The sequence below is a fragment of the Spea bombifrons genome, chromosome 8 (assembly GCF_027358695.1).
Source record: "Spea bombifrons isolate aSpeBom1 chromosome 8, aSpeBom1.2.pri, whole genome shotgun sequence".
In the NCBI taxonomy this organism is placed as follows: Eukaryota; Metazoa; Chordata; class Amphibia; order Anura; family Pelobatidae; genus Spea; species Spea bombifrons.
Window position 1 is genome coordinate 21036210 of NC_071094.1, and position 72089 is coordinate 21108298.

At 39.3% G+C, this 72089-nt stretch overlaps 1 protein-coding gene and 1 long non-coding RNA gene across 2 annotated transcripts; both read right to left on the reverse strand.

Annotated features, from left to right (window-relative positions):
- Nucleotides 1–7342: 7342 nt before the first annotated feature.
- LOC128503514 (uncharacterized) lies at nucleotides 7343–8154 on the reverse strand. Its single transcript, XR_008355249.1, has 2 exons — nucleotides 8115–8154; nucleotides 7343–7511 (listed from the first exon to the last, which is right to left on the reverse strand). It is a non-coding gene; the product is annotated as an uncharacterized LOC128503514 (long non-coding RNA).
- A 28642-nt stretch (nucleotides 8155–36796) lies between these two features.
- LOC128502731 (Krueppel-like factor 5) lies at nucleotides 36797–48228 on the reverse strand. The gene is made up of 4 exons (XM_053472627.1): nucleotides 47968–48228; nucleotides 41125–42001; nucleotides 40331–40390; nucleotides 36797–37016 (listed from the first exon to the last, which is right to left on the reverse strand). Exons 1-4 carry the CDS (start codon nucleotides 48109–48111, stop codon nucleotides 36838–36840), a joined length of 1260 nt encoding a protein of 419 aa, XP_053328602.1. The 5' UTR covers nucleotides 48112–48228; the 3' UTR covers nucleotides 36797–36837.
- Nucleotides 48229–72089: the final 23861 nt, after the last annotated feature.

A 72089-nucleotide genomic window follows, 5' to 3' on the forward strand; every position in this document is an offset into this window, starting at 1 on the left:
GCATAAGGTTTCTCTGACCCTATTGTCCCCATAATTCTGTCTTTTTTTTCCTTCACTTGTCATGAATATTTCACCTTTCCATAGCTTCAACCATGTGTTTCTGTAGCTAACTGGCTTGATGTGAGAACACCAGGCAGGTGGTACAGTACAAACAGTGTGGTTTATTCACTAAAAAGTGTTTGCAGAAGAGTTGGCAGAATATTAACACAAGAGTCAATGGGCGTGTACAACTTTCAAGCTTATTGAGTTGCATTGTACAGGGTAGCCGCATTTTTCCTGCACAAAAGCTCACCAACATTTTCTCTTCATAATTTCAGACCTGAATCAGTCCTTGGTCCTACGTCCGCTTGTATGCCTATCCCGTGTGTATTTAAATTCCCTCACTTTTTTTTAGCCCTTTACCACTTCTGCTGGGGGGCTGTTCAATTTTTCTACCACTCTAGAAGTAAAACTATTTACACTGCATCCTTGCCTCTGACCCTTAAGTTTCATTTGAAACAAACATCCCTCCTGTAATTTGTTAAATGCCTTATCAAGATCCTGCAAGAAATCTTCAAATGAAGAGATTATAATATATAAAAATGAATCCATGTGGACATGGAGCCTGTGTAAGTTTTCCGGCGTTCACGTCAGCAGCTGTTACAGGAGATCGGGCTGACAGGGGAGAGTCCAGGCTGACAGCCTGATCTCCCGTGTTGCGGCAGGGATGTGTCCCTGCCACTACAAGATGGTCAGGATGTACCGGTACATCCATAGGGGACTGAAGGGGTTAAAGATGTCCTCCCCAGTAACATTTTGTTTTTTCTCCATTATGGTCATCTTATGTCATGTTTTGAGTGCTGCCAATTTGGATGACTGGGTGTCCCATGTTATAGATACTTCTGTAGTTGGCAAAATATTAGGTGTTGGAAGACACTTATCTGTTGGGGTCTACAAGATAGATTTTGTCTTTACATTACATTTATTAATATAGTGGTGGCAGATTCCATAAGTGTCTCTCTTTGTGCCATGCCAAGGGCTTAAATAGCCTGAAGAGGCTGGCTGTGGGATGGATAATGGGCTGGTCAAAAAGAGTATCGGTGGTATCTCTGAGAGGCTGTTAATTAGCCTTCAGCTAAGTAACTCTGGTAGTAAGCAGAACAGCCAGACCATACAAGTCTTATCATCTTGACAGGGAGGTCTGGAGAGGACATGTGTGTGTCAGTGGGGCTACCATAAGAGCCAAGGAGGATACAAAACCGTAGGGGCACCTTCTTCCACATGAGTAGCTAAAGAGCTTCACTTCAATAATATCTTGTTTTCTAAAAGAAAATGGAATAGAACAGTGTACTAGCTCAGGCTGCTGGCATGGTACCAATGACTTTTGTAAGTTTATAACCCAGCCATGCTCCTGCAGTTTTCTTAACATCAGGATGACCTGTCATCGTAAAGCACAAAGTGAAAGGGCCATCACCAGCCAATCATCAAGATATGGTCAATGGAAACTCCCTGTTGCCTCAAGTGAACCACTACAATAACCATAACTTTCCCAAATACCCTTGGGGCTACTGATAGGCCGAACGGTAGAGCCTGAAATGTGAACTCCCAAAGGAGGTTAAGAATGACACTCTGAGGAATCTTTGAGCCGTATGAATGAGAATGTGAAGGTTAACATACATAAGGTCTATAAGACCATGAAAAACTCAACCCAGGGTTTCCAGCTTGAACATTGTCCTGCAAATAAATTTGTTGACAAAATGTAGCTCCCCATTTAGACGTATCTTCCCTGAGGCATTGGGGACCATAAACACACAAGAATAAGTTCCCATCTTTAGTGCCAGTTGCATACCATGAGCTTCAAAAGGGAACTTATTGCTTTTGAGAAGGGACATACTAAAACGAATTACAAAATGGAATGCCCATAGACTTTAATGGGGAGGAATGCCCATAGACTATAATGGGGAGGAATGCCCATAGACTATAATGGAAGGGAAAAGAATAATTGATTTTGAAATAAAAGCTTAAGAAATAGCATTTAGATCTTTGGCACACATACTCCCCTAGCACACACATGTGATCTAAAACTCAGATTACGTTGGATTATAGCTGTTTTCTATGGGATGACAGGTGAATGACAGTATTGATGGAATGCCCATAGGATATAATGGGAGAAAAATCAAACCTTTTTTTCAGACAAAACCCTCTGAAATATCATATAGATCTTTGGCACATATACTCCTCTAGTACAGAGACAGGATCTAAACCTCATATTAAGTGGGATTATAGCGGTTTTCTATGGAATGACAGGTGAATGACAGTATTGATGGAATGCCCATAGGATATAATGGGGGAAAAATCAAACGTGTTTTTCAGACAAAACCCTCTGAAATATCATATAGATCTTTGGCACACATACTCCTCTAGTACAGAGACAGGATCTAAAACACATATTAAGTGGAATTATAGCTGTTTTCTATGGAATGACAGGTGAATGACAGTTTGGGGTGAATGCCCATAGGATATAATGGGAGAAAAATTAAACTTGTTTTTAGAGAAAACCCTCTGACATATCATATAGATCTTTGTCATGTATACTCCCCTAGTACAGTTATAGGTTCCAAACCTCATATTAAGTGGAATTATAGCTGTTTTCTATGGAATGACAGGTGAATGACAGTATTGATAGAATGCCCATAGGATATAATGGGAGAAAAATCAAACCTGTTTTTCAGACAAAACCCTCAGACATATCATATAGATCTTTGGCACATATACTCCTCTAGTACAGAGACAGGATCTAAAACTCATATTATGTGGGATTATAGCTGTTTTCTATGGAATGACAGGTGAATGGCAGTATTGATGGAATGCCCATAGGATATAATGGGAGAAAAATCAAACCTGTTTTTCAGACAAAACCCTCTGAAATATCATATCGATCTTTGGCACACATACTCCTCTAGTACAGAGACAGGATCTAAAACTCATATTATGTGGGATTACAGCCGTTTTCTATGGAATGACAGGTGAATGACAGTTTGGAGTGAATGCCTATAGGATATAATGGGATAAAAATTAAACTTGTTTTTTAGAGAAAACCCTCTGACATATCATATAGATCTTTGTCATGTATACTCCCCTAGTACAGTTATAGGTTCCAAACCTCATATTAAGTGGAATTATAGCTGTTTTCTATGGAATGACAGGTGAATGACAGTTTGGGGTGAATGCCCATAGGATATAATGGGAGAAAAATTAAACTTGTTTTTAGAGAAAACCCTCTGACATATCATATAGATCTTTGTCATGTATACTCCCCTAGTACAGTTATAGGTTCCAAACCTCATATTAAGTGGAATTATAGCTGTTTTCTATGGAATGACAGGTGAATGACAGTATTGATAGAATGCCCATAGGATATAATGGGAGAAAAATCAAACCTGTTTTTCAGACAAAACCCTCAGACATATCATATAGATCTTTGGCACATATACTCCTCTAGTACAGAGACAGGATCTAAAACTCATATTATGTGGGATTATAGCTGTTTTCTATGGAATGACAGGTGAATGGCAGTATTGATGGAATGCCCATAGGATATAATGGGAGAAAAATCAAACCTGTTTTTCAGACAAAACCCTCTGAAATATCATATCGATCTTTGGCACACATACTCCTCTAGTACAGAGACAGGATCTAAAACTCATATTATGTGGGATTACAGCCGTTTTCTATGGAATGACAGGTGAATGACAGTTTGGAGTGAATGCCCATAGGATATAATGGGATAAAAATTAAACTTGTTTTTTAGAGAAAACCCTCTGACATATCATATAGATCTTTGTCATGTATACTCCTCTAGTACAGTTATAGGTTCCAAAACTCATATTAAGTGGGTTTATAGCTGTTTTCTATGGAATGACAGGTGAATGACAGTATTGATGGAATGCCCATAGGATATAATGGGAGAAAAATCAAACCTGTTTTTCAGACAAAACCCTCTGAAATATCATATCGATCTTTGGCACATATACTCTCCTAGTACAGAGACAGGATCTAAACCTCATATTAAGTGGAATTATAGCTGTTTTCTATGGAATGACAAGTAATGGCAGTATTGATGGAATGCCCATAGGATATAATGGGAGAAAAATCAAACCTGTTTTTCAGACAAAACCCTCTGAAATATCATATAGATCTTTGTCATGTATACTCCCCTAGTACAGAGACAGGATCTAAAACTCATATTAAGTGGAATTATAGCTGTTTTCTATGGAATGACAGGTGAATGACAGTTTGGAGTGAATGCCCATAGGCTATAATGGAAGAAAAATTAAACTTGTTTTTTTAGAGAAAACCCTCTGACATATCATATAGATCTATGTCATGTATACTCCTCTAGTACAGGTATAGGTTCTAAACCTCATATTAAGTGGAATTATAGCTGTGTTCTATGGAATGACAGGTGAATGGCAGTATTGATGGAATGCCCATAGGATATAATGGGAGAAAAATCAAACCTGTTTTTCAGACAAAACCCTCTGAAATATCATATAGATCTTTGGCACACATACTCCTCTAGTACAGAGACAGGATATAAAACACATATTAAGTGGAATTATAGCTGTTTTCTATGGAATGACAGGTGAATGACAGTTTGGAGTGAATGCCCATAGGATATAATGGGAGAAAAATTAAACTTGTTTTTAGAGAAAACCCTCTGACATATCATATAGATCTTTGTCATGTATACTCCCCTAGTACAGAGACAGGATCTAAAACTCATATTATGTGGGATTATAGCTGTTTTCTATGGAATGACAGGTGAATGACGGTATTGATGGAATGCCCATAGGATATAATGGGAGAAAAATCAAACTTGTTTTTTAGAGAAAACCCTCTGACATATCATATAGATCTTTGTCATGTATACTCCCCTAGTACAGTTATAGGTTCCAAACCTCATATTAAGTGGAATTATAGCTGTTTTCTATGGAATGACAGGTGAATGACAGTATTGATGGAATGCCCATAGGATATAATGGGAGAAAAATCAAACCTGTTTTTCAGACAAAACCCTCTGAAATATCATATAGATCTTTGGCACACATACTCCTCTAGTACAGAGACAGGATCTAAAACTCATATTATGTGGAATTATAGCTGTTTTCTATGGAATGACAGGTGAATGACGGTATTGATGGAATGCCCATAGGATATAATGGGAGAAAAATCAAAGCTGTTTTTCAGACAAAACCCTCAGACATATCATATAGATCTTTGGCACATATACTCCCCTAGTACAGTAATAGGTTCCAAACCTCATATTAAGTGGAATTATAGCTGTTTTCTATGGAATGACAGGTGAATGACAGTATTGATGGAATGCCCATAGGATATAATGGGAGAAAAATGTAACTTGTTTTTTAGAGAAAACCCTCTGACATATCATATAGGTCTTTGTCATGTATACTGCCCTAGTACAGTTATAGGTTCCAAACCTCATATTAAGTGGAATTATAGCTGTTTTCTATGGAATGACAGGTGAATGACAGTATTGATGGAATGCCCATAGGATATAATGGGAGAAAAATCAAACCTGTTTTTCAGACAAAACCCTCTGAAATATCATATCGATCTTTGGCACATATACTCCCCTAGTACAGAGACAGGATCTAAACCTCATATTATGTGGGATTATAGCTGTTTTCTATGGAATGACAGGTGAATGACAGTTTTGAGGGAATGCCCATAGGATATAATGGGAGAAAAATCAAACTTGTTTTTTAGATAAAACCCTCTGACATATCATATAGGTCTTTGTCATGTATACTCCCCTAGTACAGTTATAGGTTCCAAACCTCATATTAAGTGGAATTATAGCTGTTTTCTATGGAATGACAGGTGAATGACAGTATTGATGGAATGCCCATAGGATATAATGGGAGAAAAATCAAACCTGTTTTTCAGACAAAACCCTCTGAAATATCATATAGATCTTTGGCACACATACTCCTCTAGTACAGAGACAGGATCTAAACCTCATATTAAGTGGAATTATAGCTGTTTTCTATGGAATGACAGGTGAATGACGGTATTGATGGAATGCCCATAGGATATAATGGGAGAAAAATTTAACTTGTTTTTTTAGAGAAAACCCTCTGACATATCATATAGATCTTTGTCATGTATACTCCCCTAGTACAGAGACAGGATCTAAAACTCATATTATGCGCGATTATAGCTGTTTTCTATGGAATGACAGGTGAATGACAGTTTTGAGGGAATGCCCATAGGATATAATGGGAGAAAAATCAAACTTGTTTTTTAGATAAAACCCTCTGACATATCATATAGGTCTTTGTCATGTATACTCCCCTAGTACAGTTATAGGTTCCAACCCTCATATTAAGTGGAATTATAGCTGTTTTCTATGGAATGACAGGTGAATGACAGTATTGATGGAATGCCCATAGGATATAATGGGAGAAAAATCAAACCTGTTTTTCAGACAAAACCCTCTGAAATATCATATAGATTTTTGGCACATATACTCCTCTAGTACAGAGACAGGATCTAAAACTCATATTATGTGGGATTATAGCTGTTTTCTATGGAATGACAGGTGAATGACAGTTTTGAGGGAATGCCCATAGGATATAATGGGAGAAAAATCAAACTTGTTTTTTAGAGAAAACCCTCTGGCATATCATATAGATCTTTGTCATGTATACTCCCCTAGTACAGTTATAAGTTCTAAACCTCATATTAAGTGGTATTATAGCTGTTTTCTATGGAATGACAGGTGAATGACAGTATTGATGGAATGCCCATAGGATATAATGGGAGAAAAATCAAACCTGTTTTTCAGACAAAACCCTCTGAAATATCATATAGATCTTTGGCACACATACTCCTCTAGTACAGAGACAGGATCTAAAACTCATATTATGTGGGATTATAGCTGTTTTCTATGGAATGACAGGTGAATGACAGTTTTGAGGCAATGCCCATAGGATATAATGGGAGAAAAAACAAACTTGTTTTTTTAGAGAAAACCCTCTGACATATCATATAGATCTTTGTCATGTATACTCCCCTGGTACAGTTATAGGTTCCAAACCTCATATTAAGTGGAATTATAGCTGTTTTCTATGGAATGACAGGTGAATGACAGTATTGATGGAATGCCCATAGGATATAATGGGAGGAAAATCAAACTTGTTTTTCAGAGAAATCCATCTGACATATCATATAGATTTTTGTCATTTTGAACACTGGTGACACTCTGGTGCTTAACTGCGCCAGGAAGGGCCAGCTCCCCAGTAGATCAAAATAAATAAAGGCTCCAGGCACTCAAGGGTTTCAGCTCAGGCAGATTTATTAAAGGAAGACAGCAACAACGTTTCAACCTTACAATGAGGTCTTTATCAAGTTGATAAAACTGTTATTTTGTTGAATTGAGTCCTCACACAAGTATGCCTTCCACTCTTCTCTGATAAAACATAAGTTTGCCAGTTGGTAACAAGCAGCTGCAATAGACAATAATATGTCACAATTTTATTTTGCTCTTTCTTTTTCCTTCATGGAATCTATGACCATCACCTCCCTGGTATTAAAAAGGATTACACCAAGGCACCAGTGCTGTCCGGAGCCCCAGGAATCCGTGTTAAAAGGAACCAACAAAATGTCTTTGTTTAAGGCGACATTTTCCCCCAAGAAGCTGTAGAAAATGTCTGCTCTTCCTCGCACCAAACTTTGGTAAATGTAGGTGGGCACATCAACATCTTTTGTGTAAGATTTCTCTGGCAGATGAAGTTGCTTATGGCTTCTTCAATAGCTTCATCACAAAGCCATTGTCCGGGATCCAGTGTTTTCAAAATCTGTTCTTTTACTGTTTCTAGCATCTGAATCTGTTGGTGGCAGGTTCCAGGGGGTTAAGTCATCCCATGCAACAAGTTCATTCATTTCATGCCCATCCTTCTTTGGCGTTGAGTGTTTAGGCAGTTGGCCCAAGGATTTGATGGAAATCAAACTCAATTATGGCTATATGACTTTGTGGCCAGTATAACTGAGCTGCAAAAGCAAATTCTGCATTTCTCACCACTAACTAAAGTAAACCATCTCATACTTACAGGCAATAGGAAGCAACTTCGAATAAAGTAAACATTGCCCTAGTAAATTAGATAAATGGTTTAAATGTTATAATGAGGCTTAAAGTGATATTTATTAATTAAAATAAACTGAGATAGTGGGTTCTATCCAATTATGTGAGATAAATCAGTTATTGTTTTTTTGACTAAATAGGTTGTATTTCCGTCTATGGTATTCAATGAGCTGAGATAGATTAATTTAAGCCTCTGAATAGAGCTGGATATTTCAATATGCTGATTTAGACATGTGTTAAGCTGGACCAAACTAGGCTTATTCGGCTGTTAAAACATTTCCAAATTAGCCCAGCATAATACATAATTAAATTGGTAAGATTTCTTTAAAGGATGTGATTAACCCCAGCGTCTATTTTACAATGCTTTCCAAAAAAACTACCAGATAAATTTCCATCTTTATTCATCTATAATTTCCTACCAACTCATTCAGTGCATCTCCACAAATTATATATTGAGTTTTTAGAGGACAAGTAGGATCTAATATACACAAACCATTTAATATTGAAAACAAATTCGAAAAAATACCATTCTTTTCACAGTTGCTTCTATTAAAAAATATACATAGCCAGTGTAAAGTAAGTAGAATAAAAAATCTAACTTTATTTAGGTATTTACCTTGATTTTGGAAACACCTCCTATGCCTGGTATTTATATTTATTTTGGTAGTTACTGGGCAAAATATGAAATCACTGTTTTCAAACATATATATATATATGTATATATATATTATAGTTTGGCCCCAAAAGTATAGAAAAAGCCATACTGCTGTATAAAGGTATTCAGTGCCCTTCACTAATATTGACACACTTTGTAAATATGAGCAAAAAATGCTGTGAAAATTTGTCTTGACGTATGTTTCCATTGATAGTTTACATTTTTTAGTACATCTGGGTGACTTGGAATAGGAAGTTGTTCAACCATGACTTCCTGTTTCACAGGGGTATAAATATTAGGTAACACATAGGCCAAATTCCCTATTGATCATAATGGGTAAAACCAAAAAATATGGCTGTGATGTGGGGCAAAAGATTGTTGAGCTTCACAAAATGGGAAATATTTTTATTAGTGATATTGTTGATGGAAAGGTATGTCTTTTTGCAGATGACAAAAGTTTGCAACAGGGTTTATGTTCCTGGAGGGATAAGCCAAATGGCAAATGATTTAGATAAACTGGAAAAATGGTCAGAGCTGTGGCATTGATAAATGCAAAGTAATGCACCAGTGCAAAACAACCCAAGGGCAGAGTATAGAATATTTGATACGGTCCTAACCTCAACGTGTGAGGAAAGGGATTTAGGGGTAATTATTTCATAGGATATGATTTAAGTTTTAAAATACTTAAAGGGAGTTTATTTAAAAGGAGAAACATCAGAAAATATTTCTTAACTGAAAGGGTGGTGACTTCATGGAAGAGCCTTCCATCAGAAGTGGTAGATGTTAATACAGAGAAGGTGTTTAAGAAAGCATAGGATAGGCATAAGGTTAAGATAGATATAAGATAAGGCCAGGTACTAAGGAAAGTTTTAAGATGTTGGGCAGACTGGATGAGGCGAATGGTTGTTATCTGCCGTCACTATATATATTCTATAAGTGGCTTTAAGAAAATGGCAAAAGCACTGAAAATGCCTACTTCCACCACCAATGTTCCATCTAATTTTTCTTAGTTGGCGTGCGCAGAAAATTTCTCTTGTGCATGAAGTTTCACAGAGCAAAAATTTTGTGCGCACAATATCCGCGCCACATAAAGTTTCAATAAAATTATTATTTTTTCTTTTTTTGGGAAAAACTGTTGTGCGCACAATTTTTGGACATGTGCGCTCTCTAAAAAAGCTATGTGCGCGCGCACAAGCGCACAGCTTAGAGGGAACACTGTCCACCACCAGCGAAATAATTAAGGAGTTCCAGTCAACTGGAAATGTTATGAATTAAGGAACCTGGAAGGAAGAGTATGTGTGTCTATATTGTCTCAAAGCACTGTGAAGAGGATGGTTCTAGTCGCAAAAAAATCTCCAAGGATCACAGCTGAAGAATTGCAGAAATAAATTGCGTCTTGGGGTCAGAAAATCTTCAAAACTACAATCCAACGTCACCTACATCACCACAAGTTGTTTGGAAGGTTTGAAGAAAAAAGTTTCTACTCTCATCCAAAAACAAACTCAACTGGCTTCAGTTCGCCGGACACTACTACAACTTCAGATAGGATCGGGTTCTATGGTCTTGTGAAACCAAAGAAGAGTTTTCTTGCCAATAAACACCAGTAGTGGGTTTGGCGCACACAGAGAGGTAGCCATATGGAAAAGGACCACATGCCCACAGTTAAATATGGTGGTAGCTTTTTTAATGCCATCGCTGTCCATTGATTTGAACTCCATAGACATGTGGACAGTCCACCAGCGTCGACCTTGAAATTTAAAAGATGGGGAGAGATTTTGTATGGAGGAATCTGAGATCCCTCGCCATGTATTCTCCAACCTCATCGGGCATTATAGAAGACTTAGAGCTGTTATCTTGGCAAAGGGAGGTAAGCACAAAGTATTAACTAAAAGGGTGCCGATAATTCTGCCACACATATATTTCATTTTTATTTATTTTTTTTTAAAAAAACCTGTGTTGTGTTTGCAATTGTTTGATATCCATGATAGCAGAGCATTTCTGTGTGTTATTTGAAGAAAAGATGAAAGGGTTAAACAATAAAGACAAATCTTCACAGCATTTTTAGCTCATTTTAAACCAAGGGTGCCTATGTTCGTGGAGGGCACTGTATACCTTTATACAGCAGTATAGCTTTTTCTGGCCACTTTTGTGGGTTAAATATTATATATATCCCAGTAACCCAGTTTAGCCCAGTAACTACCAAAATAAATACCAGCCATATGAGGTGTTTCCAAAATCAAGGCAAATACCTAAATACATTTTTTTTTCTTACTTTGCACTGGCTATGTATATTTTGTAATAGAATAAACTGTGAAAATTGATTTTTTCCTATTTTTAGAATTTTTTTTCATATTAAATAATGGTTTATGTATAAAATATATTTTTTTCAAATGAAGATCCTACTTGTCTTCTAAAAACACAATATATAATTTGTAGGGATGGACTGAGTTGGCAGGAAATCATAGTTGAATAAAGATGGAAATGTATCTGATATTTTTTTTGGAAAGCATTGTAAAAAAAAACAAAAAAAAAAAAAACCTGGTCATTAACGGGTTAATCATAGCCTTAAATAAATGTTACCAATTTAATTATGTATTATGCTGGGCTAATTTGGAAATGTTTTAACAGCCGAATAAGCCTAGTTTGGTCCAGCTTAACACATGTCTAAATCAGCATATTGAAATATCCAGCTCTATTCAGAGGCTTAAATTAATCTATCTCAGCTCATTGAATACCATAGACGGAAATACAACCTATTTAGTCAAAAAAACAATAACTGATTTATCTCACATAATTGGATAGAACCCACTATCTCAGTTTATTTTAATTAATAAATATCACTTTAAGCCTCATTATAACATTTAAACCATTTATCTAATTTACTAGGGCAATGTTTACTTTATTCGAAGTTGCTTCCTATTGCCTGTAAGTATGAGATGGTTTACTTTAGTTAGTGGTGAGAAATGCAGAATTTGCTTTTGCAGCTCAGTTATACTGGCCACAAAGTCATATAGCCATAATTGAGTTTGATTTCCATCAAATCCTTGGGCCAACTGCCTAAACACTCAACGCCAAAGAAGGATGGGCATGAAATGAATGAACTTGTTGCATGGGATGACTTAACCCCCTGGAACCTGCCACCAACAGATTCAGATGCTAGAAACAGTAAAAACAGATTTTGAAAACACTGGATCCCGGACAATGGCTTTGTGATGAAGCTATTGAAGAAGCCATAAGCAACTTCATCTGCCAGAGAAATCTTACACAAAAGATGTTGATGTGCCCACCTACATTTACCAAAGTTTGGTGCGAGGAAGAGCAGACATTTTCTACAGCTTCTTGGGGGAAAATGTCGCCTTAAACAAAGACATTTTGTTGGTTCCTTTTAACACGGATTCCTGGGGCTCCGGACAGCACTGGTGCCTTGGTGTAATCCTTTTTAATACCAGGGAGGTGATGGTCATAGATTCCATGAAGGAAAAAGAAAGAGCAAAATAAAATTGTGACATATTATTGTCTATTGCAGCTGCTTGTTACCAACTGGCAAACTTATGTTTTATCAGAGAAGAGTGGAAGGCATACTTGTGTGAGGACTCAATTCAACATAATAACAGTTTTATCAACTTGATAAAGACCTCATTGTAAGGTTGAAACGTTGTTGCTGTCTTCCTTTAATAAATCTGCCTGAGCTGAAACCCTTGAGTGCCTGGAGCCTTTATTTATTTTGATCTACTGGGGAGCTGGCCCTTCCTGGCGCAGTTAAGCACCAGAGTTCCTTTGGTGTGTGTGCAGATTCCTCATTCTGGTGACCAACATATTACAAGTGTCACCAGTGTTCAAAATGACAAAAATCTATATGATATGTCAGATGGATTTCTCTGAAAAACAAGTTTGTTTTTTCTCCCATTATATTCTATGGGCATTGCCTCAAAACTGTCATTCACCTGTCATTCCATAGAAAACAGCTATAATCCCACCTAATATGAGTTTTAGATCCTGTCTCTGTACTAGGGGAGTATATGTGCCAAAGATCTATATGATATTTCAGAGGGTTTTGTCTGAAAAACAGGTTTGATTTTTCTCCCATTATATCCTATGGGCATTCCATCAATACTGTCATTCACCTGTCATTCCATAGAAAACAGCTATAAACCCACTTAATATGAGTTTTAGATCATGTATCTGTACTAGGAGAGTATATGTGCCAAAGATCGATATGATATTTCAGAGGGTTTTGTCTGAAAAACAGGTTTGATTTTTCTCCCATTATATCCTATGGGCATTCCATCAATACTGTCATTCACCTGTCATTCCATAGAAAACAGCTATAATTCCACTTAATATGAGGTTTGGAACCTATAACTGTACTAGGGGAGTATACATGACAAAGATCTATATGATATGTCAGAGGGTTTTCTCTAAAAAAAACAAGTTTGATTTTTCTCCCATTATATCCTATGGGCATTCCATCAATCCTGTCATTCCATAGAAAACAGCTATAATTCCACATAATATGAGTTTTAGATCCTGTCTCTGTACTAGGGGAGTATATGTGCCAAAGATCTATATGATATTTCAGAGGGTTTTGTCTGAAAAACAGGTTTGATTTTTCTCCCATTATATCCTATGGGCATTCCATCAATACTGTCATTCACGTGTCATTCCATAGAAAACAGCTATAATCCCACATAATATGAGTTTTAGATCCTGTCTCTGTACTAGGGGAGTATATGTGCCAAAGATCTATATGATATGTCTGAGGGTTTTGTCTGAAAAACAGGTTTGATTTTTCTCCCATTATATCCTATGGGCATTCCATCAATACTGTCATTCACCTGTCATTCCATAGAACACAGCTATAATTCCACTTAATATGAGGTTTGGAACCTATAACTGTACTAGGGGAGTATACATGACAAAGATCTATATGATATGTCAGAGGGTTTTCTCTAAAAAACAAGTTAATTTTTTCACCCATTATATCCTATGGGCATTCCATCAATACTGTCATTCACCTGTCATTCCATAGAAAACAGCTATAATACCACTTAATATGAGGTTTAGAACTTATAACTGTACTAGGGGAGTATACATGACAAAGATCTATATGATATGCCAGAGGGTTTTCTCTAAAAAACAAGTTTGATTTTTCTCCCATTATATCCTATGGGCATTCCATCAATACTGTCATTCACCTGTCATTCCATAGAAAACAGCTATAATTCCACATAATATGAGTTTTAGATCCTGTCTCTGTACTAGGGGAGTATACATGACAAAGATCTATATGATATGTCAGAGGGTTTTCTCTAAAAAACAAGTTAAATTTTTCTCCCATTATATCCTATGGGCATTCCATCAATACTGTCATTCACCTGTCATTCCATAGAAAACAGCTATAATTCCACTTAATATGAGGTTTGGAACCTATAACTGTACTAGGGGAGTATACATGACAAAGATCTATATGATATGTCAGAGGGTTTTCTCTAAAAAACAAGTTACATTTTTCTCCCATTATATCCTATGGGCATTCCCTCAAAACTGTCATTCATCTGTCATTCCATAGAAAACAGCTATAATCCCACATAATATGAGTTTTAGATCCTGTCTCTGTACAAGGGGAGTATACATGACAAAGATCTATATGATATGTCAGAGGGTTTTCTCTAAAAAACAAGTTAAATTTTTCTCCTATTATATCCTATGGGCATTCCATCAATACTGTCTTTCACCTGTCATTCCATAGAAAACAGCTATAAACCCACTTAATGTGAGTTTTAGATCATGTATCTGTGCTAGAGGAGTATGTGTGCCAAAGATCTATATGACTTTTCAGAGGGTTTTGTCTTAAAAAAAGGTTTGATTTTTCTCCCATTATATCCTATGGGCATTCCATCAATACTGTCATTCACCTGTCATTCCATAGAAAACAGCTATAATCCAACGTAATCTGAGTTTTAGATCACGTGTGTGTGCTAGAGGAGTATGCGTGACAAAGATCTAAATGCTATTTCTTAAGCTTTTATTTCAAAATCAATTATTCTTTTCCCTTCCATTATAGTCTATGGGCATTCCTCCCCATTATAGTCTATGGGCATTCCTCCCCATTATAGTCTATGGGCATTCCATTTTGTCATTCGTTTTAGTATGTCCCTTTTGAGAACTCCATTAACATGAATTTCCAAAGCCTTTCTGTCAAACAGATCTCTTTGCACAAAAAAAATGATGGAAAGGTTTGGAAAGTACATTTATCCTGTATCCTTGATTGACAATGTCCAGGACTCATGGGTATGAGGTAATCCAGCACCAGGGCTCCAGAAAAAAACTCAGATGACCTTCCACCAGTAAGGACCTAGTGTCATGAACGAATAGAGGAGGACTTATCACCTCCTCTACCCCTGCCACGTGCTTTATGACCTGTGATGTAAGGCTTATATCTGCTTCATCTGGACACTCAATGTTTCTCTTGGTCACAAAACGATCAAAAGGAAATACTTCTGGCGGGATCCTGTATTCAATTGACAAAGGATAAACAGTAGCCAAGAAGGGTGCCAAAGGTCAGGATAAACGATAAACAAGCCAAAATTTCAATATTTTAGTTTGTCTCTCTTTTCGCTCTATTTCTCCTTTCTCTTTATCTTATCTCTCTTTTCTTGATATTTCTCCCTTTTGTCCGTATATCCCTCCCTTCTTCTGATTTTTCATTATCTCATCTCTCCGTTTCCTCTGTATTTCTCTTCTTTCTTTATCTCTTTTCCTCTTTATCACTGTCTTTCTCCTTTCTCTTTATCGCTCCCTTTGTCCCCATCTCTCCTGCTTTTCATTATCTCTCCCTTATTAATTATCTTTCTCGTTTCTTTCTACTTCTATTTCTACCTCCCCTCTCTCCCCATCACTTACCTTGCTGAAGTCCTGTGGTGGGTGAGCAAATCCTCGGTCTTGCGCCATCGCGGTTTGCACGGTTTCACTGCTGAGAACCTGGATATGATGTCATATTCTGGCACTCAGCTTCAATTGCTATAGGTAGTGCCTAAAGACTAGAAAAAAAACTGTTTCTTCTTCCTGATGATTTATAATTGAAAAAAGTTACTAGCCCTCCATCTAGGGCATCCATTGAGAAACCTTCTATAATAAATAGTGGTTTATCTAGAGATTTATTTAGAGGTCAACAATTTTATGAAAGGCAAGGTGATGTGGGATAACTCAGCTGGGTTTAACACTTTCCTAACAAAATATAAACTCAGAACCCTTAATCACAGTACTTTTTAATGTCCAAACACTTCCCACTGACTGGTTGTTCCCATAAAAACCCACAAAAAAGCTTCCTAAACGTTTCAGGGATGTTTTATGAGGTTAAAGTTAAAGAGATAGAAGACCTAAATGACAGAACTTGGAATGTTTATTTTGTTACCATACTAGAGAAAGCTATCATTGTTTTTTTGTCCTATCTAGAATGGCACCTTTAATACAAATGGGTATTTTAACATGTTAGTTTATGACCTCTTGGAGGAAAAAGTAAAGATACAGTGTAGCACATAGAGTGTGTGCTAATTCTGAAATTTCAGAGGGTATACAAATATAGGGTGAAATTGGGTTAAAAAACATGTGCAACATAGATAGTACTATTTATTAAGTAACCAGTGCTGGATTGATGCACAATAGAGCCCTAGACAAGGCACCATTTTGTGGCTCCCCTTCCAACTGCTTTACTTATGAATATCTGCTACACAACAAAACCTCAGCATTTAACCACTTCAGTCCTAGGCTGTGCTGGAGTCTTTAGCTAGCACTTTTAATTAATGGGACTGGCACCTGAAGTGTCCTACAGAATATGTTTGAGTGATTTGGCTGAGCTCCTAAACATAAAATAGCAATGTCAACAAAATATACGGTATATACCGTAAATGCTCTGAAAAATAACCATCGTCTTATATTCAAATAGAGGTCTGACTACAAGACTAAGATCCAGATCCCCTGCAGCGCTGCAGGGGACCTGGATCCTCCTCTCTGACAGCCGGTGGACGTCTGTGGGAATGCACGCAGACCTCCACCGGCTGCCCCACTAGACACCAAGGAATCTGAAGCACGGGCGACAAGTCTAGTGATGCACTGGTAAGTCGGAGGACGGTAAGTGTGGCATATGGGGGGGGTATAAGGGCTTTCTGGAGGCAGAGTGGCATATAGGTGGTTAAAAGGAATATCAGGGAGGCAGAGTGGCATATAGGGGTTAAAAGGAATATCAGGGAGGCTGAGTGACATATAGGGGTGTATAAGGCATATCTGGGGACAGAGTGGCATATAGGGGGTTAAAAGGAATATCAGGCAGGAGGAGTGGCATTTACCGGGGCAGGTTGGCAAATAAATCATAGTTTTTATTAAATATGAAAAAATAGTTTACATATCTATTATTTACTAGTAAAACTTTTTTCCTATAAGGTTGTCTTATATACAGGCTTTCTTTTTTTCTAAATTAATATTAAAATTTGGGGGGGGGGTCATCTTATAATCACGGTTGTCTTATAATCGAGCAAATACGGTACATCTTTAGATGTCATACCCCTGGAACTTATGTAATGTAGGAAGCTCTGTGGAAATTGTTAGAGAAATATAAATAAAAAATCCTAATAATAATATACATACACATACATAAGTTATAGATGCGCTCAGTCACTGCCACCCCAACACATACTGCCTTGTTGCCTGGTACATGCTCTGTAAGTAGCCTACTAAAAAACACAGTTTAAAATTGTAAATGCAATCAGCAAATTACCTTGTTTACACTGACACCTGGTGCTTAAATCCAAAATTGCTCCTAGCCCATCATGAGAACTGTAGGGTTTATGGAAAAGTGTACACAAAATTAAATGTGAAAAATCTTAATTTTAAATTTCCCTCAAGCCCTGTGTCCTAGTGACCGAGAAGGCAAAAAAAGCTGTTCAACCCATCTAGTCTGGTGTAAATTTAAGTCCTTGGTCTCGTCTTAGATTCAGGATAGTTAAATGCCCATCCCCTGCTTATTTTAAAAGATGGGGGAGCAAAGAAGCCACTTTTTTCCAGGAAAAACATCGGGGACAGACTGCTATTCTGCAAAAGGTACAGGGATTGGACTGCTGAGGACTAGGGTAAAGTCATTTTCTCTGATAAATCCCCTTTCCGATTGTTTTGGGCATCCAGGAAAAAAGCTTATCCAGAGAAGAGAAGGCGAACGCTACAATCAGTCCTGTGTCATGCCAACAGTAAAGCATCCTGAGACCATTCATGTGTAGGGTTGCTACTCAGCGAAGGGAGTGGGCTCACTTACAATTTTGCCTAAGAACATAGCCATGAAGAAAGAATGGTACCAACACATCCTTCAAGAGCAACTTCTCCCAACCAAAGGAATGCCCAAAGGCATCCATGAACATTGTGCTGTAAAAGGCATTGTTCATCACCAAACTGTTCTTGGATGCCCTTTCCACTTTGCCATAAGGCAAAAGTGATAACTAAGTGGCTCAGGGATCAAAACATTAAAATTTTGGGTCCATGGCCAGGAAACTCCCCAGACCTTAATCCCATTGAGAACTTGTGGTCAATCCTCGAGAGGCGGGTGGGCAAAAAAACCACCACATTCATTATACAAGAATGGGCTGCCATCAGTCAGGATGTCGCCCAGGAGTTAATTGACAGCATGCCAGGGCGGATTGCAGAGGCCCTGAAAAAAAAGAGGGGTCAACACTAAATTTAATGTAATTGTTAATCAAGGCCTTTGACACTTATCAAATGCTTGTAATTTTACTTCAGTATACCATAGTAACATCTGACAATATATCTAAGAACACTGAAGCAGCAACATTTTTGAAGACCAATACTTGTGTCATTCTCAAAACTTTCAGCCACGACTGTAGTTCACACTACCCTTGTCAGGAGTGGAATGTGCAGCCAAAATAGGGAGCATACACATCTTCATCACTAACACATGTTGTTGCCATAGCTTTTCCTTTCTATCATGTACTGGAGAGAGTGACTTTTGTTGGGGTTCAGTAGAGAAAGAAGAGTTTGGGTAGAGTATGTGGATTTTACAGAATAAATGGAAAGAACAAAGAGCAGTGGATTAAAGTGGATCAAAGTGTTTTGAAATGGACAGTCAGGTGAGACCATTGCTTTTTTTCTGCCTGTGAAACTTACCTAACAATTAATTTGTACATGAGTTTCAGAAATTTAATTTACCTGGACCTGGAAATTACATGTCAGGTTATAATGTGGTCTATTCACTATAATGCAAGTGCTTGTGAGTTGGCAAACCATTCAATCAAACTTGCATTTCACACACAACTTGCATACACTTGATTGCAGGAGAATTAAGTCAACGAAAACAAGGCAAGTTGAACAAAGCAGGCAACCAGCAAGTTGCACATGCCACTTGCAACTTAGTTCCCCAGGTAGTTGCAGGGTGTAAAGACCCTAAATAAACACCCCTGACCCTTGTTTCCTGCTCAGGGGGTAATTTACAATCACATATCTTCCTATAGGTATCTAGGTACTCTCAATGACAGTCAGGGCCAGCGCCACCTATAGGCAAAGTCATAGGCATTAGAAGCGCAGCCGCGGCTCGCGGTCACTTGATGGGAGGCAGGCAGCCGTGCAGGCTACAGCCACTAACCGCCGGCCGCAGTCATTCAGTAAGCGCGGCCGTGGCTCGCACTCACTATGGGGAGGAGTGGGAGCGAGTCAGCCAGTTAGGAGGACCTTATGGGAGTATAAGTGGGTGTGGCAAAGGGGAGGGGCTTGTGAGGTTGGCTCCAGGGGGAGGCAAAATTACGTTTTGCCTAGGGTGGCAAAAATCCTTGCACCAGCCCTGATGACAGTAATACATTTTTGCTCTTGGTAGTAACATTTCTAAAAGAGCTATACTAGGGGAAATCATAAAATTGGACAGTGTGTCCAAGTTAAATTTATTTTTACCTGGACCCTTTCCCTGGACACAGATGAGGACTTAAGATCATTGAAGATCATTACAGAATGGAGCACTAAAGATAAGATCAGATTTTTCTCCCACAGTTTGCCCCCTTTGAGTGCCAAGGGAGTGGACAGTAACTTTCGCTCTTCTAAAGGGTTCTTGGATAGTCCCAACCCCCCTATCTGGAGGGGAGTTAATGGTAAAAGGGCTAGGTAATATTCACTTTTAGGATTTTTTATCTATGACAAACCCTCTGTCTCATAGAGCAGAGGTGGAGTAAGTGCAAGAGGCACGTGATGTGTCAGTAACTATCCAAAGTGGTATTTACACACTTTAACCCCCTAACTCCAAAGAGCAGCGGATGGAGGTGCCCCCAAAGGTATTTAACCCATGTTAACCCCACCACACTACCAGGAATAGGGTGATGGTTAAGGGGTTAGTATACCTTGGGACAATACTACCCAAGGTAGACTTTATTATCTCCCATACAACAATGCATAGAAGAGGAGGGATGGTTGTTGGTTGAGAGGTGGTCTTAGGGAACCCCAGCTTCATTATTAAGACAATTATTTATATATATTTTCTTTTTTGATAAACTGTTTATTTAAATATATATGTAGCCTGGGGAAATATGTCTTTTTGTGTGTATGTGTTTTAGGTGGACATGCAAGTTTTTAGTTTTTTAGCAACTCTCATTCCCTCACGTGAAATTATCAAAATTGAAAGTTGCAGGTACTTGCTATGCACTTGTAAACAACTCACATACTAGTGAATAGTGTTGTCATGTGAGCATATGTGCTCTGTGACCCATGACCACCTAGCCATGCAGACTGCATTTGCAAACATTTGTGAAGAGCTCAGAGAATTCAAATGTGGTACTGTGATATGATGCCATCTTTACAATAAATCAGTTCATGAAATTTCATCCCTGCTAGATATTCTACAGTCAACTGAAAGCGGAAGAGTTTAGGAACAGCAGCAAAACTAAAGTCACATTTCGGGGGTCACAGAGTGCTAAGCCAGATGGTGTTTAAATGTCGCCAACGCTCTGGCGATTCCACGGTTGAAGAGTTTCAAACTTCCACTGGCCTTTATTTCAGCACAAAAACTGTGCGGCGCAAGCTTCATGGAATTAATTTCCATTGCTGAGCAGCTGTATAGGAGCTTCCCATCGCCAAATACAATGCCAAGCGTCGGATCTAGTGGTGTCCAGCACGCCACCACTGGGCTGTGGGGAAATGTGTTCTGTAGAAGGAGGAATCCAGCTACTCTATTTGGCGGTGTGATTGGTGTGTCTGAGTTTGGCAGATGTCAGGTTCGCCTGACTGTGTTGTGCAAACTTTAAGGTTTTGTGGAGGAGGGATAATGGTGCTGTTTTTCAGGGGTGGGCTAGGCCCCTTACTTCCAGTAAGGGAAATCTTAATGCTCCACCATACCAAGACATTTTGGACAACTTGACTGGCCCGCAGAGAGCCCGGTCCTCAACACCTATTAATTACTGAATTGACTGAGAAGACAAGCTTGTGGTCTTTGTCAGTAGACTTGTGCATTCAAATTCATACGAACTTTATTTTATAACCCCTTCACGACAAAGCCCGTACATGTACAGGGTCACAATGTATTGGTGACAAAGCCCATACATGTAAGGGCTGCTGTTAAATACCTTGTTTATTTAAAAAGTCTTTTACTCATCTAAAAAAGCTAATTAAAAAAATGCTAAACAGATTCTATTTGTCCTGAGTTTAGAAATACCCAATGTTATTTTTTTTTCACTTCTTTCTGCAAGTTATTGGGCAATAAATACAAGTAGCGTTTTGCTATTTCAAACACGTAATTTTTTTCCAAATCTGGTCATTCTACCCCATGTGCTATTTTGGGTATCTTTGAAGCAGAGTCAATGCAATTTACCCCATAAAACCAGTGCTTCATGGGGTGGTTGTTTGGTGTCGCTGAATGCCTCGATATCATTGGTCGCCTCCTAAACTCTTTTAAAACGGGCGTCCGTCGCCATACAGTGTATGGTGGACGTGGGCACACTGGGGAGGGACCAGACATGGCCCCTGATGACGATCTCGGCGTTTAAGTGAAGAACGTTATCGCAGATCACTTTCTATGCTTGTTTAATGCCATGAAGTGCCATTGGTCATTAACTGACCGTTTTTGTGTGATATGTTTGGCCCCTCGGAAAGAGGGACACTTGGGATCTGGGACTTGGGATAGCATTACTTTACCAATGGTTGGTTTGTCCATGTCTTTTTAATATTGCATGACTCAGGCGCCGTTTACTTGGTGAACCTCAGGCTACCTAGCTGCCCCTCATCCTAAATAAGGACACAACGCAGGTTGGAGTTCGAAGAGGCCACAGTGTTTATTTCTAAACACACATCATTATCGTAACTGTTCTGAAAAATCACACTTACTTTTACCAAAAACCATAAACCTTTATTCTAAATAATTAGTGAGCTCCCACGAGAATTGCTCTAGGCAATTGCTCAATCAATCCTCCTAGCACAGTGGTGCCATAACCCGCATAACTTCATGGGTCCCACCCCACGAGGAGACCTTGCACTATAGCTACTTGACTAGTGCACTTGATGTGGCCCTCCTTGTGAGGGCTGCCTAGTTCCGAATTCTCACAGGACACTTTGGCATGCCCAGGAGGTGGTAGGAGGGCAGGGAATCATCATGGTGAGATAAATCATAGCAAGCCATGTAGGGGAGCCCTATTTAAAAGCTACCCTTTGTCCCATGCCAAAAAAGGGTCACTGAATCCTCAGAACGGCCATTTAATGCATGACGTCCCTCACAGAACAACCCCCAATCCAACTTAGATTACATTATAGGTCTCCACCAGATCTGGAGCCCTTAGAGTTAATACTTGACCCCCTGGGTTCTGCTCATTAATTCCACATGATTGCATTCCAGTTGTTGTGCATGTTAATGTGTTTGTTCCTCTAATATCACATTTGTGTACAATAGGATTGGCCACACCATGGGGAACTTATATTGTTTGAGTATATTTCTACAACATCACATGATATTAGTAGAGGAAGAAATGTATAAAATAAATCATCTGAGCCTGGTCTTCATGCATACACCTGGACCCTTTATCCTATATCAAATTAGCTGGCTCCAAAAAAAATAAGTTCAACCCTTCCAATGTATTTGTAAAAACATTGATCGAAACGAAGGCAAATACCCCTCATACTCTCATGCCTAAAAAATCCTCCACAATTAGGAATGTCAAATGATTTACTTAACCTTACACTATATAAATGACAACACATACTAATGAATGTTCTCTGTCATCACATCACATTTATGCACTTATGTAATACCCACAATAACCCTGTGCTACCCTAAATTTAAGTATGTGTGATTGTGTGAATTTAATTCTGTGATCATTCTGACACATACAAATACAGTACAACCAAACAATATAAAATATTTTAGCTACAATAATTTTTTACCTATGCATTGCTTCAGGGCTGGTGTAAGGATTATTGCCACCTTAGGCAAAACCTCAATTTGCTGCCCCTTGGATCTGCCTCCTTTGTGTCCCACCCCCTTATACCATAGAAACATAGAAAGTGATGGCAGATAAGAGCCTTTCGGCTCAGCTAGTCTGCCCAACCCCTGAATACTTACCTTGGTCTCTGGCCTTATATTAAATCTAGCTTAGCCTTATGCCTATCCCATGATTGCTTAACCCCTTAATGGCAAGACTGTTTCTTACTCGTAGTATATTGTGGGGCAATGGCTCTTTTAACATTTTTCAGTGTTGCTGTTTAGCTGTGATTTTCTTCTTTCTCATTTCATGCTCCCACACATATTATATATTGGTTTTTTTCAGGACAAACAGGGCTTTCTTTAGATACCATTATTATTTATCATATCATCTAATTTTCTATAACAAAAATGATAAAATATGGTGATTTTTAGTTAAAAAAGACTTTTTATCACTTTTTGTAAAAAAAATCTTTTACTCATCTGCAAAAACTAATGAAAAAAACCTGCTGAATAGATTCTACTATTTTTTCTGAGTTTAGAAATACCCAATGTTTTTATGTTTTTTTTTTTGCTTTTTTCTGCACATTATGGTAGCGTTTTCCTATTTCAAAACCATTTTCCCCAAAGCTGGTCATTCTGCCCCATGTGCTATTTCAGGTATCTTTGAAGCCGGCCAAAGTAGTTTACCCCATCAAACCACATATTTTTAGAAGCTAGACACCCAAGACACCCAATGGTATTTTAACCATTTCCATGCACTAGTTCTACCATCAGCCTTTGTCAAACTTTATGGTAGTAACAATTTTTTGTATTTTTTTCAAACACATTGTACTCCAGGTATAAATTTAGCGCACCTGTTATATGTCACTGCCAAACAACACAACCCAATATATGTTCAGTAACATCTCCTGAGCGCAGTGATACCCCACATGCATGGGTTTGTTAGGTTGCTCGGGGACTAAAAGGCCCTTTTTGAGAGGTGTGCATTTTTCAAATTGGAATTTTGACTTGTCAAAAATTCTGCCCACATACCCTATTTCAGTTATCTTTGAAGCCGGCCAATACAATTTACCCCATCCAACCACATATTTTTGAAAACTAGACACCCCAGGGTATTTGAAATGCTGGTATTTTAACCCTTTCTATGCACTCATTTTGCCACCAGCCTTTATCAAACTTTATGGTAGTAATTTTTTTTTATTTTTTTTCACACATCTCCTGAGTACAGTGATGCCCCACATGCATGGGTTTGTTGGGTTATTTGGGAGGTAAAAGGCCACCTTTGTGAGGTGTGTATTTTTATGCCATTTAGACATCTGGCCAGTCTGTATTTGGGACATATGGGACGTATTTGGGACATGCCCATATTTGGGACATCTTTGATGCCGACCAATTCAATTTACCCCATCAAATCATACATTTTTTAAAACTATGCACCCTATGGGCATTTATAATGCCAATATTTTAAATCTTTCCATGTGGGAATTTTTGTGAAGATATAGCTTGAATTGTAGGACTTGCTCATAAAAAAAACTTATATATGCACTTTTTTGGTGACAGTGGGGAATTATTTTTACGTTACCATATTTTTTTACATTTTTTTTTAAAACATTGCATGGTTGAATGCCGTACCTGCATTCAACCTGCAGGAGGAGCTCGAGAGTTCTCTAGAGGGTCTGGAAAGACCCTCCGTGAACTCATTCATTTTTCTATTGTTATTATTATTATTATTATCCTTTATTTATATAGCGCCAACAGTTTACGCAGCGCTTAATACAATACATAAATTCAAGGGATATGACAAGACAAGAATTGGGGTAGGGAGGTTGTACATGTGTTTTTGTCACCTGAGATACTTGTGTCCCCAGCCAAAAAAATTGAATTGGCAAGATTTCAAATGGTTAAAGAATTATTTTACGAGGGGTTTGGGACATTCGGTGGATATTTGGAACAGAAATTTTACATTTTTTGCTGCTGGCCTCCAGTTCCCATTGCAGCTGTAACCCATTAACATGCTCCAATAGAGGCAAAAGGTGATCATTGTTGACCTTGTTTGCATGAGCCTAACCAGAATCCTTTGTGGTTGTGGCAGCACCATGAGATTTCTGAGGGGAAAAAACAAGCCTTCTGGCTTGTCTGTTGTTTGTACATTAGTATTTAGCAACCCTTCTACTACCCCCTTAGTTTTCCATCACCTTTACCCACCATACCTTTTGTTATTGGTATTTCTTGTGCTCCCCAAGCCTCAAGTGTAAAGTCAGTATCACAACCTCATGCTGATGAGTCCCATTAAGGCTGAAACAGCTTTCTATGAGTAGTGATCTGGCTACTGCATCTCTTTCCTGAGTTTTTCCTGAGTACAGCGGGCATTTACTTTTAAGGGTTCCATGTATAAAGTGGATATAGAGGCAAAAGGTGATCATTGTTGACCTTGTTTGCATGCGCCTACCCAGAATACCCTGTGGTAGTGGCAGCACCATAAGATTTCTGAGGGGAAAAAACAAACCTTCTGGCTTGCCTGGTGTTTGTAGATAAGTGTTTGGCAATCCTTCTACTACCCCCTTAATTTTAAGTGGAATGGTTTTCCATCACATTTGCCCACCATAACAAATGGGGAGGGAGTGTTAAATAGGGGGGCATAAGGCATTTCTGGAGGCAGAGTGCTCTGTGAAATGCCTTTTAACCCCCTTAATGCCACTCTGCCCCATAATATACCTTTTAACCCCCTAACTGCCAGAGTGGCATATAGGGGTATAAGACAATTCTGGAGGCAGAGTGGCACATAGGGGGTCAAAAGGCATATCATGGGGCACAGTGGCATATAGAGGGTTAAAGGGCGTATCATGGGGCACAGTGGCATTTAGAGGGTTAAAAGGCATATCATGGGGCACAGTGGCATATAGGGGGTATAAGGCATTTCTGGGCAGAGTGGCAAGCCTGGGGGCAGATGTGCATAACTGGGGGGCAGGTTGAAAAAAAAGGAAATAAAAACAAAATATTTTTCTCAATTATAGCTTTTATTAACAAACAATTGTTCACATAGTTTACATGAATTAACATTTACTGGTAAAACTTTTTTCTTATAGGGTCGTCTTATATTCAGGCTTTTTCTTTTTTACATAAATTAATATTCAGATTTTGGGGCGTCGTCTTATAATCAGGGTCGTCTTATAATCGAGTAAATACAGTGTATACATTTACTACCCTGATCCCTATTCTAGATCACAACCAGTTGCCACAACATAGGCAAAAATCTCTCAGTATACTAAAGAAACACATTTATTGCCTAGAGTAGTGTTTTTAACAATTAGCTTATGCAGGGCTATATATGTGCAAAAAACGCAAATGGCTTTTTATTTATTTTCACAAGGGTACTTTATGTATATTCTTTGGTTTTCTTTGTTTATTTGATGTGAAATATATTGTTATTGCCACTATCAGGCTTCTATTACACACCTTGATTGGTAGGTATATATAAGGTGGCTTGTTCTTAAGAGGATCAGCTTTTGATAAAGCGCCTTCGGTGCGAAATGCGTTAAGCAGTTTATATGTCCTTGAGGCTGGTATGTTATTTATTGTATATTTCTTTTTATATATATATTTTTTTTTCACATACTTTATCATATATATATATATATATATATATATATATATATTTAATACAGGATCACGTATCCAAATAAAAAGATATACTTATTAATTACACAATTTTTTACTCTTTTGTCTTCATGGAGTGCCAGTGTTTCTATCATTATATATAAGTTCAAAATGATAAATACAACATGGAGTTCAGGAGGTATTGCGCAGGAGTGGAGTAGGACAGGGCCTGGTGCAGGGCGACCGCACTCACCCGGGTGTTGAGCACCCAGGGTTGTGCAGCCACATACCAGCACCCTGACATAGCAGCAGATGTAGTCCAGAACAAGGCAGACCCAAATGTGGCTGGATGTGGAAATCCAAACAAAACTAGGATCTAACAAAACGAACAAACTTGGAGATATCCTGCAGGCACCCTGGAGCAGGCATGAAACATAGCACTGGAATCATCAACAGAAACGTAGCAAGCAAGGACAGAGCAAGGAGCAAGGAGGATAGAGCAAGGAACAGGGAGACCGAGCAAGGAACATAACCATACAAGACATACATGATACAGGGCACAACAAAGGACAGGGAACACGGCAAGGAACACAGGGGAAGGAGTGAGGAGCCGGAATCCTCGGACGCTTCTCCTTTAAGCAAGGATAGGACTACTTAACTGGGACATGGGGAGAGGAGAGAGGAACCGAAATCCTCAGATGATTCAGGGAAGGAGGGCAAAGGTACATACAAGACAGACGCACATGGATACAGGAACTAGCCTAGGACTAAAAGATAACAATTGGAGATTCCGTCACATCTTATGGCCATAGTATGCTTAGCCCACCACTACGCCAAAGTACTCCAATAACGGTGGGTCCTAACGCTAAGCCCTGCATACGAAAGTACTGATAAACCAAACATTGAATCCAAACACAGAACCGAGAAGGACATACCTTTAGACTGCAGACCGAGACAAACAGAACAAATGGGTGGGACACACCTTATAAAGGAAACAGGAGCTGAAGCAAAGAGCAGACTGGAATCCAGGAATAAGAGGTTCAGAACAGAGCATACAGAAATCCAGGAATGGATCACAGCAAAACATGGGAACTGAGGCAAGGCAGGGAAAAACAGAGATATGCAGCTCCGCGGCCTGGAAGGACCCTGACAGTATGGAAATGTAACAAGGGACATGTTAGTACCACCGCTTTCGCACCTGCCCCCAAAAGCACCAGCCACATGTCTAACCTCCTTCTCCCACATGGTCCTTGTAACCTCAGCCAACCTGTATGTTCCTATCTGACACTATGCACCCAAGAATGACATCAGTTCCCAGGGCACAGACTCACAGAGTCAGTGAGGGAGGCATCCAAGTATCTTAGAGGAGAACACTACCTATAGGTAGCGTCGGCTCTGCATTGACTAGTAAAGAAGATAGAATAAGGTATAGATGAATTGTGCTGTCTTGCCAGACATGTGCCAATTAGTGTAGCTGTATGTTTTTAAGTGAGTAAATATGTTATTTTCTCCTAGGCTCTTTGTCTTTAATTCTAACTATATCTCTTCTTTATTTGCGTGAGTGTGTGTAAAATTCCCCTGTGGGATTCGTGAGAAGCCATGTGCCCTTCATCACCTCTGTAATTGCCTTTAGCTTTCAAATTAACTGCAGATAAGCTGTGAGCTGTTTGCACATTAGGTAATGTCCATTAGTTATGTTTGCACAATGCAAGGTGCTCTCTGAGTGAGCCAATGCTGACAGTTTTGTGTGTGCTAATCACAAACCTCTCACCTCTCCCACACTCCGTCACACACTTCACCTAAAACAGTGAAATAATATATTTAATGTTTTACATAAAGATTTTTCCTATGAGTCTACATTGGATAACTTTAAACACCTTAAAATAGTACCATACAAATAATTTCCATGACTTGATTATTTACTAGCATTATAATGATGTAGCGAAAAAAGATAGAAATCGTATGTGGAAGTGTAAATTATTTATACAAGTTGAAACCGTAGAACCTTCTAAACCTGGTACAAAACACCCTTTTTGAACATGGACATAGTGGACATTATTAACCAACATTGAATTGAAAACATTCATCTGATCCCCTAGGTCTCCATTCTGCCACAACAAGATATAAAGGTTTCATCAATGAATGAATTATCTACTAGACAAAGCTGAGATAGAGACACAAAACATCGTGATACATTTTAACACTGCATTTCAGAGCGTTCCAGATTATTTTCACCCCTCGATTGCCCTTCAAATGACCCCCTGAGCCCTCCAGAACCTTTCCCTGTATCACCCAGCTTTGCCTTTCTTTATTAAAGAAAAAGCCCCAGCAGTCCACAGCCTTAAGATTAATGTAACCTCTTGATAGACCTCTAGATCAACCCCTTAGTGTAAGGTTAAGTTTTGGGTTAAAGTTACTTTGGAAATAGTGTAGAGGGTTTCAGCGTTAGAGAGTTACTAAAAACAAAAAAGGTTAAACAAATGTAACAATCTTTTTGGACCGTTACACATGTTTAAAAGTGTGACATAATTACACTGAGATCACGAGTGCATGGACAAGAGCCTTGGAACCGGCTGAGCTGAATGCCTCAACATCAAGGCTGAAAACCATCTTCAAATACATTTGCTAGCAAATACATTTGATGCCTTTAAAAGGGGCCTGGATACTTTTTTTAAATGAAGCAGAACATAGAGGGCTATGTATGATAGTATAGAAATTAATATTGATGTAGTGCTTGTTGATCCAAGGAGAAATCTGCCATTTGCAGTCAAGAAGGATTTTTTCCCCATCAAAAGCACAATTCGAAATTGCCTACTTTTGGATCAACAGCAGTTAACAAAGAAATGGAAAAAGGGTTCAGCTTGATGGACGCAAGTCTTTTCTCAACATAAACTACTATAACCACTGTCACTTTCTAAGCTCATTTAACACTATGCTGTACCAGGGACATCAATTGTTGTTAACTGTATGTTTTTCTGTGAACAAAAGGAGTTAAACATTTTAAGTCACCCAAAATATCACATGAATGACAACGTTGCAGCCTCTAGGTCTGCTGATAAAGACGTCATCACGCAGCCCTCACCTTAAAGTGCCAGGGCCATCGCCAGGTCATCAATTTCCAATTTGAGCATCTCTCCTTATGAACAACATGTTAGCTGTTATCACCGCCAAATGAATCACCATCAAGTTACACAATATTTCTTCCAATTGTACAGCACTGTGAAATATGACTGCACTATATAAAATAATAAAACATAATAAAGTTAAGATTACCATTCTCCCCAGTATGTACAGTCTAACTTGACTGTATTTTACATCTTTTTCTCTTTGGACCAGCACAGGACTTCAATTTCCATCTGTTCTGTTTGTAAACCATCTTCAACACAGTATCATCATTTCCTACTCATATATCAGTAGGTGACAATGAGAACAGTCTGATGCAGCACACAGGTTTTAGGGTTAGGCAGTTTAAACTATATAGCGAAGCTGTCATTTAATCTTATCTTGTTGATAGGTGCAGGGCTGAGTTATAACCAGACAAATGTTTTTATAGAATTATCAACAAGGTGTAATTGTATTTATCTCACTTCTAGGCTTGTTTTCAACAAACAGTGACTGTTGATAGACATCCGGTGCCCACCACAAACACGTATCTATCATAGAACATAAAATAATTTACAGTGCGTCCAATTTTGGGGCCGTATTTCCTGTCTTCAATGTACTAATTAATAATGTTGAGAACCTCTTAGGCTTAGGAGCCCTAACAGTGCCATATAACCCAGGAGATGTTTAACCAGGTCTGCAGGATAAAAAGAAGGAAAAGAAAAGGTCAATTAGGAGCTTGCCTGAACTGTTGTGATGTATTTTATTGCTGTATGAAAGAATCTTTAGTAATGTTTAACTTTAACAGCAGGTCATGTATCATGAAAGGAAACCATTGAACAGACAGTCAGTCTGTAATAACAGCCACCTATACAAGCTTCTCTTTTCTTCCTCCTTATGCAAGCACAACCTACAGTATATGAAGCTTTGGAAGTACAACACGGTATCAAGTTTAATTAAACTTTTTTTTACAATTTGAATGTCAGGAAGAGGTGGGCAGGTATAGCGGAGTCCAGAATGCAGGACACAGGAACCAGCACAAGGCACTGAGAGGGCAAGGTCCAGTAGTGGAGTCCGGGTTCACTAGCCAAGGTCGGTACACGGAAGGCAGAGAGAAGGAGCTGTTCGGTAGCCGGGGTAAAGTCCAAGGAGGTAGCGGAGCCCAGAGTTAATAGTCGGGGTCAGTACACAGGAATCAAGAGAGCCGTTTAGTCGCCAAGGTCAGGGGCACAGGATGTCAGCAAAGTCCTAGGAATAGCCAGGTTCGGTACACAGGAATCAAGATATAGATACCGTATTTGCTTAATTATAAGACGACCCCCAAACTTTGAATATTAATTAAGGAAAACACCCATATATGCCACTCTGCTACCCTGATATTCCTTTTAACTCCCTGTATGCAACTCTGCCTCCAGAAAGCACTTACACCCACCCCCCATATGCCACTCTTACCCTCCTCAACTTACCAGTGCTTCCTTAGACTTCAGATTCCTTGCTGTGTAGTGGGGCAGCAGGTGGAGGTCTGTGTGATGCGATGGGTGTGAAAAATATGTGGAAATATTGCTAACTTCTCTCCTTAACAAACATAAACTCTCTTCACCATGTAAAATGTCACTCACTTCCAACAGTGCTATTATTGCCATTTTGGGCCCAAACATGTTGTTTGCCCAGACACAGTGTTACACATTATGTGTCAGTGACATCTGGAGCTCTGTATGAATGAACATGATGTGTGCATATTAAGCATATCTGTGTATGTAAGTATATGCATTATGTCTGGGTCTCAGAATATACAGTTCTAATCTAAATGGTGCTGTAAATGTCAATAAGTGAATAAGAGGGAACCAGAATTGGAGATGGGAAATTTAGTTGCGAATGCACAATGTATGTATCTATTTATTCTGATTGGAGCCTCTTTTACCAGGGCTGTCCCCGGGCCCCACCTGAACTTCATCTGCCCCTAGGCTCTATCATAAGACTGATGGGCAAGACTCAACAAAACATATACATTTGTCACTGTCAGCCACACGCCACAAACATAAATGCTACCGTAAAGGCTACAATGAAAGGCAGAAAATGGTTAAAGCAAGATCAAAAGATGTTACCTCATTCTCAGGTGAAGAATTATGGTGGGAACAGATTGTACTTGGCACAAAACTTTAATCCAAGGTTATTTTTCGAGAAGAAAATATTTACTGTTTCTGTGTGTCATTTGGCAGAAACCTGTAAACATTGTCTGGCTTCTCAGAAAAGAATACTGAGAATACTGGTTTCACATTAGGTTGAACCCCAATCCTTTACAAAGCAGGGTGACTATTGGTCATTTTAATGGGGACATTTATTATATGCCAGTTGCAATTATTATTCTTTATGTTAGATGGGATAGAAGAGTAAGCCAGTTTGACTCTTAACAAATGAGAAGTGGGAGTTGACGCCAAGATGGTTACAATAACTGCATTACTTATATTAAACATATTGTTTTAAAAAGGATTTTATGTTTACAGCAGGAGGGTCAATGAGCGAGGCACATGGCTCTGCTCAGTCTCCACTTGGGTTCTGCCATGCCACTGGAATAGTCGCCTATTTCTATTAGATATAGTAACACAGAAACAATGCAGACCTGATCCTTGTTATTCATATAGTGATTGCAACCCATTATTTATTAATGTTATTGCTAATTCTGTATTCTGTATTAAAATAGTGATACAGGATCTGCTGACACTACATACATTAAATGTTATATAATAGTACATAGTTTTACAATCCTTAGCCCTAAAAGGTCTCCAGTGATACATTAGCTCTACAATCCACTGCCAACACCCATAATAACAAAAAAACTCGATTTTTAGGCATTGTGGTCATGTCTATAACCCTGCACGCTCTCACATCCTGCCATCTCTAGCCACACATCACCAGCACAAGTGTTCCGATAAGGACAGCAGAAATGTTGGGGAGTAGGGTATGCTATGATGGGCTATACTTCTTTCTACAATACATACTGTAAGAATATGTAAATGACCAAAAAATGTATACATTGCATGATGATACTCAGTTACACTAAAGGCTGGGGTTCTCCCACACACTGTGTTGAGATGGTGGGTATTGACCTGTTGATTAACCCCTTAATGACAAAGCCCGTACATGTACGGGCACAAAATGCATTGTTTTTCAATGGGTTAAGGGACTGCCCATTGTCCTTAAGGGGTTAAGCCAACACTTGCACAAATGTATGTTTATACAGTAAGAAGTAATGACATGCATCAAGTGTCCCTCTTTAGAAAATCCAACTCCATATGTGGATCCCAACATCCCTCTTTTGGTGTTTACAGTGTGTTACATAAATGTACGTTTAATCAGCAGAAACTATTTATGAATCAATATGTATGAATAAAATATAGCTGATTTTATTTTAATACCTATATATTTAGTGTGACAAAAGGTGCTCCTTTTGTCACACCAAAATGAAAACTGAAATGGAAGCTATATTGATAATATTGAATAAAAAATAAATAATGCACAATGACACTACCATTGAGTAAATAAAAAATACGGTTCTATATTAAAATATATGCAGTTATGAAAATGTGCAATAACTTCAGCTGCACATTATTTTATGTCAATAAAACATAGCTGAATATGTTAGCTTTCCTACTGGCAAATCTAGACATGATTTCTGGGTGTATGCTCTGAGAGCATAATCATGGTTTACATTCCTGTTCACTAACTCATGTTCCTTGCACTATAAAGAGGTGCAAAAAGGGAGCTGAGTTCCTAACTCATATAGTTTATATTGTGTACGGCATACCATTTAGATGGAACTTGCTGCCAAGTTAAGTCATTTAGGAAAGTATACAGTTGAATTTATGTTGAGCTGAGGTCCATCAGTAAGATCGCTTTCCCCAATTGCTTGACTTGGAGATCATTTTGCAATGTAATGGTGACTAACGACAAACCTTTTAAAACTAGCACTTTGGAAAGTGACAAGAATCTGCATAAATTGTGCAATAAAAAACAAATTCACATATTTATTTAACTGTTTTTGTTATAAAACCATACAATGCACGTTATCAATATCTGTAAAAAAAAATATACACAAAACATAGGCACACATAAAACTTGAATATTTGAACAGCTGAGCATTGAGGCACTTTATCAAGAGACCACCATTAGTTGTGCAAATCTAATTATGATGGTTGTTTCTGCATTGTCAATAAAATCCAGAAATGAGAGTTTAACCTGCATATTAAATAGTAAAAATGTGATTGAAATGGTGCAATAACCTCAATCTATCGTTTAGACACCCATGTAAGACAGCAGGTTTATTAAAAAATAGAAATTTCTCCACAGCTAGTTGAATACTGTGGAATATACACGTGTAGTACACCCATGGATGGTGTTCTTCCTAGAAGTATTCATATTCAAATCAGTAGTTCAAGTGAGATCTACATGAGCAAAAGGGACATAGTAAAGGAGATGACACTGCCACTTCTTTCACATGAAATGCAATAAATTCCGCTTCAAATTAAAATTTTAACAAATGAACCACGCGCTAGATGCTTAAATATTTCAATTCTTAAAACTGGTTGCTCAAAAGGGGGCTTGCATTCACAAGCAAAAATGTTTCCTGACATGTTTGTGAAATAAATAAAAAATACCCCCAGCATTTTAGTTGTCCAAACCTGCTTAGGGAGTTTGGCAAAAGGCAGGTATGGGTGCGACTGGCCCTCTAGCTATGTGAAATTAGCCCATGAAGTGGGCTGGGCATAGGCTTGGGCACGCAGTTGCCAAATCCCAAGGAGGCCACGTGGAAGCGGAAATGCAACAGCACAGACCTCTGTTGCTTATACTTCTCTGTTGGCCTGTCACAGGTCCATGCCTCCCACTGCCTGTAAAAGCTACCTGGGACAGCGGAACAATGCCTGGAAATCGGGATTGTCCCACAAAAAGAACACTGTTGTTAGGTAGTCCTTTTGGTATCCAGATCCCTTTTTCCTTCCTTCTGATGTTTTATATTTTATAGGAGCTCACCAATTTTTGGTGTGAATCAATATGTTACTGTAGTCCACAGCAAAAAAGTACAACAATATATGTGTAAACTGCAGGGAGTATGTTTATAAATAAGATTACATTTAAGTAATTTGTTCTTGTTCAAAATGAGTTACCAAACTACATAAATAAAATTAAATATATTGTGAAGTGAAGTGAAGTTATTTTTCAGGCCATCTCCCGAAAAAGTGCCAATTTAAACATTTTTGATATTAAACAATGTACCCCAATGTATACATCAGGCCTATTAGTGAACACGAGGCGTTGTCTACTACATGAAAGCAAGAATGTCAATGCCTACAAATAGTTTTCAACATAAAATTACATATATACATGCAGGAAACTAATGTGCTCATCTAATGTTTTAGCTAAGCTTAATTCCACTTTTCAATTATAAGAGAACAACTCCAATGAGATCCACTGCAAAAAGAGCCAAGCTGTTTCTACAGAACACATAGTTAAATCTGAGCAGTGGCCTTTAAGACATTTCCCCATGCTAGCTATGCATTATACTCAGCCAGGAATACATGTGCAATGCACTTCAGTAAGTCTTTAGGCACCAGAGGTAAATACGAATCGGAAATGCAATGACTAGTATCAAAAAGTTTACATGATTATCTCACATAAAGAAATGAAAATACATCTCAAATATACCGTGACGTTATAGCACAGAATATGTAATTTAAGTTTACATGTAGACTTCAGATGTACATTGTGACAGCTTAAAGCACGTCAGATATATCCTATAATGAATGATTATATAATTAAGTGTAAGTTATGGTACTTAATTTGTGCATTTATTTTGTTAATTCCATTTTTCAGCTGAACTAGAAATTAAACCACTGCATAATGTTACAAAAAATACTACATGCGTGTTCTACTGCACTCGGTGTTCTTATTGTGATTATGATTTGGCACACATATTTCCAGAATTCGTAAAAATTACAGCAAAATATACTACAAGTATGTAGTATGATGCCAGTCTTTTAAATTAGTAAGATGGCATTTTTGTTCATGAAAAAACATTGCAAATATTATACAACTGAAAATGTACTGCTGATGTCAATTAGTTCCACAGTCACGTCTATCAATGTGATATATTTAATGCACTGGGTGACTAGTACTATGTAGATCAACTTTTATTCGTGGATGTTGATATGATGTAAAAAACGTAAACGTAAAATGCTTAGTGTAGTTTATGGATTTCTGATTTTTTACTGCACATTAGAGTATGTTGCTTTCCTTCCATATAACTGTAATACAAGTCAGCTAGCAACAAATCTGTTGAAGAAAACGTGATCTTGCGCATCTTGAGTAAATGTTCTCAATCGTCATCTACTAGAAGACCTCCCTAATTTATTTATAAACCACATCTTTAGAAACAATTCTCACCTATTTTCAATGGAGAATCCATCTGCAATTGCCTTTTAAAGAATCATCTCTTTAGCTGAACCTTGTTCATCATAAGAAAATCATAAGAGAATCATAATCTTCATATACATGATTGGAGGTCTGAAAATGTGTATTGAAAAGAAAAAGCCAAGGAAAAGTCCAAGTGAAATAAATCCTCCACATGGTGGTACATTGTTCAAAATCCTTTGGATAAAGCACTCATGGAAGACAATATTAATTATTGGAAGGAAGGCACTGTCATGGTTATTTCAAGCAAGTTTTCAAAACTGAAAGCAGATATGACACATCTACTGATTATGGCACTGTAATTTTTTTGATCCATACACCTTCCATATCTTCTCAGCTTGATTTAATTATGTCCCTTGACAATAGAGTTTTTTTCCATGTCTTTGTTTCTCTATCCAGTAAACTGCCTTGTTGGTCTGGAGTTTAGTTTTGGTGCCTCTTCATATGGAGTGCTAGGTGATCAGAGCGAGAGAAGCAGCGACCACAGGCGGCGCACTTGAAGGGCTTGGCACCTGTGTGTTTGCGGTAATGTCTCGTCAGCTCGTCAGAGCGGGCAAATCGCCAATCACAGCCCTCCCAGGCACAGTTATACGGCTTCTCGCCTGCCAGAAAAATATAATGTTGACAATTAATACAATTACTGTAATTACTCCAACAATAACAATGTCCTGGAATGAGTTCACAAGAACAAGAGCTAACATTTAACCATTTCAGTGAAAGAACACTATACTTTCTTTGTCAGAATGTCCAGTGTCTGTGTGAGATTCCTCTTTCCACACTCAATTTACAGAACCGTTTTTTCTCCTTTTACAATTGTATCTTTGCCTTATCATTGTTATAATGTCCTCCCTCCTTTTATACCTTGACTTCCTCTTCTTTTTTTTTTTAATCATTGGTGTAACCCTTTAAAAGGATAACTTTTTTTGTACATGGCACTAACCTTTACCCTAAACTCCATGTTGATCTAAGTATGTAATAGTAAAACAACTGGTTATGCAACTTTAATACAGCAAATCTAAAACAATACAAGCTTTAAACACGGCATTAACAGCCATCTAAAAATGTTTCAGAATTAGGTAATAGTCTTGTGAGAATGCATATATTCCCTAAAACACAAGTATATGAGTACGTGCCAGATCTTGCAAATCCATTCTACAACCCCAACTTAAGTAGAGCAAATATTTACAGAGTAAATGCAGGAATTCCCTGAGTGGAGACATATTTTTCTCAGGCATTCAGCAATAATTGCTAATATTTGAGCAGACACACCCAGTATGACATTTATAAATACAGCACTACAAATATAGAAACTATTCTATAAGAAAGACATTTAAGTGTCTGGTTATCCAGATAACTAATAGATACACATTATTCTGTATATTATATGCCTAACAAATGTATAATTATATAATGCTGTGCATTTATCTTCAATAAGTTGATGTATACCTTTATAAAAGAACAAATTCTATTAAGTATTTAATCTGTAGTTATTCAGTGCTACTTAACTCATTTCACAAGTTTACGAGTAACGTATCAACTTCACTAACTCAACCTGCAGTTTCAAGGGGTTAATATATAGGAATGTTCTTCTCCCATTTTAAATTTTAAGTAAGTGAACAGGGCAGCCAAATCATTGTCTGCCAGCATGTGGGGAGGTCAGACCCACCATCAAAACAATGGGCACTGAATCAAGGGAGGGACAGAACCTATTGTATAAGAACCTGGCAAAGGGTTTAGAACACCATGGAAGGACTACCCCAAACAATGGGTGTAGTATCAACACCAGTCTGCCACCTGAAAGAGGTCTAGGACCTTTATCTCCTACTTTCTCATTTAGAAAAGGAATTTGTATGGTTGCCTGCAGTCTTGATGTATGATCTAAAATCATGTGGGTTTCTATGTTTATTAAGTTTGAATTGCATGCATGGCCGTTGTATTTGGTACTACACACTCTTCTAAAACACTTGCATAGATTTCATATCTTTTCAGTTATGAGAATTGTTGTAATTGTGATAGGATGTAAAAAAAATGGAATGACGTGTAGATGGAAGGTAGCAGTAACTGACCTGTCATCTTACACCTTTTCACAATCTTCTATCACTTCAGTTAACAAAAGTAACCCCTATTAACATTTCCATTGTAACATTATTCCATTGCCTGTTTACTTATTGTTCACTGTTCGTATGTCAGTATGCACTCTATGTACAGTTTTGTGAAAAAGCATTTGCCTCCTCCTTCCTATTTCTTCTTGTCGCATTTTAGTATTTGCAAATCAACCAAGTAATTTTAAGATAAGACAAACACAAAATGCAGCTTTCAAATGATAATTTCATTTATTAAATTAATCCAAACCTAAATCACCCATGTAAAAAGTTATTGCCCCCTAAACTTAGTAACTGGTTGTGCCACCATTGGTGGCAACAACTGCAACACTTGTGAAAACTGTGATGAGTCTTTTACATTGCCATGGAGTAATTTTTGTTACTGTGGTTCCCTGAGGTCCCAGACTCTTAGGAATGGCCTTGTAACCCTTTCCAGACTTAAAGATATCAATGACTTTGTTTCTCATCTGTTGTTGAATTTCTTTAGATCAGGGCTTTGTGTGCTGCTTTTCGAGAGCTTTTAGCACTTTGCAAGACAGGTTTTATTTAATTGATCTAGGGGCTGGCAGTAATCATACCTGGGTTTGTCTTGGTTGATTAAGTAACAAAGAGGGCAATTATTTTTTCACACAGGGCCAGGTAGGATTGGATAGCTTTTCTTCTTCTATTCTTTAAATCATTTAAAAACTGCATGTTGTGTTTTTTGACTACTATTAAAAATTAATTTTATGACCCAAACCATTTAACTGTCACATATCTGCATGAATAGAAGAAATCTGGAAGGCACAAATACTTTTCACAGCACTATAGGGTACCCATAATTCATTCTGGAAATCTGTAGGTAGTGAGGGTGAATTCAATATTTGCTTTTGAGGATTGTCAAAATCACAAGGACATTTAGTTGACAATATCCTTCTAGTAAACTCTGCACTTGGATGGAGCACCCCTATTGTGTTATCGCATGCATGTACACATACCCCACCTCACACATGCATGCATTCATGCATACACACTCATGGTTACACATACACCCATACATATAAACATCATTTGCAATCTCTGTGAAGAACTGAACTGAGTAGACTCCATCATTCTTGTCCAGACAAACACAAATACAATTACTCAGGCTATATGCTGTATAACATTAATTGTATTTCAGCATGAACCTGAAAAGTGGTGGCCTAGGACTTTTTTTTTCTATACTCCTATCATATTATTCTTTATTGATATCATTATCCTGACTCTTTTGCATCCCACTAAGCTTCTACCAACTTTTGTCTTTTATGTATTATCAGCAGTACCATTGCTTATAACTTTGCTTTTGCCCTCAGTTTAAAATACCTCCCTTTAATAATATGGCATCAGAGATATGGAATTTTAGTGTTCACTGGTGTTGTTGGTAGACCTGCCCATGGCTGCACATGAGCTGAAATGTACTATTGTGGGAACCTGGAAAGTTGGTATATGTAAATATTGGCCACTGCTGATTAGAAAGAACCTAGAGAACACCCAGCCCCCAAACTAATACAGGATCCAACAATTTCCTACATTCTACAGTTGAGTACACCTACTCAGGTAGGAAGTTATTCTTCATCGTTTGATAAGTTATTCCTCCCCTGTGGTGGAAGTCTCTATGCAAGAATGGGCAATGGAAAAAAGGAGTTTGATTTACTGCATGAAATGTAATGTTAGACTAATTTTGCCATAGATCTTGGCATCATATTCAGTTTTATATTCCCTTTAGCTTTAACATTGAAAACAATTATACGTAAAGGAAGAAAAATTGGAAAGGAAAGGTTAAAGATGTACTTTACCTGTGTGTGTTCTCTGATGTGCTTTGAGATGTGAGCTTTTGGTATAGACTTTCGTGCAACCTATGTAAGCATAAAAAACACAAAAGTAGGTTAAACAATCACAATTCAGTACACATACTAGCAGTTCTTCCTCTAAACCCATGCCTTCAATTTCTTCTAACATGATTGAATAAAACTATGATAAATAAGACATATTTGGAGGAGGTCTCCCAAGTGGGTAACATGGCTTTCATATTCATCTGCATACTTGTGACTCTTGTCCTTCCCCTGTTGTTAATAGAAGTGTGCTCTAAAAGAAGCTGTACGCGAGCATCTAACACAGAGAAGATTCACATGAGTAATTTGTAACTGGCAGCTTTGCTCTGTACAGAATGTCAGAATGACATGTTTCTGCAGCTAGAGAGACACAGTCCCACACAATGCGAAAGTAAGGAAAGTGAATGAAAATTGTTTTTATAATTGCAGGAACATGGCGGGGGCAGAAATTCAGATATTTAGTCAAAGCCTTCTTGTACTTGATGGTACAAGTTCATCATGAGAAGAAAGGGTGAATGGCATGGATCAGGTTCACCTGGCTTCTCTGTTTATAAACAGCCCCATAGGGGGAATTCTCCGGAAAGGTGAAGTCATCCACTGCATAAAAAATGAGCCATGTTTCAACTTATCAGGTTGTAGAAAGACAGGACAAGTCAAGCAAAATGTTTGCTTCTCTGGTCTCTGAAACAACTTGGGCATTATTAGCTCATTGAAAAGTGTGTGGGGGCAGACAATAAATATATGGTAACTTTGCTCACCTGGGTAATCACAGTGATGGATCCTCCTTTTCTCTAGCTCAGGGTTATTTCGTCTGTTGTATTTTTGGACTGCCATGACAACTTGCCCTTGTGGCACAGATACCAAGGGGTTCGATACAGTGTGGATTTGTGGGGGCTGAACTAGCTTTAATCCAAATGTGGCTTCATACGATGGAGGTGGGGATATTGTGTTAATTATCTCTGGCTGATTTTCTGGACTTGCTGGCTGAGAGTTTGGCGGGGAAGGTGGTAGACTGACACCTGGAGACTGGTAAAACTGCCCAGAAGCTTGGGCACCATCTTGAGCTAAGCCTTGTAACTGTTTCATCCTTGTAGATCTTGGTAAAGCAGAGGAAACACTGCTGATTGTGGTCATGGTGACCCCACTGAGTGAGTTGACAACAGAGGTGGTTTCATTAGAGTGAGCCAAACTCAAAGCATCATTAGCCAGTGATATACTGTATAGATGTGGTTGCAGTGGAGTGGATGTTGAGAGTGGAATCTCTGAGGGGGTTTCCTGCTTAATGAAAATATTGTTTACTGGCAATGAGTGGGGCATGCTAAAAACACTGGTGAAATCTGGTAGAGTTTGGGTTAAAGAGGCAGAGCATGGCTGTGAAAAGCCACAGCCTGTTTCAGTCTTTACTTGTGGGAGAACCGCGAACGTCTTGGATGGACGATAAAGACCAGTACGGAGGTGTGCTGTATCTGGTAGTATTACATTAATGTTCACACTGTATGGAGCCTGGGGTGTCTTTTCCGATTCAAAGAATTCATCTACCACAGATGCACTTTCTCTTCTATATTTCTTGTCTGAAAGAATCTGTAGCTGGGGGACTTGATCAATAAGATATTTTTCCATTTCCGACCTTGTTTGCTGAAAGAGTAAATTTTCAATGATTAATTATATATATATATAACTACATATTAAAAAATAAACAATAAAGTAAGCTAAGTGATGTCATTGTGACATTACTTGCATTAATAACATGTTCAAGAGGTTCCTAAGAGGACCTATACCCATACTGCAATGATAAAAGTACAATTTAAAAAAAAATACAAAAAACCCACAAAATTATAAAAAAGATAATAATAATAATAAAAAAAAAATCTTTGCATCCCATTGCCCTAGCAGAACCCTCAAACCCATTAAGTCATAAGTTTGACTATATGTAAGGGATGGATAAGGATGTGCGGTACTTTGGCTGGGTTTCTCTTCCGTAACACATACCCTGTGCAAAAAAGCTAAGCAACAAATAAGTGTTGGTGAGAAAAAGCACAGGAAATAATTGCTATTTGGCCACCTTTGACAGTGATTGGTGGTCTAATAGCTGCATGAAGAGGATAGACTGGGTTGTCTGCTTTACAGAAATATATACTTTTGTGTGTATGTGTGGTTTATTTGTTTAAAATTAGAGTTACAATCCCATCATTTGTAAAAAAAAAATAATGTACACCTTATAGTATGTGCTGTATAAATGAGGTATTTCTGAAATCAGGATACCTGAAATGATAAATCTGGAGGGGATTTTCCATCACTTTACCTAATTTTGTAAGGATTCAGAGGGGAAAATATATAAAAGTTGGGTCGTATGCGACATATTCAAATGTGACCCACCACATCTTGCCAGGAATTTCATTCTGCCTCTTAACCATAGTAAGTTATCACACCTGATTTATACAGTATAATTTGTATAAGTGGAGGTACTTGGTTTTACATGCAAGGTTTTTGGCTTTACCTGAGCTCTCTATGTTATATTTTTATTTCACATGCTTAATATTTTTTATTAGCTAATTTAAATTCCCCACATTCAAAGTTTCAACCATAGTGGGATAATGATATAGCAATACTAGTGAGCAAAAATCAGAAAAATGAAAGTAAATACAGTTAAGTGAAAATAATACTTTAATATATTTTCTTTAAGTATAGCACACTGCAAGAAGTATTGGTGTGTACATGTTTTGAGACCTCATTTCTGCATTCTGTCGCTAAAAGAAGCCCCACATTTTACAGTGCTATACAAAGGCAAAAGAAAAATGAAATTTTTGAATTCCAGTTGGCTTCTTGGTGTTTTTTACAGTCAATCAGATGTTTCTAGATTTTAACTCTTGCTTACTGACCAAGAAACACACATGTATGTAGGAGCCCACCTCATGTAAACAATATGCCTCTGCTCTAACAGTGTTAGAATAGGTTGTTCACGTGATTGATACACATCATCTGGTATTGAGATGTGTTTATTAGTTCGTTGGCATTTGTTTTACAAGCGTCTGTTGAACTTTGATCGCTAGTTACCTTCTAAATGCAGAATTGATAAAATGTTTAAATCATAAACCTGCTTGTATATCTCCCTAGTTGTATATTAAATGGACTATATAACAATAGATTAGCTTTTCATTGGCTAACAAACGTATTCCTTGATAATAAACTAGTAGTAGAAAGCAGCTTGTGACCAGGACAAAAAGCCAGCTAAAAACTGGATGTAGTTTAACAAACTCTTTCAAGAGAAACTGATTCTGTAACTATAGAGTCATATTTAATGTGCTTCAACCTACTATGCTGTATGAAACACTTTTACATTTTGTATAGTATAGGCAGACTCAGAATAAGGAATTTGGGTCTTAGTGCAAAACTCGGATTTAGGAGAAAAATACATAAAAACGCCAATTAGAGTAATTATAATAATAATAATTATGCCATCGCCTCAAAGTGTCAGGGCTGCCCCCTCATCACCAGTAAAAGCCCTCGCCAAAAACATCTTTTCTGTTTAGTTAAATTAGAAAAATGTACAATATTCTGGAAAAGTCCAATCTACCAAGTCTCAAAAACAAAGACAAGACCAAGACCAATGACTGAATAAAGTTATGTGCAGTTATGTCCTTCCTGACATAAGTAAATGTTACTGAAATATAGAGATCAGTGGGGGAAAAAACAGAGATCCCTAACAAAATGGGCATTAACATCATGTATGTGTACGTTAATATTCCTTTAGACTGATAGACTGACATGTAAAACCCTACTTAAGCAAAATACAATTTTCCTGTTTGTTATCTAGCTTAATATTATGTTACTTTCTGAAGTGATTTTTCTTTGTTAGTACTAGTATTCGCTTGCATGGCTACTATAGTACTCTAAACTGGAAAAAAATAATAATGGCCTATTGACATGCTTCAAGGTAAAACAAAAGATGACAGTTTGTTGTTCTCATCCTTCGAGGTGTTTATTTTCTACCACAGCACCAACATTATGCATCCCTGAAAATAACAATATTAAAAATAAAAGTAGAAATTACAAAAAGGTACGAAAAGACCTCATTGGTGCCTTCCTGACATCATCAAGCGATAACTCTTGGGTCTACAAAGAGAACCAATAAATGTTTACTATCCCTACCAGTAAATGTATAAAAACAATTGCCATTCAGGATGTTGCTGGGCATTAATTGGCTGTTTTCAGCAGTTGCACCTAGGGGTGATCGCATTCAGCCATTTTACTGGAAATGTTCAGATTTGATATGGGATCAAGTAAAGTGCTGCACTGCGGTAGGTTGAATGTATAATAGTAATTAATGGCATTGGATGAGTGTATTTATCCCACATACTGCAGCTCAGCGTTATGCACGCTGATCAGCAACAAGCGAAACTGATGTGTCCTGGAAAAAAATGGCTGAATGTGGTCACCCTAGTTATACATATCATGTGGCAGAAATCCTAAAACACAATTCAGGTGAAGAAAAAATGCCCGGTTTTATTTTTTGGTACATATTTTAGAAGAGGTGGATGAGAAATAGTTGAATTGTTGAAAAGTGGTAGAATGACCCTTGTGAAATAGTCTAGGTGTTCTGCTTTATAGAAACATATTCTTTTGTGAGGTGGTTTTGGAATCTATAAGTGCTCTTAAGGCTATAGTTTCAGCATACCAAATTTTTACACCTGCTTTGTAGTTACCAAATTAGGTTGAGGTGTTTTCAGGACAAATACTTTTTTGTAGATTTTTTTTACCGTTTTCACTAACTGAATAATAATTACAGTATAGGTGAATCTGTGAAAATTTGTTTTTTTCTCTTTTTATTGTATAATGTTAATTAATGTGTATATTAGTATATATATATATATATATATATATATATATATATATATATTAGATGACAGGGAAATTACAGTTGAACGGATACAGCATGCCACTTTTCTGAGTCGTTTGTGGACAATTCCTGTTTTCTTGCAATCTAACAATTTAGCCAATTTTAAATTCAGCAGTTTCATAGAGACACAGTGCTGTGCCTTTGAGGTGTAGGATTAGTCTCCAGAAACTGACAGCAATAAAACTGATAAATTCTGAGACCTACATCATGTCTCAGGTATGCTCCCTTAGGCTAGTTAACTATACAGATAATCTCAGTGGCTTTTTTCTTTCTAACGTCTTACTGTAATCATGGAAAACCTCAGCAGGATGTATTAACAATGGTTAGAATGCTTAGTCATTTAACCTATTGCCTAACTGTTTAACTCTTAAGTGTATTGGTTATCTCTTAGAGTCACCTATGTCGTTTACCATTACTTTCAAGACAATAATTAGCTGTTGCCGTTTCCATATCATCCAACATTATGATGGCACAGATACCCAAAAGGCATCAAAAGGCAATTTTCTTTTAATTTGATGTGCAGAAGAGATTGGTTTGTGAATGTTGATATAAACAAACAAATGATGCAACCATTCACAATGATGTGGTCATATCCTTGAGAAGAATATACAGTATATGAATGTATGTGTATACACCAGGGTTGAACAAAATACATGTAGGATTTAAAGGAATGGATGCCACCACAGACATTGTTGGAAGATATAAATTGTTAGGAAGCAGCAATAAATGGTTTGCAGAAATGGCTGGGTTTTTTCCAGCCTTTTATATTACATATAAATACAAGAGTCAGTGGCTTAATACTTATCTGCTATATACAGGTTTATGGAATGAGGCGAGATTGTGATATTACAATAGAAAGAAGCTTAATAATTAACCAGCCACTCCCGTGTGCGTGCCCTCTTGCACATCAAGCTTTGTTAACTGCCTTCAGCATTCCTACTGTCTATGAAATGGGTATATGTAATACAGAGTTAGGTAAAATACAGCCCTCCAGCTTTTATCAAGTTACAACCACCCTGATGCCCAGCAAATCAAGAGGTTGACGAAGCATCATGAGTTGTAGCGTAAAAGCAGATAGGGAGGTGTCTTTATGTAGTCTACACAAGTCTTGTATGTTTAAGCAGCTTTTGTAGCACAGAATGGTGTCTGCTTTAAAATCTTGTAAAACAGGAAGGACAATCAGCCTGTACTCTTCTGATGCCTGTATCTGTATTGGCTAACATTTAAGATCGTTTATCTTGTCCTCAGGCTCTTGTACAGGGAAAAATCTTCACACAGGGATTCCTCCCTGCAGCATATTCAAGAGGCTCAGTATGTTTTGTGGCATGTATGTCATTGAGTGTATAATTGTGTAGCATTCGTCTACAGTAATCAAGGGCCTATACACTCGACTGGACAGAGTAGATTCGTCTACACAAGGTCTATTGCTTCTAAGATGTGTGCCATGTGTGTGTGTGTGTGTGTGTGTGTGTATATATCCCCTTATATGTAAATTATTAGTTAAGAATCATAAACAAAAATCTTTTTTTTTCTTTTATTCCTCTCTGCTCAGTGTCTCATGATACATATTCACTGACTGTAATAACCTGCAGTGAGTAAAAATTATATCTTGAGACAATTTGTAGTTATATAAAGGATTAACTATACAGACATTTAGATGGTTGTTATAACAGTTATCTATTAAATATTGGAGACTTATCGGAGACAGTTCCGAGGAGGGCTACTAAAATGGGAAATGGTTTGCAGAAAAAAAAACAAGGCTAATGTGTATAGCTTGGAGGAAAGAAGAGAGGGGACAAAAGAGTGGACATGTAATTATTATTATTGTTGTTGTTTTATGCCATCATATTCTGTAGTGCTGTACAATGGGTAGATAATCTAAAACTAGAGGTTCAGTTGTAATGTAAGGAAGTTTTACTTTGCTAGGAGGGTGGTCGATGCATGGAACAGCTTCCCATCAGAAGTGGCTAATTCGGTAAAGGAATTTAAACATGCAAAAGACATAAAGCATAAAGCTATTCTGAATCTAAGACTAAACCAAAGACTGATTAAGGTACTCTACATCAGGACAAATGGTGTGCAAACTGTTGTCGCTACTGGTGGTATTTCTGTTGAATGTGTATTTGAATAAGTGCGCTTTATAGGATCCATCCATAGATATATTGTTTTGTAGGTGTGTTTATTATTTATCCAGCCTTAAACAGAAGAATTTAATAAATACAATTTTTTGCTGCATTGTATAAGATCAACAGATGGATAAAACAATACTTTCTGCAAGCATGCATCAAATGTTAGTCGTTTCCATTATTACTCTAAAACATAATAAAATATGTTACTAAAGCAACTATTTCCTCACAGCCTCATATAAACACATAATGTTTTAATCTGTCCATATATGTGTTGGTGACTTAGTTCTGGTAACTTAAATTACTGTTTTTAATTATCCAGGATATATTGAACTTATATGTGTCAATCTGTACCTACAACCTTTTGCTTGAAAAGTAAAAGAATAAGCAATAAAGTAAAACATGAAATTAATTAAACAGAAATCTAAAACAATTAATGTATATGAATGCGAACAGAAGCAAGTAAGTTGAGAAGAATAAAAGATTTTGGGGATATATGGAAAAAAACATAAGTAAAAGGTATCGAAGCAACTTTTATGGAGTTTGTACACATCTCAATTCTAGAAGTGTTTCCTTACCTCACTGAGCTCGGGCTGCGTTTCCAGCATCCTTACAGCAGGTTTGATATCCTCAAAGACAGCACTGTCATCCACACCCTCCCCAGACATATTCACTGGTTTTAACTGGGAATACACAGCACTAGGGCTTGTTTGCAGGGTCATTCCTGGACCCTAAAGGTTGGCCTTTCGCTTGGAAGTTTTGAATAGTATGATAAAAACAATCGCACGAGCTATTGGGACCCTGAGCTTGAAATTGTAGGATTAATGTGCCCTGTAGGGTCTCTGTCCTATACCTGGAAGGGGAGGAGCAGAGACCGGAGGCAGGATGGATGTTTAATGACAGGTGTGTGGGGCCAATGCAAGCAGAGTGTTTGGTATCTCTGACCAATCAGGAGAGAGATGTGATTCAGGTATGGATAAAGCTGTTAAACCTGTCTGAGGACAGAGACGGCTGGAATTTATAACCTGACATCCTGCAAAGCTCTATACTGAATATAATGTATGGAACATAACACCGTGGAACATGTTATACAGTATATTTCATGGAGAACTGAATTGTACGTGTTCCATATCTACTATGACAACACTTTGGCTCCATTAATAAGGCATGCAAATTAATGATTTTAATATTAAATGCACTGATGTAATGTATTATTTGCATGCAATCATTTCATTACCAGGAGTAAGCAGTGTTACCAAGTCTTTAAATGGCCAAGGGGGGACGCTTTAGGTTCAGGTGGTGTGACTAGTGGGAGGCGTTTGTCTTTTGATAATATATTTGTGTATACATATTTATATATATATATATATATATATATATTATGTTTTTTTCTTAATGAATATCAACAAAAAATGTGTGGTACGGAAAGGAAAAACAGTGTGGGGGAAAAGTTGCATACAGCATATCAGATTCCGTAAATTGATTATAGTAGTATTACTACAAGTTACTATAATGCAGTTAAGCTAAATAGTTTCATAACATATCTTCGGTTCCGCAACTAACCCCAAGAATATGGAAGATATAAGGTGGGTTTATGAAAAGAACCTGTATAAAAACACGTCAGAGCTACTTAAAGCAATTATCGTATCAAGTAATCCAGAAATTGAGACTGTCGATGGGATCATTGAGATCACACATGATTGCTTAGCTTTAGGGTTTAGGAGCCCCCCGTACGAGGAGCCACAGTTCCAAAATCTGCTGAAAGATATTTGACTGATTCTGCATATTAAGGAAAGTTTTCTCAGAAATGCATGTATAGTTTAGTAAATCCATAGCCTCTAAAAATCTAGTGGGCTTATATTTTTTCCAGTTTCTGGCTATAGCCAGTTTCCCTGTGAAGCAAATAATGCTAATGTATTGATGGAAATACATTTAATAAGGCCAATTCAGGACTTTGTGGTATATCTAATGGGAGGCATCTGAAATAATCATCTGAAATAATTACAACCACAAATTATGTACCGTATTTTTAGGCATTACTACCAAATGTGGATCATTGTTCCCACACCGTTGTATACTCTCTAGCATAGACTACTATTCCCTGGGGGGGCTTTTTAAAGAAAACAAAGCACTTCGAAGAATAATTATGTATTTTATTAGCAATTTTATTTATTTAATTTATAAGGCAGTTTTTTTGTTGTAAAATGATGCATAATTTGAATGGTGAGGTGATTTTCAGGAAATCTGCCTGGTTTTCCTTATTAAAGCCCAATCATACTCTTAAACCATTATAAGTTCCCTTCTTAATTGCATAGGTAAGTATTCAAACTCACATGGAAATGCTTTCTTAGTGAATAAACCCAAATTCACAACCCCAAGATTTGGCATGAGTTTGTAGGTTATTGCACACTTTAATGTCACTGATTTTGCTATGCATTCTAAGGGAATGGTTTAGTATGCTTCACCTACAAGAAGAATAGAGGTGCAGAATGTGAAATAGCTTTTAAGACATCTCTCCGCTTTAGCTATACATTACGTAAGGTCTTGCTATCTCTTAAAAGTTCACATCAGAATATTAACAATAATTACTGGGCTACTAATCTGTAAGTTGTTTTCTAATGTGGGGGTTTGCATATGAACTTGCAGGGGAGTTGTGGTTTCAATTAACTTCAATGTTATGAACTCGTTGAATTTCTCTCGGTTTGATCTGTGAGATTTGTTTACAGGTATCTAATATTTTTTGCTGTCCATTATACAGGATCAGTTAAGGTCTTCTCGTAGGAGAAGCTTCTTGGGGTTAGCATAGTGAAAGGACTGAGTAGATGATGCACTCTTGCCTACCAAACATTCTGAGCTCCCAGAAAAGTGTGACATCACGGTAGAAAGGAGAGGGCCCAAAGAGATACACTTAGGATGTATGTAATCATCCTGATAGACTTTACCATAACCTTCTGGTTCACTTGAAAATATTACTCTTACAAACATTGCCACATAGTCATCTGCTATAGAAGTAAAGGCTAAATAAAGTTAAAGGGTTACTATAATGGGCATGAAATTATTACTCTTATAAAACAGATATAAAGGAATATTGAACATAGTATACAGCACAGAAAGCGTAAGATGCAGGGATTGTAGTGACCACATATCTAGCTTACACAGTTCTTAATTTAAAGTGATCTTAATGTTAATGCAGGTATGTTTAATTACTTCAGGTATGAATTATACTTAAGGGGTTAAATTATCTTAGGCGGCAAAAACAGGTACATGGAGGGTGCTGGAGGCGTAATTCTAAACCACCACTGTTTGTTTTTTCTACTGAATTGAATGTTCTGACAAATTCCTTTCACCTGGGTTCTTTGCTTCTGCTCCCTCCTCCTTAAGCACTGGCTCAACCTGTCTAACAGCTACTGGAATGTAAAAAAAGAAAGATTAAAAAAAAGTATAACCTAAGCATGTCCACCCGGATGTCCGAACGCAAAACATTTTCCCAGTCTTTAAAAACAACGATGCTGATTTTGTCGCTTTATGTCATTTTACGTATTTTTCTCCTTTGCTGTTTTCTTAACTCAGCTTTAAGTAACTCAGAGTTAAGTAACAAAAGGATGAGTGCATGAGCGTTGGCAGCCGAGGTGAGTTTGCAGTAGCAAAACCCCATGAGCTGGACAAAATGTCCAACTTTTATGTTTACTACTGCTATCTTGACTGTACACTCTACGTTAACTAGACTCTCCACAGTCCAGCTGATGTGAGTTGAAAAACAACAGCAAGTTGTAAACGTAAGTTTAAACAGTGTTCTCACCTGCTCAATAGGACCCAAGATAAACATAGCAAATAAATCTGCAAAAGTTGAAATGTGACAAATTACCAAAAAAGAAGAAATTAGGAAGGAGGCACATACTTTGCACGGCACTGTACACCGAGCAGCCATAACATTATGACCGCCTGCTTAACATTGTCTAGGTCCCCCTTTTGTCACCAAAACAGCCCTGACCCATCGAGGTATGGACTCCACTAGACCTCTGAATGTGTGCTGTGGCTTCTGGCACCAAGACATTAGCAGCAGATTCTTTAAGTCCAGTGAGTTGCGAGGTGACACACACGCACCTGGCCATCCCCATGATGTAACTGGAAACGTGATTCATCAGACCAGGCCACCTTATTCCATTGCTCAATGGTCCAGTTCTTAAGCCATTGTAGGTGCTTTCGGCAGTGGACAGGGGTCAGCATGGGCACCCTGACTGGTCTGCGGCTACGTAGCACAATACGTAACAAACTGAGATGCACTGTTTTGACACCTTTCTATCAGAACCAGCATTAACTTTTTCAGCAATTTGAGCTACAGTAGCTCATATCTTGGATTTGACCACACGGGCCAGCCTTTGCCCCCCACATGCATCAATGAGCCTATGTTACCCATGACCCTGTCTCCAGTTCACTTTTCCTTCCTTGCCAAAGTTGATAAGATGCTTATATTTGCCTGTTTTTCCTGCATCTAACACATCAACTTTGAGGACGAAATGTTCAATTACTGCCTAATATATCCCACCCACTGACAGGTGCCATGATAACCAGATTATCAGTGTTGTTCACTTCACCTGTCAGTGGTCATAATGCTATTGCCACAGACCACATGGTTAATTGTGGTCATATAATGGCAACTAAAATGATGTATTTGGGGTTGACCGGGTTCACATAAGCATGAGTGCTATATGTGTTTTTCTGAGTATGTTAGTGTGTGTGTCTGGATGTGTTAGTGTGTGAACATGTTAGTGTGAATGCTTGGGTATATTAGTGTGTGTATGTGGGTATTTTAGTGGGTATACATGTGCCTTTAGGTATGTTAACGTGTGTGTCTGGGTATGTTAGTTTGTGTCTGGTTTTGTGCGTGTGTATACAGTATGTCTTAGTGTGAGTGTCTGGGTATGTGTTAGTGCCGACTGTCTATGTAAGTGTCTGGATGTGTATGTCTGCGTGTATGTTAGTGTGATACAGGCTCTGTATCCCCGCATGCCTACAACCGCCAACCATATCTGTTAATTAGATAGATTGTGGTTCTGTGAGACAGCCATATTGTAGTTCATTGTGAATTTTACTGTGTGGTGCTCTGTGGTACACACATACACTGTACATTACTGTGAGTTGACCTAAAAACGTTTTGTCTACTGCTTTTGCATTATTGCCAAATTAACCATGTTTTAAAATGCATTACGCAGCTAGGGTTTTGTCTAGGTCCCTTATTTCCGGTCAATGGTATTGTCCATGCTGCAGTATACAAAGATATTTGTATACTTCCAACTTTGTGGCACCGGGTTAGGGAAGGACCTCTCTTGTTTCAGTATGAATGTGTCCCTGTGTACAAAACAAGGTCCATGATGACATGGTTGGACTGACCTTAACCCCACAAAGCACCTTTGGCATGAATCTTGACAAACCCTTGTTTGGATGAATGGGCACAAATTCCCACACTCCAAAATCTTGCAAAGAGTCTTTCTATTAGAGTGGAGGCTGTAAAATCTGCAGGGTGGGGGCTGTAGTGTGGGGGCAACTCCATATTAATGCCCATGGCTTTGCAACGGGAAGCCTGGCATGCTCATATAGGTGTGATGGTCAGGTGTCCATGTACATTTGGTCACCTTTGGTCCTGTACTCTGCTTGTTCTAGTATGCTGGCACCTAGCTGTGCTTGATTGGCATTCGTTGGTATTGTGTGTTTTACACATAGCAATACATCATAGGTAGTGATTTCATATTCACAATACAAAGTATACACACTCTGTTGACTCACACACTAACGGAATTAGATTTGTGTGCGTCACGCAAGGAACAATGTGTAACAGGTTTATTTTTAAACACAACACACCCCTTTAAGTCAATATTCTTCATAAAGCAGAAATATGCAGTTGACTATATGGGACACAATGTCCCAAAAGTAAAAGAGACAGGCTCAGACAGTGGTGATTTTTTTTTATCTAATGCGATTTGACATAAACTATGAAGGATAGTCACGTAATTCTTTAAAATGTTGTGCAAATGCCTATTATTAAGTAATAAGGAAGCACTCGGATTATATTTACTATACTGTGGCTTTTGGACATTCATATTTATTAAATGGAAACCTCAAGTATGTCTGATTTTAATGGCTCCTATGGAAAGAAAATGTATATTGTTAAATCATGATGTTCCCATATAATATAAATCATTGACCTTCTCCTCACTGAGACAAGCTAACATAGCAATAAACATTTATGACACCTGGCCAATGACGCCAGAGAAGATAAAAGGTGATAAAATCCTCTGCTTTCCTAGTTATGTTTATAAAATATGTAGCTAGCTCACTCGCTCGAGTGTTCTAAGAACACAACTTTAAAACTAGAAAAACTCCCACACAAGAATAAAATGTTTAAGGTCATTGTATAAAAGCCCTATTTCACAAGTACAAAATCAACAGGTGTCAGCTATATACGGTAGGTTTATGAATCCATCCAGCACATCAACAAAGCAGATGGCTTAAATGTCCATTCTAGAATTATCTAGAAAAGGTTAGTAAATAATATTACCAGTATATGAATGGAGGTAGGAATCTGTTTTTCTTTTTGTATAAAATCTTCTTAAATTGTGGTATCTCAGAGAACGTTACAATTATAGGGTGGAGAACTGTCTTTGGTAAATATTTACCATGGCAACCATAATATAGGCTCTGCTCCAAAACATGTTCATACTAGTAAAGAACAAATCCTAGCCCGAGGCCTGATAGCTGAGACTGAGCAAGACTAAGGAACAGCCTAAAGAATAACTGATGCGTGAGATTAACCACAGTATTACACTTAAAATATCTGAAGATGTGATGTCATGGATATTATATTATATTACTTTAGATAAGCAACAGTTTGTGAACTACCAACATAGCAGATATGCATCCAATGAGTTTCTGCAGTCCCTATTAATAATTACTAGATAAAATGTGTTGCCGCATTTATTGATTCTAATACCATTTCCCATGGTCTGTGTTGCTAATGGGTATTTACAGTGACACATATTAATATATATATAATGTATGATTTGATTTTTAGTAAAATTATTTAGCCTCCTGCATGCAAATGACAGTAATAACAAAATAAGGTTAGTGTGGCAACCTACAATAATATAAATAAATATATATATATATTTATAACATAAAATGTGTTTATATATTAAATAGTGTAAGTAAAATGCATTATTCCTGTTAGAAATATAAACATCTATAATTTGGTAAAAAGGCTGTGTCCCTTTTGATTATTTAAAATGTTTGCAGGGATAAAGATGTAAATGAATAAGCATGTTAAAAAAAAAATGAAATTGGAAAATTACATCAATTAAACATATTCAGAAAAAACAGTATAATTTGCTATTTTGTTTGTGTTTATAATGGCTACCAAATAAAAAATATTCCACTGTGGCCCTGCCCTTCTGACACACCTCCCATACACGCTTTAAAGCACCAGATCTGAAGTCGGCATTCACTGATCACAGAGACACGTAGCAGAGAGTGCTGAATGAGCGATCTTCACAACGGTTAGACTATCGTTGTGTGCAGATAGTATCTGCGCACACTGCCCCAATCCAATCGCAAATTGGTAAAGGCATACTTTGTATTTGTACCATTACCCCCTCTAATGAAGCCAAAATGTGAAACACTTTAGGGCAACAGTCATATCGACTGTGCATAATAACAAAAATACAATTTTCAACTGCTGTACTGTTACTTTGGGGGCATCCGGGAACGGCCCTAATTAGGTGCTGTTCAGCAGCCTTCTCTCTCTCTCCTTTTTTTGTCCCCTCTCTTCCTCTTCTCTCTCTCTTTGTACTCACTACACCCACTGCAGGCACAGGCTTACACGTTATCTCATTGATGCATGTGATTTGCACAGACTTCTTGATTTTTCATCCTTCATTGTGCTGTTCACAACTTGCAAAATTTAAAATCTCAAAAGAGGTGTGTCTTGGTGGTGTGCCTTTACCAAAACATTTAAGATATTTAGAAGAATAATGTGTTCTATTGTGTTTTAGTCACATTACTTTATTTATAAACCCATTTTTGGGCTTTTTCTTTATACATTATAATAATCTTTAATGCTATAAAACAACGCTCATACTAACTAATCATTCTTGTACCTCACAACTGTCCAGATTTAAACAGGACAGCCCTGATTTCCAGACACTGCCCTACTGTCCAGCTTTTATGAGCAGTGGTTATCATGGGCTGGTTAGGGAGATTAGGCCGCTACTCACCAATAACGACGTCCCAGCTCTCCAGTTCACAATCTAACTAAAGAAAAAGAAATACAAAATTTGCGATATTAACAGATATCATATGAAGTCAAACACTTATGATATAAACATTTTTACCGATTTACCCGATTTATAGGCCGCACCCTTAAAGTTTGGTGCTATTTTAAAGAAAAAATCCACATGAGTGGAATGGTTAAATGGTACTATCTAATGAACAGGAATACATATATTGTAACATTTTTGGTATCTATTATGCAGTTAGTTAGCATAGATTATATACAGAAATTTGGAAAACCAATAACCATTTTAAGTTCCCTCCTTAATTCATAATGCACCTTATTTATAGACATGCCTCTCTGTTCCCCAGATATGCCACTCTGCCCCCCCGATATGCCACTCTGCCCCATAGATATGCTTAATGCCCCCCAGATTAGCCACTCTGCCTCCCACCCCCCGACTTACCAATGCACCCCCAGACTCCCTGGTGTCTAGAAAGGGTAGCCGGTGGACTTCAGTACGATGCGCGTAGACAACCTCTGCTGCTGCTCGCCACTTCCATTGGAGCTTCCATGCAGGCAGTCTGGCAGCAGCACTAGTTGTCTGTGCGCATCGCACAGACGTTCACCGGCTGCCAGAGAGGAGGATACAGGTCCCCTGCAGCGCTGTGGGGATCCTCATCTCTGGCAGCTGGTGAACTTCTGCGCAATGCACGTAGACAACCTCGGCTGCTGCTGGCCAGTACTCCCGCTGGGGCTTCTATGGTCGAGCACCGAAAGGTAGTGCAACGCCAGCAACAGCAGGGGTTATCTGCATTGCGCAGACGACCACCGACTGCCAGAGAGGAGGATCCAGGTCCCCTGCAGCACTGCGGGGGATCTGGATCTTAACCCTGCTGCTTGCCCGAGCAGTACAGAAACCCTGATTATAGGCCGCACCCCCTTAAGACTTAAAGTGGGTGTGGGTGCCTATAATCGGGCCAATACATAATTAAAGGGGACAGGTTGGGTACCAGAATTAGGTGCAGTTATCCTGATACATGTTGCAGCCTTCATTGTGTATCTCGCCATCACCAGTCTGAAGCACCAGTAAAGGGTAAGGGCACCATCTACAGCCTAAAATGAATGCCCCACTTCAGACACTAATTGTGAAATTGTAGATGATTTTGGTAAAATAATCTATACACCCAACACAGCGTGATACTGTCACGACCGAGGTACGGGTTCTGGATCCGCGCTGCAGAATCGGCGCCTCCTGGTGGAGAGAGGATGCACTGCCACCAGGGCACAGGAGATACAGGCCATTCACCACCGAGAGTAATGAGAGGGTGAAACTCAGGAACAGAAAATAAAAAAATAATAACTGTATCCAAGGGGTCAGGCAATAGAGTAGTCGGGGTCACAAGCAAAGGTCTGGGCAGATAGCGAAACAACGGAGGTCAGGTTCAGGCAGGAGTCAATACCAGAGAGATAAATCATGATTCAAACGCTAGTGTAGGCAAAAAGGCACTAACACAGGCAAGGGTGTAGTGCCAAATGAGGGTTTAAATATCCCTCCAACAATACAGATCCTCCTACCCTCCTAATTAGGGGGAGGAGGAAAAATGATAAGAGTGACATGAATATTCATTAGTTTAGCCGTTCGCGCATGTGTAGAGGTGCGCGCCCTGTCACAATCCCGGGGACGCGCGTCTCGAAGGAGGACGGACCCGGCGGCAGCTCACCGCGACTGCACGAGCAGGGAGCCGACCGCGCGGGCTGCGCCTCGGCGTCCCTGCCGGCGGCAACACACCGGGAGCGGTAACAGATACACTTTAGACAGACTCTTATTAATAGGTGTCACATTGCTAGGGCAAAATTATAATATTAAGGTTTTACATACTAACACATGCAATTACCAAAATTCATTTTTGTGAGGCTTCTTGTTTTGTCTCCAGTAGAACAAAGTGAATACAAATCGAATAATAGACTTGTGCAAATGAACCAAAAATGATTTGGACAAATTTTTAGCTTCAAATTTTGTTTCCTGTACTTTTGGTTTGGACAAACTTCAGAGGGCTTTTTCCTTTTGGAAACAAAATTTGTTGCCATTCACGCTTTCACGCAGCTCTGCCTCTTCTTCTTCTTCTGTATTTGTTAATTGTCTGCTTCTCCCCGGGATCAGTTCCATTAATCAAGCCTCCAGGAGTGCTTTAACAAAAGGACAGAGCCACTGTGCACACACACACCCCACGATTGGAGATAAGGGGGAGAGGCTGTCCCCATGAAGCATACTGTGGCTTCTCCCTTTTGCGGAAGTACTCCCAGAAGCCCGAATAATGCAGAAGGATTTGAAGAGAAAAAGAGATGCAGAAATGCTTCCCTTTTTTTCTTCCATCTGTGATATTCTGAGGGACCTATCGAACTTTAAAAAAAAAAAAAAAAAGATTGCAGTGGGGCATCTCAAGAAACACTCTGCCTCAAGTCCGGATGGCTTCATAAGTGCCTATTACCTAAACTTCTTGGGCCCTTCCTTCTGTTGCTTTTTGGCTCATTCATGGACAAAATGTTATATCCCAGAAGAGACCCTCAGAGCACACATAGACTTATTTTGTGCACACACCAAACAGGCAGCTACGTAATTTAGGCCACCAAAACTGCTGGGAGATAGACCATATTAACTGATTTTTGTGCGGATACGCAGCGGCCTTGGTATAGTGCAAAGGTGTTCGGGCACAAATCAACGGCCACAGGGCTTCTCGGGAGGAGCGTTGGTTTGGGCGGTCAGGATCTCCTAACCCAAAGGAGACGTTAAAATGGTAGGAATTGTAGCCAAGATACGGTCTGGGGGAATCACAGGAGTAGGAGAAGATTCCTCTCTAGATAAGAGGAAATGACAACGTCATTTACACGATGGCGCTTGTGGTTGCTCTTCGGAGCCATTAAAAGGCTATCGGGGTAGGGGGGTTGTGTTGCTACATGCCTCGATATCGAGGCATGTCAGTAACACCGTTTATGCTTAGGAAGCGATTCCGATCGCTTCCTAAGCTGTTTTAGCCTGCCACGATCTTTGATCAGTGCAGCAGCGCCATTTTTCTTGTGGGGAGGGCTTTCCTCCCCGGATCCACCGTCAGCCTCACTTGTGAGGCTTCCGTGGATGCTGCAAAGCTGGCGACCACGGCAAAAATGCCACAATTGATGCAGCTGTTTAACAGCAGCCCGTCCATGTACGGGCTTTGTCCTTATTACATTGCACTGCAGGAGGGGTCTCTAATTCATATTTGTTGGAACTATATTAAGTTTTGCCTATAAAGCTCACATGCTCCCCTGAAGCTGCATTACTTCAAATGTTTCCTGATCCTCTCCCCAACTAGAAAATTACTCATCCATTTCTTAATAGCAGCAAAACTGCCTATAGCCCATAAATGGAAATCGACTGACCCCCGTGTCAGGGTGAGATATTTCTCCTTACGGAGAAACATAGAATTATGGAAAAAATATCACAATAATCCATTCAATATTCAAAGGTATGGTCTCCATGGTTGGAATGCGGACATTTATCCTTACTATAGGCAATGATGGACGATCATTTGAGAGGTAGTACCTCTGGGTGATCGGGGTTGTAGAACAACTTTCGGATAAAATGTTGGTCTCATAAGAGAGGAATTGACGTGGATTTGCGTGGGTGGCTGCGCCAGGCCAATTTAAATTACCTTTACTGTAAACAGAGTAAGTTCTGTTTGATATGTAATATTTAATATTTTATTGTATTTTGGGTTTTAAGGTATTCCTTTTGCACGTAAAAAGCAAATGGCTTTTGCAAGCTCACGGAGTATTTTCGTAATTATGGAGCTATGTATGTGTATCAACTATACCTGAGCACACAAGATTTGTAATATATTACACAAATGCTTGCACTTCTGTTTGATTCTACTCCTATATCCATTCCTGTTTCTGATCTTATTCAATGACTTTGAGTTTGTGCCTTAAATGGAATGTCATTTATGTTTCAATGTTACTGTGCATTAACAGGGCTCTCAGACTCCAGCTGCAGTCTTCTAATGATTTTATTAACATACTGTATAAACTTCAACTCCAATTTATACTCAGTGCACATGTGACTCATCCACTTAACTACATCCTGGTTAACTGCAGTGCAACTCATATTAAACTCCCCCCTGGAACAAAACCCTCTCCTTGGTTCCATAATATTGATACAATTTATTCATTTAATATTTCGAAATTATACTGTACTACTTACCTGTGAACATCAACATGAATATAAAAAGTTAAATATTATTAAATTTGAGAAAAAAAAGGAAATCCATAAACAGACGAAAAACAAAGTAATTGACATGTATCTGTCTGGAAAGTGTTACAAAGCCATTTCTAAGACTCTGGAACTCCAGTAAACCATTATCTACAAATGGAGAAAAACCATCCTGGTGAACCTTACCAGGATTGGCTGGCCTACCAAAATTTCTTCAAGAGCACAAAGCCGACTCATACAAGACACAAAAGAACTCTGACTTACATGTAAAGAACTGCAGAGGTAATTTTCAGTTAAGATTAATGTTCACAATTACACAGTAACACAAAGAAAAACAGAATGACTCGCCCCACATTTGCCAACAACAACAAAGAATTCACGCAGCATTTCACAATAAGAACATTATACCAACAGTCAAATGTTTTCGTGGTAGTGTGACGGTCTGGGACTGCTTTACTGCTTCAGGACCTGGGTGACTTGACATAATTAATGACACCATGAATTGTGTTCTCTGCCTGAAAATCCTGAAGGAGAATGTCTGGCCATCAGTTTGTGACTTAAAGCTCAAGTGCTGCCGGGTTATACAGCAGGTCAATGATCCAAAACACACAGGCAAGTCCACCTCTGAATGGCTCAAAAGAAACAAAATGAAGGTTTTGAAGTGGCCTATTCAAAGCCCTGATTTGATCTGATAGAGATGCTGTGACTTTAACTTAAAAAGGCAGTTCATGCTTGAAAACCCTCTAATGTTGCTGAATTAAAACAATTCTGCGAAGAAAAAACTGCCAACATTCCTCTACAGCGCTGTAAAAGAGTCATTGCCAGTTATCTCAAATTTTCGACTGCAACTTTTGCCGCCAAGGGTGGCACAACCAGTTATTATTATTCTCTACCTTCTATAAATTTAAAAGCTGCATTTTGTGTTTACTTGTGTGGTCTTTGTCTAGTATTAAAATTGCTTGGATGATCTGAAACATTCTAATATGGCAAATAAGCCAAAACAGAAGAAAGCAGTAAGGAGCAAATACTTTTAATAGCACTGTATCTAGGTGATTCTAGACTGTGGTCATTCTTATCAAACTTGCCTTCTGGTGACTATATGATGGTATGGTGGGAGAGGTCCTTTAGGGTTTCTAGGGTAAATGACAGGATAAAGGAACTTTCTGGTTATGTCCTATAACAGATATATATATATATATATATATACCGTATTTGCTCGATTATAAGACAAGGTTTTTTTCAGAGCAAAACCTCCCTATATGCCACTCTTCCCCATAATATGCCTTTTAACCCTCTAAATGCCAGAGTGGCATATTGGGGTATAAGGCATTTCTGGGGCACAGTGGCATTGAGAGGGTTAAAAGGCATATCATGGGGCACAGTGGCATATAGGGTTAAAAGGCATATCATGGGGCAAAGTGGCATTGAGAGGGTTAAAAGGCATATCATGGGGCACAGTGGCATATAGGGGGTATAAGGCATTTCTGGGGCAGATGTGCATAACTGGGGGGCAGGTTGGAAAATAGAAGGAAATAAAACCAAAATATTTTTCTCAAGCATAGCTTTTATTAAAAAAAAAATAGTTTAGATGAATTAACATTTACTGGTAAAACTTTTTTCCTATAGGGTCGTCTTATATTCAGGCTTTTTCTTTTTTTCCTAAATTAATATTCCGATTTGGGGGGTCGTCTTATAACCAGGGTCGTCTTATAATCGAGCAAATACGATATTATATATATATATATATATATTTATATAACTATGCGTTATAGTCACTGCTTTGTGTAAATACCATGCCCCCCAACTGTGCCGTTACCTAACTCTGTCCCGCTTTGCTAGGGCTGTAGGAAGGGTGAGGCGAGAGAGGCACTCACATCGGGCACAGGGGAAGCACAGCCCCCCAATCAGCAGTTGCAGGACTAGTTGGGGAGATCACAAACTCCCTCTAACCGGCCCAAAATTTCGTGCTCCCTCACCACTATGGCAAATGAATAAGAGCACCGGGATGTGACGTCATCCCAGCGGACTCCTGGAGAGCAGTCCTGGTGATTATTGATGAAGAGTCATAGATATTGCTCGAGATGTTGATTAGTTGGTCTGGGGGTGGTATGCTGACGAGAAGGCGAGAGTTATCCCCAAGGATTTGGTTAATTCATGCCAAAACCACGCTATAAATTGTGTTCCCCTGTCAGAGATGATGTCAGTAGGTAACCAATGAAGGCGAACCACCTCCCGAAAAAAGACATCAGCCAGAGTAACAGCGCTGGGTAATTTTCTTAGGGGTATGAAATGCGCCGTCTTAGAGAATTGGTCGACCACAACTTGGATCACTTTATGCCCCTTAGAGGAGGGCAAATCAACAATAAAGTCCATAGCAATTTGAGTCCATGGAATGGAGGGAAGAGGAAGTGGTTGGAGGAACCCGGCCAGCCATCTCCTAGAAGGCTTATTGACAAAAGCCATAGTGTCCCTCCCCCAGTGTGGCCACCGAAATGTTCGAGATATAAGGTCCTAGATGCGGACCACACCGGAGTGACCAGACGTTCTGGATACATGCAACATAAGCAATAACAGAGTTCATAGGCTAGAGGGAACAAACAGCTTCCCAGGTGCTAAGGATGCTGGAGCTAAGGCTTGCGACTGAGTAATACGGTCCAGAAGATGAGTGCTACATTGTGGGTGGATTGCTGTGACGACTTTACTGGCTGGAAAAATAGGTTCAGGTTTATGACACTCCTATTCCGCAATGGTGTGCATACGGGACAGAGCATCCGCCTTAGTATTCTTTGAACCAGGACGGCACAAACAGAAAGCGGGAGAGGAAGAGTGCCCATCGAGCCTAGCGCGGATTGAGGCATTTGGTGGACTCCATGTATTGAAGATTCTTGTGATCTGTTAGAATCAATGTAGGTACCGAGGCCCCTTCTAACAGATGACGCCACTCCTCCAGGGCCAGGATGACCGCCAAAAGCTCCTTGTTACTTATATTGTAGTTCCTTTAAGATGAAGTGAAGTATCTAGAAAAATATCCGCAAGGGTGAAGACGAGTGCTGTAACAATTCTGTTGGGACTGGACTGCTCAACTCTGAATTCAGAGGCGTCAACCTCTAACACAAAGGGTTTTTCAGGATCGGGATGTCTCAGCACAGGAGCTGTGGTGAACTTATCCTTGAGGCGGGAGAAGGCGGAAGTAGCCTAGAGTGACCATTCAGAGACGTTGGCCCCTTTCTTGGTTAAAGCTGTTAAGGGTGCAGTGATCGTAGAGTAGTTGCAGATAAAAAATCTGTAATAATTGTCAAAACCCAAGAACCTTTGAAGGGCCTTAAGGCCAGTCCCTGATGGCTTGTACCTTGGGTGGATCCATCTCGAAACCCTCTGGAGTTATGATGTACCCCAAAAAGGTCACATTGCGAACTTCAAATGCATATTTTTCCAGCTTGGCGTAGTTTCCTGGCTTCTTGGGACAGGATCTAACTAAATGCCCACCCACTCCACAGTACATACAAAGTCCTTTTTTCCTTCTTCTAGACCTCTCCTGCTCAGAGAGTCTGGTGGCTCCCAACTGCATAGGTTCCTCTGGGGCATTTCTCTCCCAGAGAGGAGAGGGCCATGCCAAGGTCTTATCGGTGAGGAGTGAAATGACATAACCTACCATAGTGTATTTCACATTTGTGCAGGAAGCCACGAGACACCGTAGGATCTCCTCAATAGCATTGCGGTGGAGGCAGGTTCGTAGGAGCGTGAACCACTGGAGCAGGAGCTGGAGGAGGCGTAGCTCTGCGAGGAGAGGTCTGCTGGCCAGGATCTGTGCACTGCAGCAAGGTCTGAAGAGATTGGGAAAATTGGTCCAAGCGATGATACCCACGATATATCCCCACGATATGACTTATACCCCTATGTGCCACTCTGCTCTGAATTTGCTCTGAAAAAATACCTCGTCTTATAATCGAGCAAATACGGTACATACAAATATATCGGGAGCAAGTTAATGGCAGCAAACTGGACAAACTTATGAAGATATTATTAAAATATCTTCAGCTTGGTTCAGTCCCACTGTAAACCTTCTTCAAGCAGGCATTGCAAATGAGTATGGTTATATATTTGTATGTGTTTTGATATGAATTATTTATTAAATGTTTGTTTATATTTTATTTTTTTGGCATAATATAAGATTTTTATATTAATCCTAAATTCTGGGCTGCAATTTATTTATTTTAAAAAAGCACCGTCCACTTCATGTAATTTCTCCAAGATCTCTATTCCTATCTATGCTCTCACCCATAAAGCAGTTTGTCGAGTGCTTTTTCATCATGGCCAAATTAATCCTTCACAGTCTTGGATACATATTACGTACCTCTACCAGTTATCATCGACCTGTTCTCTAAGCTGTCCTACTTCATAGTCCTGCCCAAGCTCCCGACATCTCAGAGTCTAGAAGACATATTTATAAAATAGGTAGTCAGGTTACATGGGATACCATAGCATATCATATCTGATTGACGTTCCCAATTAATATCATACCTAATGTACAGTTAAAGAATGTGGTTAACGTAGACAAAATTGCTTAGCAATATTAAACCCTATGTCTCAATAATTGGTACAAGATCAAGTGGTAGTCTTGTTCAGAACCCTGCTCTTGTCTGGTGAGGGCTACACCTCAGGTTGTGATGGCTGTCTTCTGCAATCTTAGCTATGCACTTGGGCACCATCTGCAGGTTTAATAGAAATGGGCAGAGGCCCATGCAATTCTCACCATACCTATTGTATTGTGTTGTGTTGGATAGGTAGTTAAATTAATTGACATTATTAATGAAATGAAACAGGACTAAGGTAGGGTGATTTTATATAGGATGGGATTGGAAGTGGGGAACAGGAATAGAAAAGGTATTGTACAAGAGGGGAAACTGGAATGGCACAGGATGTGGGTGAGGTTGATATGATATCTGAACTGGTGGATAAGGTTAGATTGAAATTGGACAAAAAGAAATAGGGTAAATTGAGATGAGCCTGGTATTGAGAAGATGTAAACTGAGATTAGACAGTTGTGGGAATTGTACCCTCCCCCTTTATTTTTTACATTTCAGAAAATATCATATACATAAACAAGGTTTTCTGATGCACCATTGTAAAAGTGGTTTTGCCACAATAGCAGTTGTCCAGTAGGAACATTCCATTGAGTGTTATGGTGACAAGACCACCTTGAGGGTGATGCATGCTCTAACCCCACACCCCAGACAAATTAATCCCTGTTAAGATTTACATGGTACTCTTTTTAAGTTTTTAAAATAGCTTCAACATAATTATTGTACTTTAACAATAAATACCTTATACCTAAGGCTTGGAATTATAAAAAGCAATGAAAATAGGGCTGCTACGAGTACTGGTATCACAGGGACAGTCCCAGAATGAGGAGGTAAATCCTGAGTCCTGTACTTACCTCTTTATGTTTTGGAAACCACTGGGCTGGTGGCAGATGGCATCCTATTTCAGACAAGGGCGAGGTTCAGCGAGGTGGTTTGAGGATAGAATGAGGCTTCAGTTAGGGTAAGTGATTTCCATTAGGGTTTTTGTGTCCGTGAGTGTTAATCTCTGAGTGTGTGAGTTAAGGCAAAATGACTGTGTTTTCAGTAAATTCCTCTCCCTGATCCTACAGCCATCATTTTGAGAGCGCCATTGTTTTAAGAGCTTTTTACTTAGTTTCCTTCCGATTCGTGGGGGACTTCATACAAATTGCCAAATGAACCAAAATTCTGTAAATTTGCAATTCATACGAATCTGAACGCACAAGTCTAGTCTCTAGTTGTTCTAGTGTTTATGTGTTAGCGTGATAATCTGGGTGTGTTTGTCCTTATGGGTATGTTAGTGTGTGTTTAGGTGTTTTTAAGTGTCTGGGTGTCAGTGTTAATGCCTGGATACATGTGTGTGTAAGGGTGTGTGTTAGTGTCTGGGTGTGTCAGTGTGTTTATGTTTCTGAGAATGTTAGTGTAAGAGTGCCTGAGTGTGTGTGTGTGTTAGTGTGTGTCTGTATTATCGTAAGTTTTCAGGGTGTGTTTTAATGTGTGGGCATGTGTATTAGTACTGTCGGGCTGTGCTTATTTCTATCAGGTAGGGAAATATTTAGAGAGCGTGAGAGAGAACAAGTCAGAACAAGTGAACAAGAATGAAAGTGTTTGGGATGGGTGTGACGGTCACGCCTAAGGCTGTAAGGGTCTTCCAATATAACCAGTGGATGGAGATATGTAAAATGAAGAAAAAATGCGTTATAAAGTGCGTAACCAATGAACATCCTAGCTTACTAGGACGGGATCCCCCGGGAATGCTGGCGCAGGTGTAAACAATGTTAAGAGCGCTTACCTCAGATGGCCAACTCCCGCACGCCAGACCCGAGGGACCCTTTGCCACAACCAATACGTGCGACCCCCTACACGTTATTGGTGACACCACACCACCAAGGCCCTCTCCACACCTTATTGAACCGACAGGTTCCATAAATCCAGCCCAATGTATGTGAGATGAGCATGGGAAATCTTGTCCAACAACCCCGACCAACGTAAACCCTGTACACCCATCCAGCGTATGTGAACCCATGAAGGGTGGAAACCTAGTTGTTCACCCGTGCTCAGGATGGAGGCCCGATGAGCAGCCCAGAACACAAACAAGTGCCCCGAGGGTCCAAACTTGACGGCAAGAGAGACCTAAAGGGGGAAAAATGCAAATGAATACAACACCACAAATACCTTGCGAACAGTGGCGACTCTAGAAACAATATATAGGGGGGGCACACAAGATACCACAGTCAAACTGGGGGGGCATTCATAATTTCCAAAAGTAATGTGCTATGGAATTATACTTTTGTTATTGGGCTAAAATAATACTTGATCATTCAACATGGGAAGCCTGAAGCCACAATTGAGTGCGACTAATCCTTGAAATAAATATTATAACACAATAAATAACTTTTCCACTAAATGATTTCAGGGTGTTGAACGTTTTGTCCCCTGAAGTCACTACAACTTCAGGAGGGCATTTTATCTCTGGATAAATATAAATGAAATAATTCCTACTGTAAGTTAAGTGCCAGGAAACAGATGACCAAACACACACACCAACACAGGCTCTGTCACACCGACACCCAGACACATACACCAGGACAGGCTCTGCCACACCGACAACCAAACACACATACACCAGGACAGGCTCTGCCACACAGACACTCACACACATCAGGACAGGCTCTGCCACACCCACTTCCAAACACACACACACCAGGACAGGCTCTGACACACTGACACCCAAACACACACCCTAGGACAGGCTCTGCCACACTGACAACCGAACACACACACCAGGACAGGCTCTGCCACACCAACACCCAAACACACACCAGGACAGGCTCTGCCACACCAACACCTATACATACACACCCGAGGACAGGCTACACTGATAACCAAAAACACACAAACAGCAGGACATAATCTACATCACAGACGTCTACATCAGGATGGATTTTTCACACTGCATTGTCGTTTATACACCCCTTTGTGTTTTTGCCCCTTGTGTATTGATGCCCCTGCTGCCCATATATATTAATATTAGTCCCAGTTGCCGGTATAGATCAACACATTAACACACAAACCAAGCTTTGTATGTATAGATCAACTGAAATTCACTTGTGATCTCAGCACTGAAGGTATATATATCAAATAAACAGAATCAGACATACAAATCCTGTATTTTTGCAGGTATACAATAGTATATGAAACGTAGCATTGCAGGTATAGATCAAATAAATACATGGAAACAGCATTGCAGGTATTAATTAACTGAATAAAACATACAAACACTGTATTTGCAGGTATACATAATTAATGTATGGAAATATATAAATATGGATCTACAGAATAACGCAAAAACACAGCTTTGCAGGTATAGATCAATTGGAATTCACATAAAAACACGTAATTAAAAGGTATATTTAAAACCCCCTAAATTACAGGCATAGATCACAGGTTGCACAGCCCTGGCGTCCACACTGCCCACACAGCAATCACACTCCTATCATACCCAGGCAACCAGTAAATGCTGGTACCTAGGCATGATGGGACTGTGCTTGCTGTGATTGCTGTTAGCAATCACACTCCTATCATGCCAGGTCAGCCAGTACATGCTGGCACAGGGTGGCTGTAAGTGATGTGTAGACCCCATACTGCTGGCAGCATCAATACACAAGGGGGGCAGCTAGCTAGGTTTCAGCATGTACTGGCTGACTTGGCATGATAGGAGTGTGATTGCTAACAGCAATCAAAGTCCCATCATGCCTAGGTTCCAGCACTTACACATCCAGCCAGTAAATGCTGGAACCTAGGCATGATGGGACTGTGATTGCTGTTAGCAATCACACTCCTATCATGCCAAGTCAGCCAGTACATGCTGGTACAGGGTGGCTGTAAGTGATGTGCAGACCCCATACTACTGGCAGCATCAATACACAAGGGGGGCAGCTAGCTAGGTTTCAGCATGTACTGGCTGACTTGGCATGATAGGAGTGTGATTGCTAACAGCAATCACAGTCCCATCTTGCCTAGGTTCCAGCACTTACACGTCCATGCTATCACACACACACACTCATTTATTCATATACCCATTCATTCACAGATTCATTCCCTCAATCAAGCATACTCATTCAAACACGTTCTCTGGTACTGCACAGAGGAAGCAGGACTGGAGCGGAGTCATGTGATGTCACGTGAACTCTGCTAGGTTCCGCTTCCTCTATGCAGTACAGAAGACCCTCCCACAGGTAAGTAGCAGGGCTAGAGGTGCGGCCCGCGTAAGATCGGTTGCCCTGGCTGCCGATCTTTTGCGGGCCGCACCCTCTCTCTCCTCCGCATTAAAAAAAAAATAATACCAAAAAAAAGACGGTATTTAAAGTCGTATTGCGCCCCCTTGCCCCCCTGTAGCGACGCCACTGCTTGCGAAGAATGCAATTGAACAACAACAGGATGAAACCCAGCTCAATACTCCAAAATGTAATGGTTGACAAAGGGTCCTCTGTCTTATCTGGGGATAAGGGGACCCCAAAATTACCCATCACCCGCTGAATGGTGGAGAGCAGCACCCGGCAAAGCGCAGAGCCCGAAGGGCCCATGCATAAAAAATCATCCAAATAGTGAATGATCGCTGAGAAACCGGATTCCTCCCTAACCACCCATTCTAAAAATGAACTACCGTATTTGCTCGATTATAAGACGACCCCGATTATAAGACGACCCCCCAAAATCAAAATATTAATTTAGGAAAAAAACAAAAAGCCTGAATATAAGACGACCCTATAGGAAAAAAAGTTTTACCAGTAAATATTAATTCATGTAAATATATTTTTTAAATTTCCTTTTATTTGCCAACCTGCCCCCCCCAGTTATGCCACTCTGCCCCCAGAAATGCTTTATACCCCCCCTATTTGCCACTCTGCCCCATGATATGCCTTATACCCCTATATGCCACTCTGGCATATAGGGGGTTAAAAGGCATATCATGGGGCTGAGTGGCATATAGGGGGTTAAAATGCATTTCTGGAGGTATATATGCATATCATGGGGCTGAGTGGCATATAGGGGGTTAAAATGCATTTCTGGAGGTCCAGAAATGCATTTTAACCCCCTATATGCCACTCAGCCCATGATATGCCTTTTAACCCAGCATGTACTGGCTGCCTTGGCTTGATAGGAGTGTGATTGCTGCTAACAGCAATCACACTCCTATCAAGCCAAGGCAGCCAGTACATGCTGGAACCTGGGGATGATAGTAGTGGGATTACAGCCTCCCTATGCCATGCTACAACCCCCACCCCCCTTACACATCCATGCTATCACACACAAACACACATTCACAAACATTTAAATACTCATTCATTCCATTAATCACACATACTTCACACATTAATCACACATACTTACCCAAAAACCCTCCCCCACCCCCTTACCTGAACTGCAGATCTCTCACTCGAAGACTTCTGCAGGGGACCGCCTGTACCAGCAACTTCTCTGGCCCCGCCCCCAGAGGAGGGAGGGGGAGATAGAGTTCTGTGAGGAAGCTACAAGCTTCCTGTCCTCCTGCTTCTAACGGAAGAGACGCTGCTCGCGACCGGTAAGCAGCATGGCCCCAGCCATTTTTTTGGGGTCTGATTAGAAGACGACCCCGATTATAAGACGAGGGGTATTTTTCAGAGCATTTGCTCTGGAAAAAACCTCGTCTTATAATCGAGCAAATACGGTAAAAGTCTCAAAATAGCGGCAGGAAATGGAGCACCCCATCGGGAGACACTAATCTACAAACACTACCCTCCCAGTGGCAACCCAAAAGATGGAAACTTTCAGGGTGGACAGGCAGGAGGCGAAAGGTAGACTCGATGTCTGTTTTTACAATGTCCGTTTTCATCCTGACCAAACGAACTGCATGATCAAAAGACGGATTGGCAACTCTGCAAAGCTCTGGGTCGATGCCATCATTGACCGACTCTCCTTTGGGAAAGGATAGATGGTGAATGGTGAGTTTACCCGCCTCCTTCTTGGGGACCACCCCCAAAGGGAAAAAGATTAGGCAAAGGGGAAACCAAGAAAGGGTCTTCCATCCTACCTAAGGGTACCTCCTTAAGCAATTTTTCAGAACAACTCCAAGGTGCTGTAAGGAAGATTTGAGGTTGTTGGGTGGCAGGACAGAAACAACAGACCTACTGGGAATTGGAAAACCATCAGAAAAAAACTGAAAACAATAAGCACACCCCACTTACATGTGCTGTTGTTGTACTGCCAGCATTTACCCTTTTTAGCAGAGGACGAGGACCAGCTAACGGCTGAGCCCTCGGTGGCCGATAGAAAGGGCTGGACCGCGCTCCAAGCAGGAGCCATAACCTTGAGCCGCGAAGAGATATCCCACCTGATCACCGCAGCCAGTTACTATACAAGTGTTTAATAAAATATTCTAGTGCTATAATAAAAAAATGTTGAAAGTGGGCAGCCCTGTCTAGTGCCCTTGGCAAGGGAAAAAGGTCCTGAATTTTGTTTTGTTGGTGGCGATAATTGTCTGTGGTGATGTGCAGACTGCTTGAATATATTTCAGGAACACATCCCCACAACCCAACTTTTCCAATGTCTTAAATAGGAAGAACCAAGCTACCTGTCACACTGGTTTTGTGGAATACAAGTGATGAACCCAGTATGCAGTAATGGCACTTGTAACGAACACTGGAAGCTATAGGAATAGTCAGACAAGCCGGGTCAGGAGTGGAGAAGACAGCAAAGTCAGGAACAAGCATAAATCGGCAAAGGAGAGAATAGTCAGACAAGCTGGGTCAGGAGTGGAGAAGGCGGCGAAGTCAGGAACAAGCATTAATCAGCAACGGAGAGAATAGTCAGACACTGCAATAGGAATTGCTCAGCCAGAACAATAACCGAGCACTGAATGGAAGTCAGTGCTCAGCTTTTGAATCTGCCGCGTTCCCCAAGCTCCGCCCCCAACGGATGACGTAACGCTATGTACGTTGCGTTGCCTCCAGGGAGGCATACTACAAAAGAGGGGGAGTGGTTCACCGGCGCCCGTACTGCCCATTACTTGCGACGGGGATACCCTTGAGGACACGCCACGGGTGTCTGCTGGGTGCTGGCACCCCGAAGCAAGTTCCTGGGACATACGACCATGGAGCTGCGAGGGAGGTAAGGTTCGAGTACCCGCTAGACGTGGGTACTCGGGCGAGGTGCTGCGTTGCGATCCGTGACACGAACCGTGACACTACCCTATCAAATGCTTGGCCCACATCCAAATTCACTAACATGGAAGGGTTGAGTGAGAAGTCCATTGCTTTTATTAAGGTAGACAAAATATTAAGGATGTTGGTGAACGAGTGCCCGATACAAAGCCCGTTTGGGTGGAGGATATAATGAATGGCTGGATTTTCTTTTGTCAAGATCTTGATAACCAGTTTGTAGTCAGTGTTAAGCAGGGAAATGGGTCTATAAATGCTGGGAGAAGTGGATGCCTTTTTTCCTAGGGCAACACTATCACTCTTGCCATAGTAAACTTTGCTGGTAGCGAGACAGAGTTTAGTAGGGAATTACTTACCTTTATTAAGGGTTTATGTAAAAGGTCCTTAGATTGTATAGAATTCAGAGGGGGAGCCCGTCAGGGCCTGT

Excerpts from the sequence above, each read along its gene's own strand:
- LOC128502731 (XM_053472627.1), bottom strand. The coding sequence starts at position 48,111 with ATGACCCTGCAAACAAGCCCTAGTGCTGTGTATTCCCAGTTAAAACCA. Across the intron at positions 42,002-47,967 it reads CGCAGCCCGAGCTCAGTGAG|CAAACAAGGTCGGAAATGGA; the intron begins GTAAGGAAACAC and ends TTACTCTTTCAG. Across the intron at positions 37,017-40,330 it reads ACATCAGAGAACACACACAG|GCGAGAAGCCGTATAACTGT; the intron begins GTAAAGTACATC and ends TTTTTCTGGCAG.